The sequence below is a fragment of the Garra rufa genome, chromosome 7, assembly GCF_049309525.1.
Source record: "Garra rufa chromosome 7, GarRuf1.0, whole genome shotgun sequence".
NCBI lineage: Eukaryota > Metazoa > Chordata > Actinopteri > Cypriniformes > Cyprinidae > Garra > Garra rufa.
Window position 1 is genome coordinate 42,098,889 of NC_133367.1, and position 72,089 is coordinate 42,170,977.

Sequence of the window (72,089 nt, forward strand, 5' to 3'; positions counted from 1 at the left end):
AGATTCACTAAATCATGAAGGGGCCCAGCAATTCTAGAAAAACCCTCTATGAACTTTCTGTAATAGCTACAGAACCCTAAGAACGAGCGCAGTTCCCTTACTGTTTTGGGGACCTTCCATTCCTTTACTGCCTCAATTTTTCCAGGATCTGTAGCAATTCCTTGAGCTGAGACTTGATGACCTAAGAAGATTACTGTTTGCTGCAGAAAGTGGCACTTCTCAGGTTTGACCTTGAGACCTGGTTCCTTTAGCCTCTTAAAGACTATTTCCAACCTCTGCAAGTGCTCTGGGAAAGTGGGTGCATATACAAGAATGTCATCCAGATACACTAGCATGATTTGAAAAATTAGATCACCCATTGTAGCCTGCATAAGACGTTGAAATGTATATGGTCCGTTACAAACCCCAAAAGGCATACGACAGTACTCAAAGATCCCAAATGGAGTTGTAAAGGCCGTCTTATGTCTGTCACGCTCGTGAACGGCAACCTGATGATATCCACTTGCCAGGTCAATTGAAGAGAAGAATGTTGTTCCCTGAAGTGCGTCAAAACTCTCATCGATCCTAGGTAAAGGGAACGCATCTCGTTGCGTCTTGGAGTTGAGCTGTCTATAATCAACACACAGCCTGAGGCTGCCATCCGTTTTCCTCACTAGTACAATAGGTGAAGCATAAGCACTAGTGCTTTCCTGGATCACTCCTTTCTTAAGAAGCTTAGTGATGTGTTCTCTAACTTCCTTGTACTGAGTGGGTGGAATACGGCGGTAAGGTAGTGTCACAGGTATATCATCAGTTACATGGATCTCATGTTGCACCTTTTCCGTGAAACCAAGGTCTTCATCTTCAAGAGCGAACACATCAGAAAACTGCATTAACAAATCACTCAGTTCTGCTTGTTGCTCAAGGGTACCACGGATATTGAGTTTGCTGAGGAAATCCTTCGAGCTCTTCCCCAATACCTGCTCGTTTTTGGTGTTAACGGTGATCTCCTCAATATCAGCTGAAATCCGCTGGAACTTAACCTCACATGTCTCATTTAATTTTAGACTCTCAACCGGGGTTAGAGTCCCAAGCCTGGTTCGGGCTCGCAACCAGATGTCCACAGGGGAAAGATTTACCTCCTGCACAGGAAACAACGGTTTCCCTGCGGCCACCAGGCAGGGAACAACAATCAATCCACCTGGCAACGGTACATTCAAGGGTTCTAGCAGGCAGTCAAATGAGCCATCACGTAACATATGCATCGTGCCTTTAGCCATCACTGTTGCAACTGAAGAAGCAGGTATGTGTACCATATCTTTGCCGGCTAAACGAACTGCTGTCCTCTTCTCTTGGCTACTGGCATGATGCAACTGTTGAAATGCCTCCCTCCAATTAGACTGCAATTTCCCACCAAGGGTGGTGTCAAACTCTGCATGTACCAATTGTCTGCATCTGCCAATAATATTCATGCCAATTAGCGCTGGAACAAGAGAAGAGTTTGGTGTGTCTCTGAGTACAAGGAAGCCGCATTCAGGAAGGATAATACCCATGGTTTCAACTTCCAACTCAAGGTAACCAAGATAAGGTATGTCCAACCCGTTGGCTGCAGTAATCTTCAGCCAGCCTACTATAGAAAGTATATCTTTATCCTCACCAAACAGGTGTTCCCTAAAGAAACTCTCAGAAATAGTGCTGACTTGGCTTCCTGTATCCAGTAGACAAGCGGCACTCACTCCATTTATTTTGAGATTAGCCACAGGACATTTTCCCACAGCACGCTCAAGTAGTCTATCACGACTAGAATCTGCACTAGTTGAGCCAAAGGACTCCCCTCGCATTGCCTGGCTCACAGCAACCGAGGGCGAGTGTTTCCCTGAGGTGCCGAGCCAGTAGCTTGCTCTGTGACAGTCTGTTTGTTTCTCCTTACGCACCTCTTAGCAATGTGTCCTACACCATTACATCGGAAACAAATTGGCTGGCCATCATCTGTAAACCTTGGCTGCACCTTTGGTTTGCTTTGGATTACAGGCTCTGACTTGGTGCACTGTGTGGTAAGTTTCTCCACAGCTTGGGTTAGCTCTCCTATAGCTCTCCCTTGTTCCGCTACAATTTTTAAAACATCTTCAAGACTAACTGTTTTTGTTTCAGGTGCGACAGCAGCACACTGGGCTTCAGCTGTCTCTGACACAACACTTCGATTGCTGACTACTTTTGGGAGACGAGGCCTGGGATCTTCTAAAGACCACATGAGGGCTTCATCTCACACTTCAATAAGTGTTGACACTGGTTTGTCTCTAACCAGCTTCCGAAGGTCTCTCCTGAGGCAATTGTCTCTAACACCCTCAATGAATTGGTCTCGAATTGCCATGCTCACATTTGTCACTGCATTTGGTGATTGTTTCTGGATTGCACTCAGAATCTGGGACAGTGCATGGGAGTAGGCACGAACATCCTCCCCTTCGATTTGTTTACGGCTGTAGAAGGTTTGTAATAACTGAGATACACTACGCTTTTCTCTGAAAGCTGCTCTCAGAAATTCAAAAATTTCAGAAGGATGTTTTGAATCATTTCCCATTCGTAAACGGACCTCCTCTAAAGCTGCCCCTTTTAGAAGTGAGAGGACAAAGTCTAGCTGGTCCTCGGCAGTCTGTCTCGCATGCATCACCCTCTCTACTTCTTCAATAAACTCGTCAACATATCTCCTATCTTTGTTAAAATCACCACTAAATGGTTGTATGTGACGTTCCCTTGGTACATAAATATAAGACCTGGTTGGCTCTCTGCTCAAGTTAGCAATTGCTGCCATAGTTTCCTCATGTTTTCTATTAAGTTCTTGAATTTGGGTGTGCATGTAAAGCCTTTCACTACTTTCACCATGTGCATCATCATACTCATCACCTGGTAAAACTGGAGCCTCATCTGATTGTGACATTTTTGAAGCACACACAATTTTCTTTTTAACAAAATGGAAAAATGGCTTTGGTCAAAAATAGTCTCTCAATCAGTTCGTAATTATTTGAAAGTCAAAGGATATGTTCTCAGTTGCTAACAGGGTACTTCCATCTTCCCTTTTAGACAGTCTCTTGATAGGTGTCTCCTTGGAAAGCACGCTGTAGACCTCAGTGGATAAGGCACTCTTCTTCCTTTCACCTGGCAGTACCGTCACCGCACCACGTCACCTCCAGCCGGCCGACGTCTGTTCACTGGACAACTGCACCCAGGAAGTTAGCCTCCACTCCGTGCTCCAAAAGCACCTATCTTCACCTCTACCGTATTTCAAAATTAATAAAAATAAAATGACCTATAGACTCCCAACAGTCAGATACCCCACTCCTGGTACCAAAAATATGGCCTGTAGGTTGTAAGGAAGCAGCACACGATACAAAAAAATCACCTTCAGAGGGCTTTATTCTGACAGCTGTTTTTGGGAAGAACAGCGATCGATGGGAGAATTAGATAATAAAAAAAGGTTTAATAAAAAATAAATAAATGACTTATGTCTCTGTTGTGGTTGTTTGACAAAAATCAAAAGATCAAAAGCGAATTCAAAAATCCCAGAAACAGTCCAGGAATATTCACCTCCATTAAGAATTTCAAGGCTCAATTACAGGGAAACTCAGCCTTTCTGAGATTAATTACAGTGAAATTAAATGTAGTAAAATAAAATACAAATGAAATACGGTAGAGGCTAATATTTGAATAAAATGACAACAATAAATTAGCCTACCATTAGACAGTTTTCATGAAATTACATGTCAAGTATGAAGAAACAACCCAGTCAGCAAATTTCCTCTGGGCCGGATCTGGCCCATACCAACAGCTAAAGTGTGGCCCAGATAAGTTTAGGTTCCCCGGCCCAAAACTGGTCCACATCTTTTTACCCAGAACCGAACCAAAACAGTGCCATAACCCAACCTAAAATGAGCCAAATCATGAAAACAGATGTGGCTGTTATATGGATCTTATGTGGTATTCTTATATGGCTGAGTTCTGTAAAGGGCAATGGCCCCTATGTGGACCACATGTGGCTGATAGATCAAAAGCCATAATTTAACCATATTTATGCCACACCTATTATTTATTTAAAATACCAATTACACAGTAAATCTTAAACACGTATTAAACACAAAATTGATTCACAGACATGTTTAATATAATACAATTTTAATAACAGAAGTACAATACAGAACATAAAATGTGGTGTAAATGTCAAATGAGTAAATAAATGTACAAAAATGGATACTTTTAGTAAGTTTCACCAGCCTTTCTTTCACAATCTGTCAGGAAAAAGGAGAGAAAAAAGATTATTAGCATATCATAATGAGTATTAGATATTATTTGAATATTAAAACAAGCCATGACACGAGTGCTCGCTGGTGGTAAGGTAATCCTGTTTTATTAGCATTTTTCGACGGTATTCAAACTAATTGAGATTACGTGAGACGAAAGATTTGTTAGTTTTTAAATCACGTTATAACTAGTAGAAAGGAGAAAGGATGATCGCATTCAAGCGCTCTCCGCTTGTAACATTACAGCGGTCTGTCACGTAACATCAAAGAGCGTCAAAAAGGCATTTATCGTTTAAATTTTCTGATATAATAGACATAATTTTAAAGATGAGACTTATCGAAAACAACAAAACCCAAATCTTATCATGATTTCTGGACAGCAGGTATGTATAGTGACGATTTATTCACGCATATGAATTCAGCACATGATCGTGGTCAAAACGAAACTGTGTTTGTTCGGTACACATACCTAAGCACAAATTTTTTTTTCTGTACGAATAAGCGTACCATTACTTCCCTAGAAAACATTTAAAACACCAAAACTGCACTTACCTGAATAAGAGTGTGTCTGGGCAAAGGCTGTTGTAGACTCAGGAGCAGAGCGGGAAATAACGGACATGTATTTTCAAATTTTCAGCAATCCACCAATAGGAATACAGGAAGAATGAATGAATGGGCAGACATTTGGACTGCCACAAACCAGCCACACATGACTATAGCAGGTTATGTGTGTGTTTTCCAAGTAAAAGCCAAATGTTAACCATAAGTTAACATATTTCAGGATGTGCCATAGCCTAGCCAAATATGGGTCTTGTCTGTGTACTGTCATATGGGCCATATACCTTAATACAAAAAGTCACCCAAATGAAAATTCCCTCCAATTCTAAAGCCATGGCAAAACATATATGGTACAAGTTTGGCCCATATGTGCTCAGCCATGCCATACCTAGGCCAAATGTGACAGCTATCAGCCACATTTGGCCCAAATGTTCTTGCTATCTGGGAATTTGTTAAGCCTACATTCCAACAATTTTATAAGGGTATTAAATGTTTTAGGAACACTCATAACGTTTTTTTAACATGCATATTTCAATCACTTTAAACTGGAAAATACACTGGGCTTTAAATTGACAAAATGAAATTGCATTAACATTCTTTGTACATACCCCGTCTTTGCACGTGTTCAAAACGTGGTCAAGCCTGATCCACCTCACACATGCAAACCATAAACGTCTGTAAAAGACAATCTAGGAAACATTCCTTATTAGCATACTATGCTCTCGTACATACTTAATGAGATTCATTCACAACTTCTACAAAAAGATCTACATTTACCTTGCCCAATTCAGATTAGTGGTGCATAACCTGGAGCATTAGTCGCGTTCACTGCTCCCGTCATACTGATATTGGTACACAATGGTTACATGCTGGAGCACCGCAAAGCAAGTGTCGCAACACCGCCTCTTAAAGGAGCCACAACCCATTTATGCTTAACATTAAGTTTTGTTAATTTTCTCCACTTGGCCACATCATGAAAAAGATGAACATATAAAGCCATAAATGATTATTATTGGAAAAAAACATATGTGAGAAATGACACGATCACTCCTCATGTATGAATCTGTACTTGACCCCCTTCAGCTCTTCTGGATCTGATGTCATACAGCAGAACAATGACAGTAGCCACGCCCACCAGAGCAGAGAGGACCAATCGGATCACAGCCTCAGTAGGACTACAACAGTGGGCGGAGCCTGAGGAATAAAAACAGCAAACTGAGATCAGCTCAGTCAATAAATGCTCATATCAGCGCCGACATCAACTAATATCAGCGCTGCTGTACTTGGACACGGCTGACAGAGTTGAGTGATGTTGAGATGTGTGGTCTGGTTACTGACAGGATTGTTGAGCACACAGCTGTAGGAGTTTTCATCCTGATATTCCACCTCCAGACGTAGAGACAGACTGATGCTGAGATCAGACTCACTGGTGCTGGAGATTAAACTGTTTCCTCTGTACCAGGAGAGACCCACATCTCTCACATTCACAGCTAAACACACCAATGAACATGAGGATGGTGATGAAGAACACTGTGAAGAGTCTCTGCTGATGACAGGAACAGGTAGACGAGCTGGAAACACGAGAGAGTAAAGATAAAGGAGGAATGAAGATATTCAGGCAGACGAGGAACAAACATGGAGAGGGTTAAAAGTAGAAAATGTAAACAATGGGGGGATGTCACGTGACCCGGAGTGAGGTGGCTGCGTGAGTTCTTTGCTCCGCTCGACTTACTTAATAAATCACGCTTTTTCCTCCGAATTCTAATTTCATTTCGTTGAACAAACTATAAATATGTCAGACACTCCTTCTGATAAGGATTTTCCTATTTTCGCCTCGACGCGTTCGCAGAAGGCTAAAGAAAAGGATACGAAGAAGCCTGCTGTCCATGCGCCCTCGGCTAATGCTAACACTGACGCAGCCGATTCGCACCTGGACATGTCACTGATTCTATCAGAAATAAAGGCTAATGGATCACGCCTTGATGGAATCACTAGTCATCTGGAGGGTATCGCAAACTCAGTTGCTTGCCTTCAGAATTCGTTTACCGCTCTCTCTGAGAGAGTCACTGGTGCCGAATCGCGCCTGGAAGAAGCCGAACGGAGGATTTCATCTAATGAAGATTCGGCAACATCTACGGAAAGGCAGGTGACTGACTTGAAGACGATGGTAGATCAGCTGCAGGCAAAAGTAGACGACCTTGAAAATAGAGGCCGCCGCAAAAATCTGAAGATTGTGGGCCTGCCGGAGAAAGCCGAGGGCTCTGGTCCACTCTCATCGTATCTTCAAAACATAATCCCAAAATGGTTAGACCTGCCAGTGGGTTCCCCTGTTCTGGACATTGAGAGGGCTCATAGATCTCCCACCTTCGCGTCTGCCAATCCGAACTCAGCCCCGAGAAGCATCTTGGTTCGGTTTCTGAGGTTCACTGATAAAGAAGCAATCTTGAAAGCCGCCATGAAGAAGACGATCACTCACAATGGCTCAGAGCTTCGATTCTACTCGGACTTGTCAGCTGGTCTGCTGCAAAAGCGTCGTGAGTTCGGGACTGTGGGGAAAGCTTTTGCCGCTCGTGGTATGTATCGTGGATTTGCCTATCCGGCCAGGCTTAGATGTCTACATAATGGAAAGATTCGCCTGTTCAACGACCCGGACTCAGCCAAGGCTTTTTTGGACTCCCTTGACAGCTAAATTTGACTCTTGGCTGAAATATATACTTTAACTTTCGGTGGAACATTTTGATGATTCCATTGGACAAGTAAGATACTTTCCAAGGTAACAGTTAGTTAATATCCAGAATGTTGCCGCCCGCCACGGAGGGTTGTAACGCTCAAGGTATTTTTTTCTGTGGCGGATATAAAAAAAAAAAAAAAAAAAAAAAAAAATTCTATTGGATATGTTAACTTTAATCGCTTTATTTATTTGTTTATTATTATTTTTTTCCAATGGTGTCACCCATTACTGAGAATTATTTATTAGAGATGTCAGCGGAGCGGGCTATGACGGAGCTATAACTTGGTGGTTTCAGTATATGCTGTTGTCAACTTTTTCAAAGTTCCTTATTTGGTTTTGTGACTTTTTGATATTATCTGTGCCTCATCAGTTGGGGATGGGGTCTTTGGGGGAGGGTTTTATAGGTTTGTTTTGCGTTCTATTTGTGGTACTCTCTTGTTCGTATTCGGTATCTCGTACTGGCACAATTATAATTTTTCTCCTTGCATACTATCATTCATATGACTTTTTGTTGCAATTTTTAATATGCTTAATTCTTTTAAATTAGTAACATGGAACGTGAAAGGCATAGGTCATGTAATTAAGAGAAAGAAAATTCTTACATTTCTTAAAAAAGAAGGTGTATCTATAGCGCTATTACAGGAAACGCATTTATCCGATAAGGAACATTTGAAGCTGAAAAGAGACTGGGTCGGCCAGATATACTTTTCCTCATTCGCGTCAAATAGTAGGGGCACCGCAATTCTTATTCATAAAAACATTCCGTTCGTCCTTGAGCATGCTGAGTATGATTCTGAAGGAAGATTCGTGCTAATTTCTGGTCTAATTCTTGGAAAACATATTACTGTAGGCAATGTATATGCCCCAAATGTGGACTGCCCCAATTTTATGTCTCATGTGATTCTAAAGTTTAATCAGCTCTGCAAAAACATTGGTTTCTTAGGAGGTGATTTCAATTGCATACTTGATGGAAATCTGGATAAATCCTCACCTCAGATTTCAATGGGCAAATCATCACATATATTACGTAACACTTGTAAAGATCTGGGACTTGTAGATATTTGGAGGGAGCTGCATCCTAAAGACAGAGACTATACTTTTTATTCTCACCCCCATAAATCTTATTCAAGGCTAGATTATTTTTTCATACCTTCTGAGTGTATACACTATGTGAGTTCTTGTCAAATTGGCCCTATTGTGTTATCTGATCATGGCCCGGTTTATTTAGTCATTGATATTAGTATGCCTATTCAAAAGTCTAACTATTGGAAATTCAATACTTCGTTCCTAAGTAATACTAGTTTCTGCGCTTTTTTTAGACAGAAAATAATTCAGTATTGGCAAGACAATCAGAACTCACCAGTTTCTCCTGCAATAAAATGGGACGCAGCTAAGGCTACGTTGCGGGGTCATCTTATTGCTTATGCTGCTTTAAGGAAAAAACTTATGATGCAGAAAAGAAAAGAATTAGAAGCTGAAGTATCTCGCCTGGAAAAACAACATAAACGTTTGCCAAATCAAGATAATTGGATTTTATTAAATAATGCTAAAGCTAAACTTAACTTAGACCACACAGAACATACCAAGAAATTATTATTTTATACAAAACAGCGCTACTATGAGTCTGGTAATAAACCCAGTCGCCTTTTGGCCTATCAGTTAAAAAAGGAGCAGAGTGAAAGAACTATAAAAGCAATTAAGACATCTGCAGGCAACATGACTTTTGACCCTCAGGACATTAATACTTCTTTTTCTGATTTCTATAGGAATCTTTATACAGCTGACTACCATGGATCAAATGAGGATTTGCTTAATTATTTAAATGAGATTTCTCTTCCCAGTATTTCTGATGATGCTAGGAGTCTTTTGAATGCCCCTTTTACCAAGGATGAGATCTGGCATGCTATTCAGTCAATGCCATCCGGTAAAGCTCCTGGCCCAGATGGGTTTCCGTTAGAGTTCTATAAGCAGTTTTGGTCTGAGCTTTCCCCTATTTTAATGCAGGTGATAAATAACATTTTTGAGAAGAACTCTTTGCCTGAATCCTGGTCATTGGCAATTATCAGTCTGCTTCTGAAAAAAGAGAAAGATCCAACAAATTGTTCATCTTATCGACCAATTAGTTTACTTAATGTAGATTATAAAATTATAGCCAAGTCCTTAGCCCGACGGCTTGAAAATGTTTTGCCTTACGTTGTCAATTCAGACCAAACTGGTTTTGTGAAATCCAGGTACGGTTCAGACAATATCCGAAGAGTTCTAAATATTATAGATCATTTAAATTTTACCAAGGAATCTGCTTTTATTGTATCCCTAGACGCCGAAAAAGCGTTTGATAGGGTGGAATGGCCTTTTCTTTTTGCAGTCTTAGATAAAATACAGTTAGGATCTAATTTTATTGATTTAATTAAACGCCTATATTCTAATCCTATTGCCCAGGTTAACACTAATAGAATGTTATCTAATAGATTTTCAGTAAGCAGAGGCTGTCGTCAAGGCTGTCCTCTTTCGCCTTTGTTATTCTCTCTGGTTATTGAACCACTGGCAGTTGCTGTGAGAACTAATAGTAGCATACATGGTATCAAAATAGGTCTAGAGGAACATCGTATATCTTTGTACGCAGACGATGTTTTATTGTATCTTAAATTACCTGACACCTCTACCGATGTAATTCTTACAGTAATTGAAAAATATAGTAACTTTTCAGGGTACAAGATTAATCTGGACAAATCTCAAGCTTTATATATGCATGCTCCCTCTGAAGACATTTCAAAATCACCCTTTCGTCTTGCACTTTCTGGATTTCAGTATTTAGGAATTAATATTACTCCCAATTTGGAAGACCTCTTTAAAGCCAATTATTCCCCTTTAATTACAAAAATTAATCAGAATTTATCAGATTGGTCAAACCTTCCAAATTCTTTTTTTGGCAGGATCAATGTTATACGAATGAACATTCTTCCGAGATTAAACTTTCTATTCCAGAATCTGCCATGCTACCTAAATACAAACTTTTTTAAGAGGATTAATTCTTCAATTTCAAAGTATATTTGGAATCACAAGAAACCCAGACTTAAACTTTCGCTTTTGATGAAACCAAAGGAATTGGGTGGGGTTTCACTACCCAATTTACAATTATACTTTTGGGCTGCACAAATTAAGCACATGTTAAGTTGGTTTATTTACAGATTTGATTCACGCTGGGTTGGGATTGAATCCACAAGATGCTTTCCCAGGCTATTAGGCTCCCTACCATTTATTCATAATGAACAAAAAATTCAACATCTGACTAGTATTTTTACAGTAACAAATACCCTTTTGGTGTGGAGGGATGTTAAGAAATATTTATCCATCCCAAATAAGTTGTCTCTTAAGTCTCCAATTACGCTCAATCCTGATTTTCCCACTCCCATACAGAATATTGGCCTTTTGACTTGGAGGTCAAGAGGAGTATCGGAATTGGGTCACTTATTTGATGATGGCCAAATAAGATCATTTCAGGAGCTAAGACAGGAATTTAGTCTCCCCAGTAAAGATTTTTATAAATTCCTTCAAATTCGACATTTTTTAGAGTTACAGTTAAAAGAAGGTAATATACAATTTGATCTTACTGAAATAGAAAAACTGCTTTTGTCTTCATGTACACTTAAAAAAAAGATCTCTGAATTATATACATTGCTGTCTAATATTGGTCCCTCAACCTTTGACTCTTTAAGGGTGATATGGGAAAAGGACTTGGGGTCTACTTTTAGTGATGAGGAATGGCTATCTGTCTGCTCAAATATCTATCCCAAAAGTACTTCAATTTCGGTTCATGAACAAAATTATAAATGTATTCACAGGATTTATCTAACCCCAGTTCGCCTCCACAGAATATTTCCCAATTGTTCTCAGCTATGTTTTAAATGTAAGGCAGACATTGGCACAGTGATGCATGTATTTTGGGACTGCGACAAAATCAAAATGTACTGGAAAGAGATTCACAAAATTATTCAAAAAATAATTGCAAAGACTTTTGATTTGTCACCAAAAGTATACCTTCTTAATTGTACAGTGGAACTGTGTCTTGATCGTGATAAAGAATGTGTATTGAATTTTTGTATATATTTGGCCAAAAAATGTATACTATTATTATGGTCAACTACTCAGATACCTTCAGTCAATATGTGGCTAAGTCAGGCGGCCACATTTTTACCACTGGAAAAATTAACTTATGATTTACATCAAAGATCCGAGGTGTTCTGGCGCATCTGGTCCTCCCTTTGGAACTTTCTTGAGGATACTCAGTGACTATGTCTTTCTAAATTTGGTTTATAATTTCCTTTTATTTATGTCTTTGTTTCTAAACATTTGTATGCATTTGAATGTATAACAAAAACGACTGTACTTGTTGCTACGAGATACCAGTACCACTGTTGTTTTATTGAAAAATGTAATAAAAAAAAAAAAAAAAAAAAAGAAAATGTAAACAATGTAAAAGAAAGTTCAACATAAACCTGGCTGTTCGTGTAAATTGCAATTTGTCATACTTTCCAAATAAAACACGTGAAACTGATATTTGACTCACCGTAGATGATGAAACAAAAAAAAAAAAAAAAGGCCTCCTGTAAGGCCTGCTATAAAAACTCTTATGTTGTTGATAACATCCATCATGTTCAGTTGTGATGTTTGTGACGGTCAGAGATCTGGTTTGTTTGTCCAGCTTCAGTCTGTTTCTGAATCTCCCATCAGGAACATCATCATAGACATCGAATCTCTCAGCCTTTTTATCGACTTCAGCTATTAAAGTTTTTTCATCTCCAAACCTCCACTGAATCTCATGACCATCATCCATTTCAGTGAAACCACATATGATTTGAAATAAATGTGGCAGGTCAGAGAACTTATATAGTTTTTTTTAGTACACTTTGAAGTATAGTTTCAGTAAACTTCTAGTTTAGTAGTTGTATTCTGCTAGTATACTCATGCATTTTGTTTAAGAAACATTGCAGGCAAAAACAATTTTTTTTCATGCACCTGTCAAGTTTGAGATTTTGAGCTTTTTATTTTTTATAACATGTTTTTTCTGACTAGCTGTAAGAAAACATCCAAAAGACACTGTTACGTGTTTGTCTTTTGGCAATTATCTATTTGTGTCGATAGATTTCAATTGCAATACATATTTTTAAAGGCTGTTTTCTCAAAATGTGTTTTTTTCTCCTACACTGAGCCAATTCATTAGATAGTCCCTGGTGAGAGTTCAAGGGGGTGCAGTCGCTCTACATTTCATTTGTTAAACCCTCTGCGTTCTGCCACAGCAACAATATCATAAACAAACATAATAGGGTATGAATGACTGTTAGAATAAATGTATATTTTATAATCGCCGAGAATTAAGATGAGTTGAGCCACACAGCACAGGTACGGGACCCCGGAGCCAAGAATGACAGACACAGCAATAGTGCATTTCATTCAAGACTCGTTTATTGGGGAAAGGTAGTTGGTATTTATTAGTAAATATAGGGAAATCTGACTGTCAGCAGAAAGATGGAAAGGGTACGAGATGTCCCAGACAGTCCCATGATCTGTCATTACATCATTGTCTATATTCCAAATACAATAGAGAACACAGGTTACAATGTTAAGAGACATATTACAAAGGACACAGGATGTTATAGAATCTTACAATGGCCACTTTAAGACAGAATGTCTTACACCAACAAACAATCCTGTGTCTTCATGTTAAAATACAAATCACATCATTCCTATCAATGTTAAATGTGGACACACAGATACACTTCATATTCATCATTGAGTATATAGGTATATATCAACTCTGACTAGACCTGTGTCTAGACTTCCTTCAGATTATGCCCTTCAGATTCTAGCTGATAAATACCATCATAATTATTGTACTCATCTTCATCTACTTGATTGAACAGTGAGCATAACTTTATAAGTTCCTCTTGTTGTGATGGATGTAATAGTATGCATAATGAAATTGCCAATACACTGCATTAGACATAGAGCGATTAGTAACACAATAAACATCAGAACAATAATTGGAACAACATTGGTGAAACTCCAGGTTCCCCATTCGCCCCAGAGTCCGTCCAGCCAGTTAAACCAGGAGTCGACTCTCTTCGGGTCCGGGATGGATGTCTTCATGTGGGTGATGATATCCGTGATGTTATCTAAATTGTCTGGAAGATCCTCTCAAGAATTATTTCTTTAATTAATTCTAGTTCTTCTTCCAAACTGCTCTTGCTAGTTCAACAACTTTATTATCAAACACTAGAATAGCTTCTAAAACCGGGCACTGAGTGAAACCATCTAGTGGTGGATAATCCATCAATCAGAATAGGGCCCTTAGTGCATACAGGGTTGTATAAGAGTTAACACTGTTTGGCTCAATGGACCATCTATCTTCCTGCTTTGGATAACCCCCACCTCACTATAAGAGGTAGTTCCTTCCTCAGCTTAGTCAGTGTTTTTCCTCCTCCCTGTTAGGCAGTAAGGGGAATCCCCTTTACCAGGATTCTATTTTAAATTGGCGCTTGCCTGCTCTCCTGAAGAACACTTCTTCAGTCGTGAAGCATGTATCCACTGTGGCTGATAATCCATCAGAACTCCGGTCCTGGTTACGGCAATCACAGTGGCTGGTCCAATGTACTTCGTTTCTCCCACCCTCGTTGGCTTTAAACTTGGGATCAGCATTCTGGCCTGGAACAAAATAGTGAGTAGGCTGTTCTGAGGGGAGAGGAAAACACAAAGAAACATCAGCACATATAGAATTGAGCTTCTCGATTAGGGAAGTCACGTAGTCCTCCTGCACCACCTCCAGGTCACCTAGGGAAGTAATACTGGCACAGCCTTTGACCCAAGGGGTCAGGAAAGGCCTACCCATTAGTATCTCAAATGGTGAGAGTTTAGTGGTGGAAGATGGAGTCATTCTTATTTCAGTTAATACTGCAGGTAGTAAATCTACCCATTTCTTCCCTGTTTCGATTGAGGCTTTGGTTAGCCTTTCCTTAATAGTCCTATTAAGGCGTTCCGAATTTGACGACGATTGCGGCTGATACGGTATGTGGAAATGCCAATCAATGGACAATGCTTTGGCTAGGAATTGTGTTACCCTAGACGCAAATTGTGTCCCATTATCACTCTCAATGGTAGTAGGTATGCCAAATCGAGGAATTATTTCTTTGGTTAGCATCTTAACCACTGTTTTTGCATCTTCCCTTACACAAGGAAATGCTTCTGGCCACTTTGTAACTCGGTCAATTATGACCAACAGGTACTTCAAGTTACCTATGGGTGGCATGTATATAAAGTCAATCTGCACATTCTGGAAAGGTGCTTCTGGATGTGTTAGGGCGTTATGTTTAGTCGGTTTATGCGGATTTACTTGTGTGCACGTCATACATAAATCTAGAATAAGCTTAGCTGTTTTGTGTACGTCTGCAATGCAGAACAAACGATTGATTACTTGTATTACCTTTGCACCGCTTGTATGCGACAGGCCATGGTAATGTCTAATAAGAATCACCAATGCCAACTTTGGAAGTGCTACCCTTCCCTTCTCATCTCTCACAATCCCGTCTTTATCCGGAGCACATCCGTGCTCACTCCAGTGTTGCAAGTCAGTTTGTGTAGGTTGACTCTGCAAAATCTTAATGTCATTGTCAGGTACATTAGTTATATGGACAGTCATAGTTACTTGACTTTCGTTACTCATGTTGAACGGTGGTTTAATTTGCGCCTTGGCCGCTTCCCTTGCGGCTTCATCCGCTTTCCTGTTCCCTACAGCCTGTTCATCATCTCCCGCTGCGTGACCTTTCACCTATACTATGGCCACTTTGGCAGGTAGCTGTACTTCTCTAGTTAGCTGTCCTATTAGATTCAAATGCGCTATTGGTTTACCATCTGCCGTTTTAAAATCTCTAGCTTCCCATGTTTTAGCAAAATGATGAACCACCCCCCATGCATACTTTGAATCAGTGTAAATCGTTACTCGTTTTCCTGCCATCAGCTCACATGCTCTTATTAATGCTACTAACTCAGCAGCTTGAGCCGAATTGTAGTCCAAGGCAAATGCCTCTATTATTTCCCCTATGTCTGATATCACAGCATACCCACAAAGGTAGACACCATCAGAAGGTTTCGAGCATGATCCATCAACATATTTGTGCCCCCCCATCCAGAGGCGAATCCGATTGATCGGCCCTGGAAGAACAAGAGGCAGTCAATTCAATTGTACAATCATGACTTTCATCATTATCTACCATATCGGCCATTCCCAAACCTCCTAATAAAGCAGGATTAATGGACGAAGTTGGCTGAATGGTAAGATTTTGTGTGGCCAGCAGGATTGCCTCATAGCCTGAACGTCTTTGTGCCATCATGTGTTGTGTCTGCATGTTATGCAAAATTGCTCCCACCTGATGTGAGGTATACAACGTCAATGGATGTGACAGAACAATTTTCTCAGCCATCTGTACAACCATAGCAGCCGCTGCTACAGCATGAAGGCATGCTGGCATACCTGAAACTATATTATCTAACTTCTTAGACAGGTATGCTACTGGTCTATACGTGGAACCATGCTGTTGCAAAGGACCCCCATGGCCACCCCCTCCGCCTCTCGGACATGTAGCTGAAAATCCCATCAGAAATCTGGAAGGCCCAATCCAGGGAGCCGTTGTGATGGCTTTCTTCAGTGCATTGAAATGCAGTTCAGCCTCATCAGTCCAGTTCAAAAGCGTTCTTTGTTGGGCTTTGTGATCAATCAAGCTTCTGAGATGCTTGTCATGTATAGCACAGTCAGGTATGCAAGATCTACAGCAGTTCACCAGTCCCAAGAAACTTTGAAGCTACTGCACAGTCTTTGGGGACTGCATTTTCCTGATCATCTGGACCCTGTCCGTCGAGATTGCCCGTAGACCTGGCATTATGATGTGTCCCAGGTAGGTCGGCTTGGGTTGTACCCACTGGAACTTTTCCTTAGAGGCTTTGAATCCGGCCTCCGCCAGCACGTTGCAAACCACGATTGATGCTCTCTCGCAGTCTTCCTTGGTCTCAGCCGAGACCAGAATATACACAGACTGTGGAAGGCAAGTCAGTCATTTTAGCGATTGTCCTCTGCACAGCTACCGAGAAGCTGGCAGGGTAGGTCACGTAGCCCTGAGCAAGGCGTGTCCAGGTGAACTGCATGTTCTGTAAGGTAAAAGCTAAGATAGGCTGAGTCTCTGGATGCACAGGTACAGAGAAAAAAGCTGCACACAAATCAATGACTGTAAAATATTCATGTGTACATGGAATAGAATTAATTACAATCTGGACGTCAGGTACAATTGGTACAAGTGGTGTTATCAATTAATTTATGGCCCTCAAATTTTGAGTCAAACGCCATGTTTTCCCATCAGCCTTCACCACTGGGTTGATGGGTGTGTTATATGGTGAATGTGTTGGCACGAGGACACCCTGCTGGACAAAATTGTCAGTCAATGGTTTAATACCCTGTTCCTTGTCTTTGGACAAAGGATATTGCTTTACGTAGACTGGTTTGTCAGTCTTGAGCTTAGCTTTATAAGGTTCCATATCAATAAAACCTGTATGGTCCTTATTTTGTGACCATAATGATGGATCAATCATGGTCTCTACCCTTTGTGGTAAGCCAGACTTGGGTGTGGTTACTTGTGAATCTTTGAGTTCTTCCCAGACCGGCATGGCGTTTACTGAAGCCTGTAAGCTTGATAGGAAGAAAAACATAACTTGGTTATCCATGAACTTGATATCCATATTCAATTTGTGCATCAAATCTTGCCCTAATAAATTTAGTGGAGCTCCTGGGATGATTGTAAATGCATGAAAAAAATGGCTTGAACCCAGGAACTTTTACCTCCAAGGAGGTGTTATGGGACATTCAATGTCAGTTCCTGGAATCCCCATAGAGTTAATTATTTTACAAGTAAGAGGACCCTCATAGTGCGTAAACGTCATGGACCGGTCAGCCCCCGTGTCAAGGAGGAAAGTCTGAGGCTGACCGTGCACCATTAATGTAAAATAAGGCAAATCTTCATCATTATTCAAATAGGTAAGTGTTATCTTAGACCATTCTGAATTGACATCACTCTGTAGGTCTCCCTATTGTCAGGTAATTGGATAATCTGTGCTTCTCTGCTGTGGGTAAAACTTCCTCTTATTTTGCTCTCTCTGCATCTGACCTTTCAATAACCAGCAGTTTCACTTACATGACTGAGACCCGCAGTGGTAGCATACTATTCTTGGCTTTTTTGGCTGAGCCAAGTGTGGTTTCACTTCTGCTTTCTGGTCATGTTGGTTATTCTGAGGCTTCTGCCCAGTGAACATAGCCGTCTCTGTTTTAACTACAAATCCCCCAGATGACTCTAGTTCCCTAACTCGCTTCCCCAATTCATCTGTGCTCATATTAAGCAAATTTGTGGTTGTTATTCTGATTAACTGAGCCTGCTTTGGCTGCATATTGTTAAATAAAGTGTTGGTAAACAATGACCCCATTGCTGCATGGTTTATTGGGAGTTTAGACTCTTCAGTCCATGCTTTCTTGAACCTTAGATAAAAATCTGAGGCAGATTCTTTCGGTTTCTGCTTAGTATTCGCAGCAAATGATAAATCTTGTCTACTGCCTACACGCTTATCCAGAAAAGCTCTCAATTCTTTAAAGAAAGTGTCATGGGAGTCACGTGACGTGCTCATGAACCTAGACGCACTTGAGTAGAGCTCTGCACTTTTGGCCCCTTTTTGCAGTTTTTTTTCACTTTATTTTAAGTTTCATTCTAAGTTTCATTCATTAATAATACTTCGCCAGATGGCATACAATCGTAAACACCAGGACTTGTCTCCGTCGGCTTCTCCGATTAAGAAGAAATCAAAGTCACCGAACACAAGCGATATGGTTGACAAGATGGCGAGCACTGTTGCGCAGTTTGAGGACATTCTAAAAAATGAGTTGACGGCGATGCGGAAAGAGTTTGCTTCACACATGACAGTTGTTCAGTCGTTATGCTCTAAATTGGATCTTCTTACTGGGGAGATGAGAGAACAAAAGAAAGTTGTCGCAGATCACGATAGGCGAGTAGCCGCGCTTGAACAACAGGTAGTGGATCTACAGGATCGCAATAGGCGCAGCAATTTACGGCTGGTTGGATTACCTGAGGGTTCCGAAAAAGATGACCCTATGGGTTTTTTGAAAAGATCGCTACCGATATGGCTTCCGTCCCTGGCGGGCAAAGAGTTGGAAGTGGAGAGAGCGCATCGCGTGTACACTAGGCTTTCCTCAGATCGAGCTAAACCCCGGGTTTTCCTCTTTAAATTGCTGCGGTACACGGACAGGGAGCTCATTCTGCGTGCAGCCAGACTTCATGCCCCGGTGAAAACATCTGACGGAGCAACGCTCTCCTTCTTTCCAGATTTTTCTCCCGTCACCGCAAAAAGGAGAAGTGCATTTGCGCCAGTTAGGAAGGAAATGAGGGAAGCTGGCATCCAGAATTTTCTTCTTTATCCTGCAACACTGAAAGTCATTCTCAATCAAGGTGAAACTAAGATGCTATACTCCCCAGAAGAAGCAAGAGTATTTCTCGGGGTCCATTCATCCACAATGTCTCAGTGAACGGTTACTTGCTGTCTAATCGGAGAAGCGATGCTAAAAGTGGTTAGGTGACTGTTTTCCATTGTTCACTTTAATGATTATTTCTTTTCTTAATTCACAGTAGAAACTACATGTCTATACTGTAACGTTTACTGTTTATGGCTGGCGTTGTGATTTTTGGCAGTTTGGAGACTCTTAGTTTTATTACTTTTTATTGTTTATTTATTTTATTTATTTATTGTTTATTTATTTTTTCCTTTTTATTTATTTATTCATTTATTTATTTATTTTATTTATTTATTTATTTATTTATTTTTATTCTTTATTCTGGATATACTACCTAGTCAATATGTGACTACGGGGCCAGTGTTGGTGCTTCAGTAATGTGCAGGTTTTTGTTGACGCCACGGATCATAATAAGGGGGGCTGGCAGATTAAGGTTTGTTCTTGGTTTGATCTGCCATAGTTCATGGGACTGTGTTGATCTCTCTTTGAATAGTGTTGGGAAGGGTGGGGGGTGGTTTAATGGTAGACTCAACGGGTTTTATTTTCAAGCTTGTATTTTGTCATATTATGCTGTAATTCTGTTTGATACTAATGACTGACCTCAATATTCTGAGTTGTAATATTAATGGCCTAAATGGCCCTCACAAACGTACAGGTTTTTTGGATTTTTTGCGAAGAAGAAAAATTGATATAGTGTTAGTTCAAGAATCCCATTTGAAAGAGGAGGATATTCACAGGTGTAATAATAAGTTTTATGAAGTGGTATCTCACTCATCTTCAGATATTAAAACTAAGGGTGTCTTAATTTTGGTGCGGAGAACTTTAAATATGACTATTTTAGATAAAGGTTTTGATGCAGACGGTAGAATTACATATATAAAAACAATTGTGGAGAACAGGAATATTGTATTTCTTTCAGTTTATGCCCCTTGTATTCCTGACCCTACATTTTTCTCTGTTTTATCATCTTATCTCTTGAAATTTTCGGATTCTGAAATTGTACTGGGTGCAGATATGAATTCTGTAATGTCCCATATTCTAGATAGATCTGGACCAAGGGAATCACACTCTCAAGCTCTTTGTTCTGACAAACTTCGGCAATGTGTAACCTCATCCTCGTTGGTAGACATTTATCGTTTATTAAATCCTTCTGCTAAGTCATTCACATTTTTTTCCGCTACTCATAAATCCTATTCGCGAATTGACTATATTTTCATTTCTACTTCTTTATCTCCAGCTGTTCGTGATGCTGATATCTGTTCTTTATCTCTGTCGGATCATGATGGAAATTTGTGCAGATTATCTTTGATCCCTCGACCATCTCGTGCCACTAGATGGCGATTTAACCCTAAATTGTTACAGGATGCAAATTTTTGCAGTCAATTCAGAAATAAATTTGCTGAGTTTATTGAAATTAACCGAGGTTCAGTGGATGATCCGCGAACTCTTTGGAATGCAGTTAAAGGATTTATAAGGAATAACTCAATTTCATATGCTTCTTTCCTTCAGAAAAACCGACACAAAAAGATAGTCGAGCTGGAATCACAGCTCCAGTATCTGACTAGAGATAATCAACGTTGTTTTTCAGACAATACACTCAGCAAAATCATGGCGGTTAGGTCTGAACTCAATTCATTGCTGAGATCCAGGGCAGAATTCCTGATTCAAAGATCCAGACAGAATTACTATTTTCAAGGGAGTAGACCAAGCCACCTTTTAGCTCTAAGACTTCGTAATAGTGAAAAGTTTGCTAATATTTCAGCAGTGAAATCCCAATCGGGGCATATTATGACAGACCCAAAAGACATTAATATTGCCTTTCACTCTTTTTACTCGAACCTCTATACTTCTTCTGCTGATGGTGACCCTGATTCTTTTGTATCTTTTCTGTCCAACATTGATCTACCGCGGCTGTCAGATTCAGATTCCGAATGCTTGTCTGAACCGATCACTCTTCAGGAGCTGGAGTCAGCAATCCGATCTATGAATAAGGGGAAATCCCCAGGTATAGATGGTATTCCAATCGAATTGTATACTACTTTTTGGTCGGATTTAGGCCCCCTCTTGTTAGATATGTTACATTTCTCAGTCACTCAAGGCTCTTTTCATCCATCTATTAATATTGCTGTCATTTCTCTCCTGTTAAAAAAAGAGAAAGATCCAACTTCATGTTCTAGCTATCGACCACTTTCTTTGATAGGGACTGATATTAAATTATATGCTAAAGTACTATCTCGTCGTCTAGAGAAATTTATGAATAGGCTAGTTCATCATGACCAAACTGGATTCATTAAATCTCGCTCAGCTTCGGATAACTTACGCAGGTTATATCACATTATCAATTCATCTGATATGTTGTCTTCCCCTTGTGCAGTATTATCTTTAGATGCAATGAAAGCGTTCGATCAGCTGGAATGGAACTATTTATGGGCGGTTCTACAGCATATGGGTCTAGGATCGAATTTTATAAACATGATAAAAATTCTGTATGCCAACCCAGCAGCTACTGTTCTTACAGCTTCGGTTTGCTCTAAACCATTTTTTATACATCGAGGTACTCGTCAGGGTTGCCCACTTTCTCCTCTGTTATTTGCTCTATCCTTGGAACCCTTAGCTCAAGCGGTCCGACAATCTGAAACTATCTCTCCCATAATTATACGGAAAACTCATCACCATATTTCCTTGTTTGCTGATGATATCTTATTGTTTTTGGAGAAGCCGTCATATTCTGTTCCTCATGTGTTGAATTTATTTGACCATTTTGGGAATCTTTCTGGTTTTAAAATAAATTGGAGTAAGTCATGTCTACTTCCCCTTAACTCCCAAATTGATTCAATGCCCCTTTCTATATCTATTCCATTGGTTCAAAATTTTAAGTACTTAGGGATAGATATTTTTCCTTCTCTACAAGAAATCATCTCAAAAAACTATAATAGTATTCTAGCTAAAGTATCTTCAGATTTGGAAAATTGGTCTCGTCTTCCTACTTCTTTTCAGGCTCGTATATCAGTGATTAAAATGAATGTTCTCCCACGTATTAATTTCTTTTCTTCCATGATTCCTGTTTCTCCACCTGTCGGTTACTGGAACAAACTAGATGCATGTGTCTCACGGTATATATGGGATGGGAAACGTCCTCGTATTAAACTGACTACCTTACAACGTTGCAGATTACATGGTGGTCTTTCTTTTCCCAATTTTAGACTGTACGCTCAAGCCTTTTCCCTCCGCCCTTTATCAGTCTGGTTTGATTCTGACGCCTCTGTGTCTTGGAGAGCAGTTGAGGAATCTGTCGTTCATCCTTATAAATTGAAGCATCTTGTTTTTTCGGGGGTTCCGCTTAGGCAGTGTAAATCTCAGTTTGGTCCCATTGTAACCCACCTCCTCTCCACATGGAGAGATGTTGAAAGGCGCTCACAACAAGTTACAATATGGCATAAGCATTCGCCTATTTTCCACAATAAGAATCTTTTATCAGGCAATATTCCATTTCATTGTCCGCAATGGACTTATAATACAGTAAACACTCTGGGAGATATCTATGATGACAACGGTTTAAAATCCTTCCAGGATCTCAGAACTCAATATAATCTTCCTGGCACCTCTTTTTTCATGTATTTGCGCATTAGATCGGCCCTACGGGCCTATGGGGTGCCTTGGAACTCTCAGTTGCCTATTCATCCTTTGCGCAAACTAATTCTTCCTTCTGAGGGATCTCCTTCCTCTGCTTCAGCTATTTATCACTTTCTTCTTGAGCATTCATACAAACCTTTATCTATTACAACTGTTTGGGCCAAAGATCTTAATGATGATGTGAATGCTTTATTTTCAGATCAGGTATGGGGTATGTTTAAATTGTCTTCGAAAAATCCTAACCACCAAATGATTCATTGGAAATTGCTTCATAGGGTTTACTTGACTCCAATGAAACGTTTTTATATGAATCTGTCGTCTTCTCCTAAGTGTGATCTCTGTTCACAAGGATCTTTAGGGACATTTTTGCATTTTTTTTGGGAGTGCCCCTCTCTCTCAATTTTTTGGTCTCAACTTTCACAGGATCTATCATATTTGCTGGGCACTGAGATAGGTTTAACTCCACGGCACTTTTTCATGAATGATTTATGGGACCTTACTTTATCTGGCCAACAAAGATGTTTACTGTTATCTGCTCTCACAGCAGCAAAAAAATTGCTAGTCAACCGTTGGAGTCCTCCTCACACAATGGACAGACGAACCTGGACGGTGTATTTGTTGGACATTATATCAATGGAACTCTCAACTTCTCGTATACATGGATCTAATGTCAAAACTGTAAATCTATGGCAGTCTGCTTTTAATGTTGTGTCATCCTTTCTAAAATCGTTGTAAAAATGTGTTTTTTTTTTTTGGTGGTTGTTGTTTTCTGTCTTGTTTTGTCTTGTTTAAAGTCTACCAGGGGTGGGATGGGTTCTTAATTTGCACGTTTGATTTTTGGTTCATATTACTGTTATTTGAAAAAATTCAATAAACAGTTGTTAACAAAAAAAAAAGAAAGTGTCATGGTTTTCAGGCTTTTCCCAGAAAATTTTGTGAGGGCTTGCAGCAGTAGCTGAGCCCGATATCACATCATTATCACGATCCAATGTTGGACAGGCTGAAATCAAATCTGCTTCAGAAATATCTGCCTCCAAAGTTCTTGCTAAAACTGCTCTATAATCTGCCCCTGTGAAATGTGCGTATCTTGTGTGTGTTCTCAAAATAGTGACAAATTGGCTGGGATTCTGAGGGGAAGGCAAGCTTTTGCATATTGCTTCCATATCTGCCATTTTTATCGGTCTAGTAGAAATACCGTTACCTGATCTTAACCAAATCATCACTTTCTGATTGGCTTTAGGTGGATTTAAGTCGGACGGTTGGTCTTGTACTGCTTTAAGTTTATCCTCAGACGGAGCTGAGGGTTTAGGCATGCAATAGGGAGGGGGTTTTGCTGTCACTCTAGCCATATAAGCCGTGACCTGTTTTTTCTCTGGACTTTCATCCCAGACTCTTTTCATATTTTGCCAGACACTATAACTCTTAGTCATATAGTTATAATCCCAATTTGGGTCTCCCCATCCCTCTTTTACTAGACTTCTGGCCAGCTGCATGCCATCGTCTGTAAATAAACCCTCTCGTGGATACGGTGTCTCGATTTGTGGTTTCATTTGCTCAGAACAACCCGCCATATTACTAACGTACGGTTCCGTGTAAAATCCCTGATTATTTCGGTACATAAAATCGACTGGCGTTTCCCCCGGTAACGGTCTTGATACTGAACCCCCCATCTTCCACTTTTAGAAAAGGGTTAGTGGTTAGTAATTTTGTGCACAAATTTCATGTACTGTATTGCTCAACCTCAACAACCATGGAATGAGCTTAACGTTCCACTAGCGACTAGTGATTCTATTAATTGCCCTCCCTCGTTAGTAATAAAATTACTGTTGTCAGCCGCAGTGTTACAACAATGGAACGACCTAACATTCCACCAACGACTAGCAATTAACCAATCTCGGTCCTTAACAGGGGTAGCAGGATCCTACATAGCCATAGGGTGTGCGAAAGACACCCCTCTAATCTAGGTCCGTCCCCAGGATCCTACATAGCCATAGGGTATACAAAAGACACCCCTCTAATATAGGTCCGTTCCCAGGATCCTACATAGCCATAGGGTATGCAAACGATACCCCTCTAATATAGGTCCTATTTTATATGAGATTATCTGGATCCTACAGAGACATAAAGTAAGCCAAAAACACTTACCCCTCTATTGTAGGTCCGTCCTCACTTTGATTCCCCGGCGCGTCTTTCCCTCACAAATTCTCGGGACGTTTTCCCGATTCATAGAGATTTCCCCTCTTTCGCGGACGAGCCCCCAACTGTTAGAATAAATGTATATTCTATAATCGCCGAGAATTAAGATTCGATCTGAGTTGAGCCACACAGCACAGGTACGGGACCCCGGAGCCAAGAATGACAGACACAGCAATAGTGCATTTCATTCAAGACTCGTTTATTGGGGAAAGGTAGTTGGTATTTATTAGTAAATATAGGGAAGTGAAATCTGACTGTCAGCAGAAAGATGGAAAGGGTACGAGATGTCCCAGACAGTCACATGATCTGTCATTACATCATTGTCTATATTCCAAATACAATAGAGAACACAGGTTACAATGTTAAGAGACATATTACAAAGGACACAGGATGTTATAGAATCTTACAATGACTTTCGCTGTTGTCATCAAAGAAACTGGTTTAAATGTTTTCTATCACCAATGACAGTGAGATAGAAATAAGATCTCTTGTGGTTGACGTGTAGTAGTTCATAATCTCCATCATGCTCAGTTGTGATGTTTGTGATGGTCAGAGATCCAGTTTGTTCATCCAGCTTCAGTCTGTCTCTGAATCTCCCATCAAGAACTTCATTATAAACAGTGATGCTGTCAGCCTGTTTATTGATTTCAGCTATTAAAGTGTGTTCAAAATCCCACAGAATCTGATCATCATCCTTCATTTCAGTGAGACCGGACTTTAGAGTGACTGAATCTCCCTCCTTCACTGATATTTTAACTGAATCATCAAACACACACAAGGAGAACAAAGAGAACAGGCTTCAACACAGATAATGGCTGTTGTTTACATGTAAATATATTGAAATATAAATATGAAACAAACATCAGAAGGAAAATAGAGTTTGGATTAATAATTACATGTTTGTGCTGATTAAAAATATAAAAAGGGTGGAAGTGATATTTATCTCACCAATGACATTCAGTTTAAAAAACTGTTTCCTAGTGTTGATCTGTCGTTCATAACTTCCAGCATGTTCAGTTGTGGTGTTTGTGATGGTCAGAGATCCAGTTTGATGATCCAGCTTCAGTCTGTCTCTGAATCTCCCATCAAGAACATCATCATAGACAGCGATTCTGTCGGTCTGTTTATTGATTTCAGCTATTAACGTGCTTTCAAACTCCCACTGAATCACATCATTGTTCTTTCCAGAAAAAGACTGTAGTGTGACTGAATCTCCCTTTATCACTGATTTCTTTTCAATGTAATCACCAAACGCACCTGAAGAACAGAGTTTTTCACAGATTACAGAGCATTGAACTCACTTGAACCAGCCTGACCACATTTCCTCTGGCAGTACAATTCTTCTCCACAAAGGTTAGTAAAGGTTGCCAAGTCTAAGAATCTCTTATTTGACCCTTTATAAAGCATCAGAGCTTCTACAATTGTACTTTATTTTAAGGTATCTTAACTAGTTGTTTATTAGCATGCATATTACTAGAATATTAGCTATTTATTAGTACTAATTAAGCACATATTAATGATCTATTCTACATATGTTTATTCTGCTTCCCTAATCCTGCCCAATACCGAAACTTAACAAGTACCTTACTAACTATTAATAAGAAGTAAATTTAGATTTTATTGAGGAAAAAGCCATAGTTAATGGTGAGTAAGTGTTCCCTCTTCTAAAGTGTTACCATAACATCTTTAATCCTTTAATCCAATCTTCACCGTAATGCTAAATGTAGTAACAACGCTGAATAAGCGACACTGCCTCATTGGGGTATTTGTTGTTCAACTGAACAAGCTGAATTGAGAAGAGAAAGCAGTCTGTTCAGCTGTTCAGCTTAGTGAATGGGTCAGTTCACAGTTCACACAGGCGACCGTTGCGTGGCAATGACAGCTTGATGTGTCACGGCATTATGAGTTTACTGATGTTTAATGTGTGGTTTTATGCTATTAAACAAGCCATGGCATCAATATTTTTCATGAATCACTTTGTCATTAATGTGTGATGAGTTTAAAACAGTCATCACTCATCACTTAGAGATGGAAATATGAAATTGGTTAAAAAGACCACCATCTAAAGTTGTGGATACATCGCTTGAGAGTAGAAAATTTTGCATAGTTGCGGTCTCCATTCCAACTTTCACGACCAGGGCATTTCAGGACTGGAAACAAGCCTTGGGAACAGTAAAAGGACTCTAAAAACAATCAGAAGATCACATGCATGGCGCTGTGGATGGACAAAGAGTCCAGAAAGGTTTGGACACTTTCAAAAACAGATCAACTTTAACAGAACCACTATAACCTCTCAAGCATAATTGACTGAGTTGCAGCTGCCACTTAGAGGAGACCAGAGCGCATTTACAAAAAGATCAAGAACTGATAATTGCCATTCCATGTAATGCAACTTTTACTGGCCACAAAATTCAGAATCGGGTAACTGAAACAATGAGCACTTTATTTACAGAAGAAATCATCAGAGATGCATTTTATACACTCAAAGTTGATGGATCCATAGACCCAACATTATCAGAGTTGTCAGCATTGTGATTTGTTATATTGATGATGAATTTGAGGTTAAAGAAGGTTGACTGACGTAAGTAATGATCGTGCTCATGGCACAGATTGGTAATCTCAGCTTCACTGCAGTTACGGTACATAAGATACTAAAACTATTTGACCCAGCAGACAAAATACTTCCAGCTGAAAACACTGGTTTACTATCAGCCAAATGTTCGTAAATTGCACAGTTGATTGTGTTAAAAAAATTGGATCATAGAAAGAGTTCAGTGAGCTTTGGAAAATTAGCAGCAATCTGGTCCAGAGCGAAACCAGACCAAACAAAAGACAATGCACGAGGAGTCAGAACTCAAAAACATTACTCTGTTGAGGAAACCGTATTCAGTGAAATGATGGCACCTCTAACTCTACTGACTGTTAGTTTGGCTGTTTTTATGTATTTATTTTTATGTACCGGGCTGGTGCCAGGCCTGTAACAGTGAATGTTGATCCTCTCTAACTAAATTAACCAGTTATTTGTATTTCATGGCACAAGAACAGAAACAATTAAAACACAACAAAAAATTCCAACTCACCAACCAGACTCCACAAACACAAGCAGAAGGAAAGAGGGGGAAACATCTTCAATGGTGCCAGCCCACAAACTGGCTCAATAATAAATGATGTGAAGCTACCCTGGAGTAAAGTGAAGTGAAACTCTGTTAAAACAACTGCCTGTTTACTCAGTGTTACTGCATGTGACCATTCAACTCATTTATTGGCTAATTCTATCTGTACATTGACACTTTGAGTTTCAGTAGGCGATGGTGTCGATTTCAACAGAAATAAACTGAGCTGAGCTGAACTGCTTCATCATGTAGTGTTTGGCTGTGCTCTCTCCTGTAACTGTCTTGTTGTTCATTTCTCATCAAATGTCTCAATTGTTTCTCCTCTCACACTCTAAAAAGTTTTCACCAGTTTCAACTTAAAAACGTAAATTTTGCAGCTGCCTTAAAATTTTAAGTTAAATCAACTTAAGCCATTTCAACTCACAAGTTAAATCAACTTATTTTCATTGTAATAAGTTAAAATGACTTGTAGTTTTAAGCTGATTCAAATTAAAATTTTAAGCGGGCTGCTAAACTTAGGTTTTTAAGTTGAAACTGGTGAAAACTTTTTACAGTGCAGACTGATTTCAGGGTTTCTCTAATGTCTTTATGGAGGAGAAATATTTTACCTGCTAAAACTGAATGAAAGTGTTCCCTGATATCATCATGAATAATATTTAACAGCTACAGATTACAATGCTGCTGTGATGCTCTAAAGGCTTACATTGTTTAGACTGAACACTGTATTATTCACTACAGATATGCACTATATAGTATGCACTACTCAAATCCAGTACATCTGATAAAGTCAAGTTTTCAGTCATCATGTTCTGACCCTTACCATCAGATCAGACTGTGACCCACAGTTCAACAGCTCTGTGAGGAAAGTAAAGACTACATGTGAAGACAACACCAAAACCCACATAGCAATTGTTTTTTGTCCCGCTCCAGTCTACATACACAGCCCCTTTTCCCACAGCCTACTAACTAATTCTAAATCTAAAACCAAAATGACATATTACTTAACAATTAGTTAACAGTTTAATCAGCACAGGGAGGGGCGTGAGAATATGTAAAAGTATGGTATTTGGGGTAAAAGTCGCCCCTATTGGGCTAAAGGCACAATAATTTGCATGATAATTAATAGATGACTGACTTTTCCATTTGTTGACATGGTTAGATTCAGATGGTCAATATCATATTTTATTATGGTGGTTGTCCACTCTCGTGGCAAACGCATAAGAGACAAATTCCCTCTTAGGGTCTTTTTAAAAGGTTTATTTCTTGCAAGAAGGGTCAGACAGTCATACAGAAACACAGGTTGCTGCAGAGTGTGACAAAGAAGGGAGGGTTTCCTCCACTTTTACATCTCCTAACAGCCAGTCATTTGCCACACTTACTGTAGTAAGGAAACAGCGAAACACATTCTACTATATCACACTTCCAAGACTCAAACCTTTATGTTTTGGGGCCCTGATACCTTTTCCTCATTTCATCTTCAGAGCAGGTTTAGATAAAGCAGAAACTTACACAATAGTCACATGTCGTTGACCCGTTACCCTAAGACCCGTTACCACCCTTAGGGAGTCGGACAGAGGTCAGGCAAGGACGACAGACAACAAGACTTCAAGTAAACAGTATTTATTGGGTATAAAAGTGGAGAAGATTTAAAATAGTGAGTCTTCTGGGCAGGGTCGTTCCGTCCTACGGACCCACCGAAGGCCCACAGAGTGCAGTGTAGAGAGTGCTCTGGTGAGTGGCTTCGCTGGCTTTCAGTGGAAGGGACGAGTCGGGGCTCACGACTGAACGGAGGCTGCTGCAGGACAGTTCAGATGCGCATTTCGGGTACGTACTCCTCTTCTTCTCCAGGTGACAGGCAGAGACTTGCGGCTGAAGGCCTTCACTGCAGAGCAGACAGGTGAATGTGCAGACACGTAATCCTCTTCTTCAGCAACGACAGACAGAGAACTTACGGCTGGAGGAATTTACTGCAACACAGTCGGTGAGTCTTCAGGTATGAAATCCTCCTGAAGGGCTGTCAAATGGTACATTCAAATATCTGTGGAGTACAACAATGCTAGCCTCTTCTTACGTCTTAGAACGTGATAGAAACTCAGGTAAGTAATGGACATCCAGCGGGTTTAAGTTCACACTTCACACATCAAGACAGTGCATCACATCACTTCATTACTGCAATTCAGCACTCAGTGGGAAATACATATATAGATGGCAGTTGCCCATCTTCTGACCTGGCATTCACATCAGGGAGTCCCATAGACAAGAAAGATGGAGATCGATTGGACTACTCCCAGTCTCTCACAAACGATCAGTGACTTCCTTCCTCCAGTTGCATCAGCGTGCTCTTTCTCCCAAACTCACAGTCCCGCACCCGTCTTCCAGCCCCACTTCCTCTTCTCCTTTTATCCTCTCACGCTTCCTCCGAGATCCACAGTCCCCCGAAAAAGACAAAAACAACACTCCTTTGGTCTGTACTCTCTCCTCTTATCCTTCCCTGATGGCAACATGTCCCAATCGCAGGGCTTCAATCCATTGTACACAGCTGCCGGAGATTTCGGCTAACCACCCCATTCGCGGGGATGTTGCGCTAACCCGGAGGTTGCATCCTTTGTAGGATATGTAAACGAAGTGTCCTCAACTTAGAAACAAACGAGGTGGCCTTTGTAGGACGGGCGGAAAAGGAAACAGGATTTATTACATTGCTATGCCAACACATTTAGAGCATTGTTACGCTCTCACATTACTTAAATTAAGGAACAAAGTTCAACTGTTAAGATAAATTAAGAACAAAGTTTATCCGTTTTTACTGATTTATATTCTAAACACCACATCTTTGCTTGTGTGTATACATCTGCCAGCGTCGGCATTTTTTAAAATTAACGACAGTTGTTTGCAACGCAAAGAATTGTGGGTTATCTGTAGTGGCAAAGGATACACCTCATGCATCCTTCGAATTTCTGTGAAAGAAGGGCGCATTCGAAGGTCGCATTTGAAGTGTCCTACTTGCTTTTCTGAAATGAGACAGCCTCGATGACGTATGCAGCCTTCGAATGCGACCTCCGGAGGGCGCAGCCTTCTAAATGAGACACAGCTAATGTTTCATAAGCACACATGATAAGTGAAATACATTTTTCCTCCACATCCACCTTATGGTGCTTTCACACCAGACATGAATAATGCGTTAAGAGTGAGTAATTTACATGTTAAGTCAATGCGATAGACCTCCCTGTAGCGCCAATTGAGCGTTACAGGAGAATCGCACAAGTCGAAAAATCTGAACTTTGGTGAATATTCATGCCGCGTTAACCAATCAGGATCTTGCTCTAGTAGTGATGGAGGCAGAAATCCAAAACAACAGTGGAGGACAAAATCATCGCTCTTTACTCAATTTGAGCTATGTATATATACATATTGAGACTACAAGCTAAGTTTAAGCCAGCAAATTGAGCTTATTCTCCAGGACTTATTTGTAAGTCGCTTTGGATAAAAGCGTCTGCTAAATGAATAAATGTAAATGTAAATGTAAAATGACTTATAAGTACTTTCCCGCTGACGAGTGGCAGAAGCCCCTCACTTAACGCAAAGTCGCGTCTGTTGTTAAGTGAATAAGGTCAGTTTTTATCAAGAACAATGCTGTGACTTTAATTTAGTGTAAGCGGCACAACAAAAGTAGACTGCTTATGTTGATTTTCCCATCCAAAAATGTGGTCTAAAAGGAAAGAGAAAAGACGCAAAGACAGTAGAAAATAGGTCTTTTACAGTGTCACACGGAATATTTTAACACCAAAAGCATCAAAAAGATTTCTACTGATAGTAATAATGTAGGTCTACCAGAAGATGTTCCAGAGGTTGTTTTTAAAGAGGTGTAAGTTGCAAGTTTACAAAATGTGTAATATAGCTTGACTACATATTAAGGATGCACCGAAAAAAAAAAATCTGTACCGGAACCAAAACCGATATTTCTGGATGCTTTAAAATGATTACTTTTTTATTTTTTACTTATTTAACCCCTTCAGACCTGAATTTTTTCACTGAACAAAATTTTTTTTACCCACTTGATATGTGCTCTTCTCCAACACTTAAATGAGTCTATAAAAGAAAGATTTGTGCCAACTCATTTTTTATTAGATTTTTCTCATGTCCACTGCAATGGACACCGGGTCTGAAGAAAAACAAAAATCCTCATTTTTACACCATACATAATAAATAGAGTTTGTGCACTATAGTTGAAATAGTGTTTAAGATTTTGAAAAGAACACATACTGTAACAATAAACAATGCAGTAAGAATGTGGAAAAAAGGTAAGATGATATGAAATCTAAAAAAATGGTTGTTTGATCCCTTTTTTTGGTTGAAGTGGGTGAATTGGAGTACATGTATAAATGTCTTTGTGTGTGTGTGAATGGGTTTATGTGTACTTGCTGATTGTTTTGATGACTATATGATTGTGTGTATTATAGTATTAAGGTATTAGTGTGCATGGAGCGGATGTGAATGTGTGTATTACACTGTATTCACTGATCACACATCCACTAAAATCAATGAAATATTGATTTACAGGCTATAGTCAATTTGAAGACATAAATGAAATCATAATAATATTAATTTCATTCATTTACATCAACATTCATAAAACATTAACATTGGATTTTGTAGCTCTGTATTTAGCTTTGAAATGCTTCAACAAATTTCTCTACCTTTTTTACAATTAATTCATGAGGTTCCTGCTGATATCGCTCAAGACCTGATGTCCATTGTGATGGACATTGCATTTTAAAAAAATCCTGTGTTCTGCAAATCTGAAAGATCTTCAAAATAACTTTTGGTGGTGCACCGTGGCACGCCATATATAGGCCTATATAATATATATGTACTTTCAGCTCATATTTTTATATTTTGGCAGCCAAGAATTTGGTGCTTTCATAGTATATAATATAGTAACAGCATCCAGTCACAAAAGTAGTTGCAAAAGTGAAACCCTAATCAAAAAAGGCAGCGGTAGGTGTTAACTAACTGCAAAAACATACATGCCACATGTGACGTTGAATGTGGCTTAAACATTTTCGTCTCATGGATTTAAACAGTTGCACTTCAAAAAGCCTTTTGCCGTAAGTCAACTGTCCACCAGAAGCTAGTCATTTCAGTTTAGGGAGTTTTTGTTTTATTTTTCTTACAAAAGCAAAGTGATTTGCTTTAGAAGGCCTTTATTAACCCTCTGGAGCCTTGTGGATTCAGTTTATGATGGATGGAAGCATTTTATTGGGGCTTAAAACCAGTGGTACTCACGTTACTGTAATTAAGTACATTTTTTGGGTATTTGTGCTTTCATGATGATAATTTTAAGTCTGTATTTTTACTTGAGTACAAATTAACCTGAATAATTTAGTTAATTACTTTTAAAATCACAATTCGTTACAGAGTACTGTAATTTGAATTAATATTTCAACTACTGACCGGCATTTCGGTAGCCAATAAAAATATCTCTTCTTAACGGACCAATGAAAAGCCTGGTATAGTATTTGAACCGAAAAACAAGTTCGGTTATTTTTATTTATTTTTTCCGGCACGCTATTGATAAGATAATCATAACTAGAACTAGGGCTGGGCGATATATTGATTTTATCGAATGTGTAGTTTACATCGATTTGTTTGAATGAAATTCGGTTTTCTCTTTAATATCAGCCCTCCCCCGCGCATTCACCATATTAGAAACACGCTAATATATATATTTTTGTTTTCAGAAAGGCACGGAAAACAAATAATGGGAGCCACTAAAGGTATATGATTAGCTGCATGTTAGCCAGTTAGCCGGACCCCATCAGCATCTTTGTGTTTGCGTTCAGGGGAGCTTCACAGGTTTCTACGTGTTTTTGCAGCGTTGAGTAATATATCAGACAAATGTCATGAATCCTTTCAGAAACAAAGTGTAGAGAGAGTGTAAATAAGAGACTGATTGTACAGTACAGAGCGTTGTTGATTATAATAGAGCTTTGTGATATTGCCATCCAAGATGAGTAACAGCTTTTAATAATTTTTAAGGGAGTTTATAAATGAGATATTGATTTAACACAACAGTTAAATAAACAAGAAGTTATTATTAAGTGACTTACATTGTCTGACTATAACACTATTGCCTAATTTTGCTCTATTTCGTGGTCAAAAGTAGTCTACAAGTCACATCTGAGCCTCTGAGCGTTTATGAATGAACGTGCGTTTTTAAACGAATCTAGTGAAATGATTCAATTTCCCATTCATAAAAACAATAGGTTACTTGCGTAACCCCGGTTCTCTGATAGCATTAAGTGAGGTGTCTCACTATGGGATACGCCCCTTCCGCGTATTCCTCAGAAGCCCAATTCCATTACGCCAGCCCCAATTGGCTGGCAGAGATGACGTTGCGTCAGGGAGTGACTCCCCTCCCCTGGTATAAAAGGAGCGACACAACGTCATTACGACATTCAAAACAAGCACACCTCTTCCTCGCTTCGCACAGCAAGGAGGGTGATCTGGTGAGACACCTCACTTAATGCTATCAGAGAACCGGGGTTACGCAAGTAACCTATTGTTCTCTTTCAAGCATACGTTTCGGTGTCTCACTATGGGATATCCCAACTCCCGTATTGCCAGATAGCCTGTCTCAAAGTCTCCTACCAATCAAAATAAAGTGTACCAGTAGGGCTGGTTAAGTCTCATGATCCCACGCTCAAAACAGCATGTGCAAAACTTTGAGCCGTGACATCCAGTTTATAAAACCTTGCAAATGTGTGCGGTGATGACCAACTCGCCGCTTCACAAATATCCTGTATCGAGACCCCCTTAAAGAGAGCCCATGACGTTGACATGCCCCTGGTTGAGTGGGCACGTAAACCGGATGGAGGCGTGAGCCCCTTACCAGAATATGCAAGGGAAATTGCCTCAACTATCCAGTGTGACAAGCGCTGTTTAGTAATCGGCTTCCCTGTGCGCGGCTTTGCCCAAGACACAAACAGCTGATCACTCTCTCTGAACCCCTTAGTTCTTTCCGTGTACACACGTAAAGCACGCACCGGGCATAACGCATTCAACCTTTGCTGTTCTGCTGAAGCAAAGGGCGGTGGGCAAAAGGCTCTTAACTCAAGAGGAGTAATAGAATTGACCACTTTGGGCATAAATGCAGGGTTAGGTTTCAGAAGCACCCCTGCGTCCCCAGGCATAAATTGCATACACGCTGAATGCACAGAAAGAGCGTGAATTTCACTCACGCGCTTTGCTGAAGCCAAGGCTAACAGCAATGCCGTCTTAAATGACAGTGTTTTAAAGTCTGTCTTGTCTAATGGCTCAAATGGAGCCACTGAAAGCGCATCAAGCACCAGAACCAGATCCCATGAAGGAGAAATCGGTTTGGAGACTGGTAAAGCACGACGCGCGCCTTTCATGAACCGGCATATTAACGGGTGCTGTCCAACCGTTTTGTTATCAAAACCTACATGGCAGGCAGATATAGCAGCCAGAAACACCTTAATGGTTGAAAAAGCTTTACCCTGGTCTATCAGATCCTGTAGGAAAGTTAGAACAACAGCCACCGAACATTGAAAGGGAATTACGTGTTTAGACGCACACCAACGCTCGAACACGCCCCATTTACATTCGTAAAGTGACTGAGTAGATAAAGCCCTAGAATTCTGTATAGTTCTGATGACTCTGTCCGGCAGACCAGTCGCGTTCATATTCAACCACTCACTGGCCAAGCCCACAGTGCCAAGCGTTCTGGATGAGGATGAAAGATCTCCCCCGCCGCCTGTGATAGCAGATCCCTGCGCAGCGGCAGGGGCCACGGCTCTGCGTACAGCATATGTATGATCTCCGCAATCCAATACTTCCCTGGCCATCGCGGAGCTATCAGTATCATTTTCAATCCCCTCTCCCTCACTCTGTAAAGGGCTGGGGATATTAACGCTATTGGTGGGAACGCGTAAAGGAGAGTGCGAGGCCACTCGTGCGCCAGCGCATCTATTCCCAAAGGCGCGCTCTGATCTTTCAGAGAGAAAAACAGAGGGCATTGAGCATTGTCCTGCGACGCGAACAGATCCACTGTCGCCCTGCCATATATGCTCCAGATCTGATCGGTCACTTGCTCGTTCAGTTTCCATTCCCCGTAAAGGGGATTTCCCCTGGACAGCAGATCTGCACCCAGGTTCATGATACCCTGTACGTGCGTCGCCCTCAGTGACAGAAGATTGGTATTGCTCCACAAAATCAGTTTGCGTGCCAACATGTGTAAGGGGAGTGATCTGAGACCCCCCTGTCGGTTTATGTAAGCCACAACTGTAGTGTTGTCCGTACTCACGAGGACATGACAACCTTTTAGAAAAGGGAGAAAATGCTTCAACGTCAGAAAAACGGCCAGCATTTCTAGGTAGTTTATGTGACAGTGGATCAGATGGTGACCCCATCTCCCGTTCACTGCCCTGCCCTCGTAAATGCCCCCCCATCCGGACAACGACACGTCTGTCGTTATGACCTTTCTGGCCCGAACAACACCCATGGGTACCCCTTGCACCAGAAAGGACGGGCGCCGCCAATGATGCAGTGCCAGGACCGCCGCTGACGTCACTCTCACTCTCCTCCGGGAGTGCCGTAACGGATCCAGACTCAGAGAGGCTACCCATCGTTGGAACTCTCTCATAAATAGTCTGCCTAAAGGAATGACTATGAGAGCTGAGGCCATCAGACCTAACAGTCTGAGGCATGTGCGAAAAGAAACATTGTTCTCTCTCCGAAACTCGGCCAGGCATTGCGTAAATTTTATTACTCTGTCCTCTGACAGTCTCGCTCTGAATGTCACTGAATCCAGTAACAGCCCCAGATACGTTATTGACTGTGTGGGGACCAACACACTCTTTTCTGTGTTTAATCTGAGTCCTAGTTTCTGCAGATGTTCTAGGAGCATTGCTGTGTGTTCTCTCGTTTTGTGTTCCGATTGAGCTGTCACCAGCCAATCGTCTATGTAGGTAGCGAGACGAACGCCCTTCTCCCTGAGCGGAGTTAGTGCCGCTTCTGTACATTTCACGAACACCCTCGGGCTGAGAGACAGGCCGAAGGGAAGAACTAGGTATTCGTATTTCACGCCAAGGAATGCAAACCTCAGAAATTTTCTGTGGGGTGGATATATTCCTATGTGAAAATACGCATCCTTCAGGTCGATTGAAGTAAACCAATCGCCTGGGCGCACTAATTTTAGAAGTGTAGAGTGGGTAAGCATTCTGAACTTGTACTTTCTTAGGTATTTGTTCAGTGCACGAAGATCTAATATGGGACGAAGTGCTCGAGACCCCTTCTTCGGGACTAGGAAGTATCTCGAGTAAAACCCACTGTGGCTTTCCTCGGGCGGAACTACCCTTATCGCCTTTTTGTTCAACAGGGAGGTGATCTCCTCCTGAAGGACATGTACCAAATTTTCCCGCACATGAGAATAAATTATTCCTTTGAATTGTGGGGGGAAAGTGGCGAACTGCAGTCTGTAACCGCACTGTACTGTTCTTAGTACCCACCGGGACTGTGTGCATTCTCGCCAATAGTTTATTTGCAGCGTTCTGGCGCCATCTTGTGGCCGAGTCGAACATGTGTTTGTGGTCTGTACTGCGCATGCGCGAACACTCAGCGCTTGGACAGAGTTCACTTGGCTCACCATCCTTGGAGGAGCGATGACTCCCCGTGGTGGTGTTATACTGTGTTCTGAAAATGTGTCTTTCAACATTTTTTGGGGCATTATGTTTTGCAACATTTGTTGGGGAAACAGTGATCCTACTCACCATCTGGGTAGGATGAGGAGCTGGCTGGTCCGTCTGCGCCGGTGCGGGCGGATAATTTTTCCTGGGCCAAGCGGGTTTCTGCTCTGGTGCGCCGCTCTGACCTGCTGCATTCACACGCGGTCTCTGACGTCTAGGAATGCGAAAGCTGGGGGGTGGGCGAGCTGTGACCTGTGCAAAGGTCTGCCGAGGAGGTGGAGGTGGTGCAGTCTGCGTTTTCCTTGGCATGCAGAGCTGTAGAGCCTCATCATCTCTCTTTTTCTCCTCGCATCTCTTCTGCATCCGTGTCAGCGCTGAGCCAAAAATGCCTTCAGCGACGACCGGTGCATCTAGAATGGCCTCCTTTTCTCTATCTGAAAGATTGGCCAAATTAAGCCAGCGTCCCCTCTCTTGTATTACCATTGTGGCCATGTCTTTTCCCGCAGCCTGAACGCCACATCTCTGCAGACGGAGGGAGAGGTCTGTGACGACACAGATTTCCTCCCACTGTGCCTGACTTGGCATGTCAGACACCTCGTCCTGCAGCTCCGCTTGGTATGCGGTTAGCAGAGAAATCGCGTTCAGAGCCCGAGCAGAGAGAGCGACCTTTGAAGGCAGTGTCGGGTTCGCAGCCGCGGTGCGCTTTGGGTGCAGGTGCGCGGCTACCAATGTCTCCATAGGGGGCATGCGAAGAAGGCCTGCCTTCTCCATCCCCTCCACGTCAAGGGCAGATCCCCCCTGCACAGGCATTTTGCTAGTGAAAGGATTGTCCTTCCAGGTGACAGAGAGCTCCTCCAGAAGCTCTGGAAAAATTGGAAGGAGTTGCCTCGCTGCCCGTTTAGCTCTCGGCAGCCGCTTGCCCTCGTAGCGAGACTTTGCAGCCTCCGCTACTACGGTCGGCCACGGATAATTGAGTCTCTCCGCAGCGCGTTTGCACACGTCTTGCAGGTCAACACTAAGAAGCGGGGAGGATGGTGCCCCGCCCGCCTCCTCCGTGGATCCCGCCGTAACGAGGAGCGGTTGTGCAGATTGCATAGGGGGAAGGAAAGGGGAATCTTCGAAATCTTCCTCCTCCTCAGAGAGGAGAAAATCCGATTGCCCTTCCTCCTCAAATTCAAACGCGTCCTCCTCGTCCGTGCTAAGGACACCTGGCAGAGGGATGCATGCATCCAGCTGTTCGCCTCACGATAGAGCTGCCGTGGTGGGCAACTCCAAAGGAATGGCTACCTGGGGGGCGGAAACCGGAGCGGGGCTAGCTGACATGAGGGGATCCTGGTCAGACAAGCTAGCTTGGCGTGCTAACCTGCGACGAAGGCTTTTCATAGTGAAACGAGCGCAATGCTCACAAGAGCCGGGACTTTCGACCGCCATTTGGGCATGTTTCAGCCCAAGACATGCAGAGCAGACCTGGTGTGTGTCTCTGCTCTAAATTTTATTCCCGCATGAGCAAAGCCGCGGATCTCCCTCGCTAGCTTGGGTAGTCTGCATCGCTGCAGCCATAGTTGCGGTACTAAATGACCCTAACAATGAGCTGGAGTGCCGATTGATGAGGGTGTAGGCGCAAGCGGCGTGGTGGCCAACAAGTCGTCTATTAGCAGTACCAAGATACAACCAGCAACCAGTGTGGAGACTCGTTGATGGCTGTACAACCTGAGTAGACTTCTGGTGTGAAGCGAGAAGAGGTTTTTGAATGTCGTAATGACGTTGTGTCGCTCCTTTTATACCAGGGGAGGGGAGTCACTCCCTGACGCAACGTAATCTCTGCCAGCCAATTGGGGCTGGCGTAATGGAATTGGGCTTCTGAGGAATACGCGGAAGGGGCGTATCCCATAGTGAGACACCGAAACGTATGCTTGAAAGAGAACGGCTCACTTGCTTCATTCTGAGTGAACCAGCGGTTCGAACGAATCAAATGAATATGATTCAGTCATTAAATCAGTGTCTTGCTGCCACCTGCTGGCAGATCGTTTCGGTTATTTAAATCATTTAATATTTCTCTATTCAAAATTTTATATTTTTAAATACAACTGCAAGAGAAAAGCATGGAAATATATATTTTCCTCCCATCTCATATTTATTAGTCTTATAAACATTTACTGTGTCCGGTATAATAAGAATGGGGACTGGTGGAAAGCGATCACTGATGCAGTTGCAGTGTATATTGCAAAATATATGGTGCCCATATGTAGTGGAAAAGCTGGGGTTTCTTTACATGCTAAATGTCTTCGGGGGAAAAAATCTATTTAAATCGTAAATCGGATTGTTTGTGAAAAAATCGGGGATTTTATTTTTAGGCCATTTGGCCCAGCTCTAACTAGAACATGCAAATCTATCATCATTGTAATACAGACTGTATTAATTAATTCCTAATTTGTTTATTTGTTCTTATTGCATTGCTTACTGTGTACTTGTTTTAATATCTTAAATATATATATTAGTAAGGTATACTGTTTTTTTTTTCTTATTGTGTTATGTAATGAATGGAAAATATATAGGCTGATTAACCTATAATTTAATTTGTATAATTCCTCTATGATTTTTTCCCCCGGAGGAAACAACCATCTAAGATTGATCAGTACCATGACATCATACAAGCAGCATGTGCTTTATTGTCTGGATCTTGTCTGATTCAGCAATTAAGGATAAGTCAATACATACCAGCAGCTAAAAAGTAATTAGTACTCTGAGTAGTTTTTATAGAGAGTAATTTGTACTTTTACTTAATTATTTTTTTAACACCAGTACTTTTACTTGTTATTGAGTATAAATTTTCAGTACTCTTTCCACCACTGCCTAAAACTCATGGCAGCCATTCATTGCCAATATAAAGCTTGGAAAAGCCAGGATATTTTTTAGTAACTCCTAATGTGTTTGTCTGAAAGAAGGTAGTCATATACATCTAGGATAGGCTTTACGGTGAGTAAATCAAGGAATATTTTTTTTATTGGTCCTCACCATTGCATAATTTTCATACTATAAAGGCATGGCGGTGTTCACTAGAATCAGTTCCAAGCTGAACAACTACAAACAATATACACTCATCAATATTGGACAATACAGGAATTTCAATCTTTCACACATCACAAACAATTAGCCCAACTTCGTATTCAATGGATACAATTCTACCCTAAATAGTGAAACTTATAATTGTATACACAAGAATTTGAAGCGATCACAACAATTATTTACCACCATTTTGGTATTAAACACATCAGCCCATACTCTCTGTGGTGAAATGTTAATAAGTCCCACTGACATGCAGTGTACTTTGGATGTTTTCTGGCAAGAAACTTGGTGGAATTCTCCAAATTGGCTTGATGTTAAGGCATTTCATGTTGATTGGTGTACAATTTTTTTAAAAAGTTGGCGGTGCTCTTTGATTGGATGTTTAAGAGCTACAGTCATGCCAACAGAAACCCCTTGGAGAAAAGACTATGTTGATTATTCACAACAAATTCCAGTTTCTATTGTCTTGTGGCACAACATCACCAAAAAATAATAGGGCATTCTTAACAAGACAGAGAGTTTGAATGTCATTCAGATCCAAACTGTTGCTACTGAGTCACAAAAGATGATTTGCATTTAAAACATATATGGCTAATTGAGTAATTTTGCTCTCAGCTCCTTAACTCTTGGTGACTCCCTGGTTTTCCCTACATCGATCATGTAGATTGTTGTCTGAATGAAAGTGTAAAAATGAAGGAGTGCCTCATCAAATGCTAAATTAAAAACAAAGTGTGCTTTAAATAGCTCATCGAATGCACTGAGGGAAGTGTCTGACTGACAGGGGATGAGATTCTTATCCAGAGCTATGTAGAAGTGCTCAATCTGGCTGCGGTTCCTGGAAACAGCAAGGAGGTACGGATGTCTTCCTTCTCGCTGCTGAAGATGTTGTCCAGGGCTCGTACGAGACTACAAGATGGAGTCACATAATAATGAGAAAGAAAATCTTAGGAACGGTAAATTGAGGAAGATTTAAAGCAGTCATATTCCTAGTCTCATTACCTTCTGAAACACCACAAGCCTGTTTACGGCATCTGATGCACTGATTTTTGAGACCTTCTTGCCAGGTGTTGGTGGAAGTAGATGGAGCAGCAAAAACAGTGTTGACATGTCACTGTCCCAGTCTAAAAAAATAACCAGATATAATTAACAATATCCAGATAATGTTTTCATGAAGGCATCGCTAATGCTTTGAGGCTACCAATTTAAAGCAGTATGCAAATAAATGAAAAAAAAAAAAATAACATCTTACCAGAACAATGATCATCATCTCTCTGGTTATTTGCTGACAGTAGAAGTGAGCGCACAACAGCAGTCGACGTCAAACCTATGGCTTCTTCAATGATTTTTGGCTTAAAAGTTGTATCCCACATTTCAAGCAAGTTGGACGATGTTTCTGGACTGAAGAGCAGTGAGAAGTCTTGATTCAACTTAAAAAAATAAAAATAAAATGCATTAACAAGAATTCTGAACATTACTCTTTGAATAAGCCGTTTAAATCTCCAAACTTACAAGTCCCTTAGTCTTTAGAAAAGCAGGAAAGGTCTTCAGAATGTCTCCCGTCTTGTTTGGGTCATGAACAAGCCTATGTCTATAGTGAAAAGTCTCTCTCATTTTGAGTAAGATCTGTGCTTCATCTGTGGAATGAGTTAGAAAGGCAATTGCCTCTCTTAGAGTATCCTCATCCTGCTGCTCAGAGCTGGAACATCTGTTCCAAGAAGGTCCACTCAAGCTAGTCTCCCTTCTTTTGGAGATGTTAGGCTTGTTTCGCTTCTTGGCGTTTCTCTGAACAGTCTTCAGTCGCCATGCGATGTATCCAGTCCCACCGTCTGCATCATAAAAATGTTCCTGTGGCATTTTGCAGAACATTGTAAGGTTCATTCAGAGACACTTTAGACAGCTTCAATATACAGTGCACAAGTCAAGGATACTCACATAGCCTTTTTTTGAAAACGGATCCTTTAGTGATGGGAAAAGAGTCACAACACCTAGAGCATACATCTCCTTCTGGTCCCTTGTGGGAATTCTCCTTAAAAAGCAAAGACAGACTACACATAAGCAAAAACACAACAAATATTTGAACAAACATGACAGCAGGTATACACACAGCAGCAGGAATATAAGGCTGCTAAACCAAAATGTCCACCTAATAACATTGCAGTGATGAGGGGTTCGCTCCCTGTAGACATACTGCATACAGGATACAGAATCTATTACTCAACCTGTTCCTGAGGCCAGCCTCAATAGGCTTATTCCTCCAGTAGATTTGCTTGAAGCCTGATAAGCACTACACAAAGTGTCTGTGGATTGTGAAAACAGTTTGAAGGGTCAAATCAAGATAGAGGACAAGATGATTATTCCCATATTGCCATTTTTCTGCAGCTTAGAAAGGTTTAATAAAAGTTTGGCCTTGCACTTTCACAAAATGCATGGATGCTGCTCTGGCTTCTCTAAGAGTTCTTCATTTTTATTTGACTGGTTAATATTAGCCTAGTTGCAAGGAAGCACAGCATTGACCACATAAAGTGCTTGGGGTCAAGATGCAATGGCAATAAAATATGCTCACTCCAGTTTAGAGGACGACTTTTTACAGTTGTCTCTTGCACGTATCGAATCAACTTTGGCAGCAGTGACCAGAATCAAGCTAGGCCAGTTCGTCACTGTGAAACAGTTTCAGAGACTGTTAGGACTCATGGCAGCAGTGTTCAATGTGATACATTTAGGCCTGCTGTACATGAAACCTCTGCATTTGCCCAAGGGGTAACCCATCTCACACAATCAAGTTCATGCACATTCCTTGGTCATGTGGAAGAAGCCTTGGATGGGGATAAGTTGACTTGTTGACTTTTAACCCCATTCTAGCTTATAGCAGTCCTAGATCACCTACCATGGAAGATCCCAATCAGGAGTGACCTTCTCACACATGCTGGGGTTACGATAGTTCACCCCCGTCCAGAGAGGTGGAAACTGTGGGTCTGGTCCCTGAGAGGGATCAGTTCCTAAATGAAGGTCTCTCAGCTGAGGTTGTAAAGACCATTCTCAATTGTAGAGCTCCTTCCACAAAGGAAATGTTATGCTCTAAACTGGAGAGTATTCACTTTACGGCACAATGAGCTATAATTAGCAAAAATGGATTTGTGATGGACATACTGTTCAAAAATTCACCTTGTATGTCCCACTTAAGAAATAAAGTCAATATCACAGTGAGAAAAATGTTGTTGGGTGAACTGTTCCTTTAAATGAAAGGCACCTACTTTTAAACTTAGCAAAAACATCTAGCGCCAAAATATTAATTCTAATAGCAAAAATTAATTTGTGATAATTATAATACTCTAAAAATCCCCTTTTTGGTCCCAGATGAGAAAGAAAGTCAGTGAGTGAATAACTGGAATATTTTTGGGTGAACTGTTCCTTTAAATGAAAAGCACCAACTTTTAAATTTAGCAAAAATAACTAGTGCTGAAACAAAACAATGAGTTATAACAGCACAAATGGATTTGTGATCAACATTTTCTTCAAAAACTCCTCTTTTATGTCCCACTTCAGAAATAAAAAAAGCAAGATCGTGGTGAGAAGAAGATTAAAAGTGTTTGGGTGAACTGTTCGTTTATTTTAAGATTAGCAAAAACGACGAGTGTCAAACATTCTAAAAAAAAAATAATAATTTGTTAAAAACATAATTATTTAAAAATCTTTATGGCACAGAGAGGGCTTTGCATCATCATCATCCTCCTCACGGGTTATACTTTGTGAGGACCCTTGATGTTCAGATGACCTCTACTTGTAGAAAGACAGACCAGTTGCAGATATGTTTTGGGTTCCCTAAGAAGGGCTGCCCAGCTAATCTATCAGTGGATTGTAGTGGAAATTTCAATGGCTTATGAGGTCCACGATCTACCTGTGCCTCTTCAAGCCTCTTCAAGTCTGAGTCATTTTTTTAGCCTGGACCTCCTAGTTGTGGTGCTCATCTCAGGTGCTCATGGCCAGAGTCCACAAGGTGTTGTAATACAACACAACACATTCAAGTTCCCTCTAAAGGAAACGTCTTGGGGTGCAACTGTAACTCCACTCCCCTTTGCCTTATTTCCTGTAAGCCTGGGTGTGCCTTCCTCCATCCTATCAGAAGCTAACTTTATTGTGATGTTGGCTTCACTTTGTAGCTTTAGTGTTACGCTGTCATGCATATGAGTATATAAAGCAAATATAAAAGAGTTTTACCCATGCATTTCCACCATATGTCCAACCAAAATGTTGACTAGGACTCGTCTCATTTCACTTGAAAGTGTATTTTTGGAACTGTATTCAGCAAGGACAGCATCTCCTCCACTTGTCTGCTTTAGGGCACTACAAACCATCTTCACAAAAAAAAAAACACAATACATCAAAATTTTACCAACTTAATGTATTTCAAAAATAAAACATGTACTAAATTTAAATGAACAAGTAACCTGTTTTGCCTCAGCTGCTGCATCATCCGTCTTAGATTTCTTGTAAGGGCGTTCTGACGTTTGGTCAAGTTCACATGATGAATGACTAAGTGACAATATGTCAGTCCAAGAGTCGCTTGTTGCATCTGATAATATTTCTGAAACACAAGAACCTATTACAACATAAATAACAATGTATTTGTGACACAATAGGAATGCAATGCCATACTGTACCTTCAATCGTCTCTCTTCTAACAATAGTGAGTGATGTATCAGGTCTGGCGGTGAGCAAATCTAGTAGAATGTCCTCGTCGATCTCAGTTTCAGTGTCATCATAGATGTGTAGATATGTCTCAGGTGGCAGGCCAAACCTACTGTGGACTAAACATAGACAGCATTTTATGTATGAAAAAGAAACAACAAACAAATTAAGTAAAAACTAAACGAAAAAAATCACCTTCATTAACAAAGTCTGCAAAAGTGAATCCATCCTGAAGTCTGATATATTTCCTGGAGTCCTGATATCTAACTTTGATCAGCAGCATGTTTCAAATCTGAGAATTAAAAAAAAGAGAAATGCCATTAAACACTATAAACATATATATTGCATAAACCTGTCATTTAGATAGGTTTGCTAAAACATGACAACACAACTCTATGTGAATTTTCTAAAAGCCTTTACAGTTACATTACTTATGCATGATTTTTGGACGATATTCCAACAATTGTGAAATTAAACTGAATGATTGTAGGTGCAGTATTTTCGTATTTGCGAACCGTACCCATGTCCGCTTAAAAGGGGTGTTGTGGAGTATAGTTGAAGTGAACAGCGGTGCAGTTTGTTTCTGAAATAAATGCGAACGTACCAAATCGCTGAAGTGAATCATTATCAATAGTGAATTATTTGATAAAAATCAGAGAGCTGTATATCTCATTTCTTCTCACCTTCAGCATTCTTTAGAGCATTTGCAGTATACAGTGCCCTCCACTAATATTGGCACCCTTAGTAAATATGAGAAAGGTGACCGTGAAAATAAATCTGCATTGTTTATCCTTAGATCTTTCATTTGAAATTCTAACCTTTCATTGAAGTAAAACGATGGAAACTGAGGGGGAAGTCTCATTAGGAAATAAAAGTTTATCTCCAGTTCACGCTGGCCACTATTATTGGCACCCCTAGAAATTATAAATTATAAGTAAAATATCTCTAAAGTATATTCCCATTAATATTACAATTTTTTTTAGCACACCAGGGTGGGTAGGAGTATAAAACTGTCCAGTCATGATGTTCTGTTTCACAGGATTATAAATATGAGGAACACAAAAGCCAAATTCTCTTAATCATCCATCACAAGAAGTAAAACCAAAGAATGTGGTTCTGATGTGCAGAACAAGTTTGTTGAGCTTCACAAAATAGAAAGTGGCTGTAAGAAAAGAGCTAAAGCATTGAAAATCCCCATTCCCACCATCAGGGCAATAATTAAGAAGTTCCAATCAACTAAAGATGTTACAAATCTGCCTAGAAGAGGACATGTGTCTATATCATCCTAATGCACCATAAGGAGGACAGTTTGAGCGGCCAAAGACTCTCCAAGGATCACAGTTGGAGTCTTGGGGTCAGAAAGCCTAAAAAAAAAACAATCAAACAGCCCCTACATCAGCACATGTTGTTTCAGAGGGTTTCAGGAAAAATCCTCCTGGCTCACCCAAAAACAATCTCCAGCATCTTCACTTGTCAGACATGATTGGAACTTCAAACAGGACTGGCTTCTATGGTCAGATGAAACTAAAAATGAGCTTTTTGGCAGCTGAATCTCCAGATGGTTTTGGTGCAGACAGGGATAATAAAGTACCCCATGTCCACGGTTAAAAACACAGCTGGGTCTTTAATGTTGTGGGCCTATTTTTCTGCTGGAGGTCCTGCACATCTTGTTTAGGTACATGGTTTCTGTCAAATACCAGCTATTTCTATCAAATCTTATAATGGGCCATGGTTGCATCTTCCAGCAGGACGATGATCCAAAGCAAACATCAAAATCAACACAAAATTGTGTCACTGAGCACAGAATGAAGCTGCTACCATGGCCATGTCCCTGACCTGAACCCTGTGCCTATTATATTAGTATGCCCTTGTCTCAAATAATGCTTCTAACCTTTCCAAGTTTTCCTTTTTTTCCTTTCTGTTTTCCAAGTTGTTGTTATATAATCAGCAAAGAAACAACATTTCACTTGTTTGTAATTTATATGACCACTCAGACCGCTGACTCCTCAAAATAATATTCCTTAACATAACGCAAGGCTGACTTCTGTTCTACATCTCCTTTATATTTGAGCGTATTTACTCAGTCAATTTTCTCGAATCACTACATAATTATAAATTATGACAGGGTTTATATCCAAATGCACATTTTCTCAAGAATAAATTAAACAATTCTGAGTCCAGCTGATGCAGAAACTCAATACAACAACAACGTAATCCCGATCCAATAAGAATAAAGCCATTCATCACGGTCATCTCTTGTTTAGTATTATCTTATTTTATTATGTATATCCCTGGGCACATTATACTACGTACATTTACACCGTCATGTTAATAATGCAATGGAGAGCAAGTAGAAAATACCTTATTCAATATTATTTTAATAATTATAGCGAAAAAAATTCACGTAAAGAGTCATAATGCACAGCCAGCACCAAACAGACAGAACGGCAAACTGAAAAAGGTACTGAATAATACGTGCCAACATTCAGAATTAAATAAACATATTATGTGTGACTACCCGAAGCTGACACAAAGTTTTTGAAGAAATGTTTGGTCTTTGTAGAATAAAACACTGGTATATATCATAGTATTATAATATCTGTTTTGTGAAAATAGACTTTGATTTGCGAACTTACTCTTGTTAAGTACGCTGCTGCTGTCACCGGAAAAACTTTTACCCCGCAAACGCCAATCTGGAAGTCAGAAACGCGGAAGTGTGAAAAACTAATATGGTACCAGTAATAGTGGCCGACGTGAACTAGAGAAAAACATTTATTTCATAATGAGATTTCACTCCTAGGTTCTATTGTGTACTTCAATGACAGGTGAGCATTTTGTGAATGAAAGATCAAAAGGATAAATTACGCAGATTTATTTTCACATCCACTTTTGCTCAGATTTACCAAGGGTGCCAATATTTGTGGAGGGCACTGTATTTGTAGGAGATAGACGCAAGTGCCTTATGTTACAAAGCTTTGGATATAAAACCAATGGTTCACAATCAAAAATATAAAAGTGAGGAGAGCAGCACTATGCATTATGCTACCTACTCTGCCACCAGAGTCTCATTATATATTTATTCCCATGTAGAGTAAATTGTAGTCTACTGTATATATTATCATATTTACAACACTTTGTTAATGAATGCTACAGCATACTGTAGGTATTTACTCTACTGAACTGACAAAGTGCAATTCATACTGTAGTATATACTTCAACTTTTACTAAGACATGCAGTATTGAGTTCAGTCATTTGTTTATTTAATATACTAACCTATATGTTACATTACCTCAACATCTATAACATTACCACGACAAATTCATTCAAGTACTTTACTATAACATGCTTCAAAAACACTTTAGTATTTTTCCAGAGTTAAATTGTCTGACTTTCCAGAATTATTGAAGCATGATGCGAAATCATTTTTAACTTAAGTGTCCAGTGATTAACTTCATTTGGCAAAAGCATCAGGATACATGACTGGTATAAGCATGCAAACCACAAGAAGACTGATCCAATGAAATGTTTCAGTGGGAATATCATGTGAAAGAGCAATCCCTGCCTCTATAAGAGCTGTTACTGTATGTTAGCATTAGCATGTGCCTGTTGTTGTGTGAGGAGGTCAGTGTGGTTCTCCTAAAAGTCTGCTCCTCTCTCTCTCCAGCTTTACTCCTCCCCTATAGTAGCTGTTACTCTTTATCTGTTAGCATTAGCATTCGCCTGTTGTTGTGTGAAGGAGGTTAGTGTTTCTCTTACCTCTCTGGCAGCTCCTGATCTCTCTCCCCAGCTTCCCTCCTCTATAGTAACTGCTACTCTGTGTCTGTTAGCATTAGCATTAACAGGTTTGTCAATGGGTGAGAAGGCTGTTTCCCACAGTCTGTTGGTCTCCTAATCTGCACCCCTCTCTGTTTCTCTTTGTCTATTAGCATGATCGTTATAATTAGCATTAGCGTGTTTCTCAGCAGTCTGGAGCTCTCTCCTTTATTGTAGCTGTTGCTGTATGTTTGTCTGAGAGCATTAGCATTAGTCTGTTGTAGTGTGAGGAGCTTCAAGAGTTTCTCATTTCATCTCTCTAGCAGCACTCACCGCAGTGAACTGCTCAAATGTATTTATTTAATCATTTACTGATTATTTTGTGCTCCTATCTCATGCTTCATAAGAAAGCAAACTCAAGATTCTAGACTGAAAATCACAGAAATTTTCTAATAATAAAAAATGACTCTTTGTCAAAGTTGAGCATTTTGTTGTACCAAAGTATCATGTGGTTTTCCTCCACTGTGGATGTGGATGTCTCAGTGTGGCGTATCCTGAGACTTTTTTTCCCTCTCACACTAACATACAACCAGATATCAATCCAATATACTGGAACTGGGATTGAAAACTGCTGATTTAATGAAACTTATCGAATTTGCATTGTACACAAAAGTGTGTTCTACATTGTGAAAGAGCACAAACAGCATTATAGAGCTTTACTTAGCCCTAGAGTTTCTGCAGATATGAACAAGTGAAATTTAAGACCTGTTTAATGCCACCTTATATGAAATTTAAGACCTAAAACTGTAATGGAAATACACATATTACATGCATACATGTAATATTTAATGTAAAAAGTAAACAAAATTTCATGGCTGTCATAAATTATATTTATTACTACGATATACTGTGAACTTTTCATATCAGCAGATACTATTCCACACAGAATATCCCCATGAAAGTACCACTTAGAGATATCTGGTGATGTAAACTATTTATTCTGAAGCAATATTTACCTTTATAAAGGCCTTTTTTACTTTTTGAAATGTATGGATCACCTTTGCAATTATTACAATTACATCATTTACACTGCTAAATTAAAAGTGCAATGAATGATGTTATGAGACGTTTTAAACACATTTATGAACATACTAAACTACCAGCAGGAGGCGGTAAGTCACTAAATGAGCGAGTTATTATGAAAAAGGCCTTTATAAAGGTAAATCAAATATGCAGATTTAAGAGCACTGATGAAGATATTGCTACATATATGCATGTAATATGTGTATTTCCATTACAGGTTTAGGTCTTAAATTTCATTTAAGTTATTTCAATTGATTTGAGCAAAACGCTGAATCATTTAGTAGCACAACGTTGCTTGGAGAATGTGCTTTCCTTCTGCTGAGATCCTATTTTCGTTGGTGAAACAGAACAAAACAGTTCATATTTGGTCTAAAATGTAAGTAACTACTTGTTTATTAAACTAAAATTAATGTAAGATTTGTAATCGTGAGAATATTCAGCAAAAAGTTCACTTGGTGTGTTATAAATCAACTATACATTTTTACCTCTTCTTTATGTGTGCTGTTTTCTTTATTTGTTTTGACCAGAAATACACTATCCATTATCAACTGCTGTTTACGTTGAATGTATTAAAATAGGAATCTTACCTGAGTTTCGATGCTTTGCTGGTTATTTTTGTCACTTCAGTTTGAAACAGGCTGTTTGTTCAGTCGGGCAAAAAAAAAAAAAAAACATTTTAAAAGTATCTCGAAGGCTGGTGGTCAGCTAGCTCCACCTATATTTATTATTATTAATTATTATTATTGAGAACTAACTAATGTTGGCCCTGATCCTAAAGCGACACGGAGGTCGTTCACAGGGTTTGCAGAGCTCTGATTGGCTATTGCATGTTGGTCTCATTTTTACTTGTAATACAGCTAATTATATCTGGACTAGTGAAATAAAGAACTACAACACCACCGAAACAACCGAGCAACAACGACAAAAAGAGAATTTAAGTGAGCATTAGAGGTAGCGTTACATGGACAAATTTGAGACTTTAGGTAAAGGAATTTAAGACTTTTTAAGGCCTAAAATTTAGATGTTGAAATTTTAGACTTTTTAAGACCCCACGGAAACCCTGAGCCCACTATAGGACATGAACTCTTGTGGCAGTCTGTCAACTCCTTTATACGTATCCTAGTTGCCTACATAATTGACTTTGAAACGAGAAGTGGGGTAGCAAAGCTTGTTTTTGTATATTTACATATAAGTCAGTTCTGTGATGCCTGTTGTAAGGTCCGTGACTAACACTATGACTAGTTCCCAATAGTTCATGCAACTGTAAACAACTAATATCAAGCGGTTAGTAATCCTCCATCTAACCTGAGATCTAGTATGCACTTCACCCTGGGTTTCCTTTAATCTACTTGAGAAACTAATTTCAGAGATATCAGAATAAGATCAGACATAATTTATTAATCTGGTGATCGAAATATCAATTCAAATTCAATTCAAAACAATATAAAAACATGGATCTGTCATACAAACATTCAATAATACAAAAATGAGAGGATTCAGAAGTATTACCTGATACACACAGCAGTTGCGTGGGAGATCCGTCTACAGATTACTCTTGTTGCTTTCCCTTAAATATCCAGACAAGCCTTAACGTTACCGAATGGTGTAGTTTGTTTATTGTTGGGATTTTAGCATAATAGGGATTTTGATGGGGATTGTAAGTACGAGGTGAGAATGTCTCTCATTTACATGCAGGAGGTAGTTTATGTGAAAGACCTGGGAGTAGTCTGAATCTTGATGGCTGTTTGCCCTATTGTTAAGAGAATGAGACCTTTTTACCAGACACATTGAGACCTTTCAACATGAATTGTGATATTCTTGTAAACACTGATTGGATTAAATTATACGTGGTGATTTCTGGAGGGGGATTGCGAGGGAGTAAGGAAGCGGATGTGGAGAGTCCACTATTAGGTCATTCTCTCTCTCTCATGGGGTGTGTTCTCTGAATGAGGAAATTAGGTTTTTTCGGTCCAGACAAATGGCATCAGCCTTACACTGTTGTACGTAGGTGTGTGCATTGAATCAACCCTCATATTTCATCGAGGAACACATTTTAATAGGAACACTTTTGACTTTGCACACAAGCTACAAGAGAACACTTGCTTTCCGCAACGAACACTGAGCATGATTTCAGAAATAGTGATATTATTAGAAAATCAGGATTAGTTTCCATCGTTATGCTGATGATACTCAACTATATATCTCAACAAGACCAGATGAAACTTCTAACTAATCAAAGCTGACAGTGTTAAACATAATGACCAATCATTTTCTCCTTTTAAATTCAGATAAGACCGAGATATTACTTACTGGACCAAAAACAGTACACAGAATCTCTTAAACTGCAATTTGCAACTAGACGGATGTACTGTTATTTCCTCTACAGTCAAAAATCTGGGTGTTATATTAGACAGCAACCTGTCTTTTGAAAATCATATTTCCTATGTTACAAAAACAGCATTCTTCCATCTTAGAAACATTGCTAAGCTACGGAACATGTTACCTGTTTCTGATGCAGAAAAGTTAGTTCATGCATTCATGACGTCTAGACTGGACTATTGTAATGCACTACTAGGTGGTTGTCCTGCTTCTTCAATAAATAAGCTACAGGTAGTCCAAAATGCAGCTGCTAGACTCCTTGCCAGAAAATATGATCATATTACCCCAATTTTACGTTCTCTACACTGGCTGCCTATTAGGTTCCGTATCACTTACAAAATATTACTTCTTACCTATAAGGCTCTTAATGGTTTAATGGTTTGGCTCTTGATAGTTCCTAGGATAGTAAAGTCCACTAAAGGAGGGACAGCTTTTCACATTTGGCTCCCAAACTCTGGAAGAGCCTTCCTGATAATGTTCGGGGTTCAGACACACTCTCTATGTTTAAATCTAGATTAAAGACACATCTCTTTCACATAATGTATCTCATAACCTTCAGTTGTATCTGATCAAATGCACATCAACATTTTTGCTTGGATGGAACAGCTGCTAGACTCATTTTGTCTGCTTCTCTGTTTCAAGGTAACTGGGCATTAAACAAGCTTCAATCTGGATCCAACCCTTGTGTAGGTCTGAGATGACCGAACACCTGAGAACAGATGATGCCAACCCCTCAGAGGTCCTGAAACAACATACAAAACTACAACATTTTGACACAGGTTTGATCACAACACGTAATAGTGTTCACCATTTTAACTAAAAGCATGATTTTTATGCTACATTTCTGCCATAGTCACCACTGATAAGATACTACTAAAAAAATAAATAAATAATAATGTAGAAACTTTTTAATGTAAATTCTATGATGTATATTTTTTTTGTAAAGCTGCTTCACAATGATTTGTATTGTGAAAAGTGCTATACAAATAAACTGAAATTGAACTAAATAAACATTTGCTATTTCGTTTGTCTTTATAAGCAGTCGTTTGATGGTCAAAATGTGTCCTAAATGACCCGAATTCACCCTATTTTCAAATCTTTACAAATCAATGTTCATAAACCGTTAACCGTTATTATCTTTATGGGCATTAGACTTATAGCTACTTTAACAATGTTTGTGTAAAGGGTGGTTAGATAAATGTATCTATAAATGCGTGCTAAAGACAAAATACATTATAATTTGGGTGCAAAACATGTTTTTATTATCTCAACGCTTATTATATCGGTATGCAATTGTGTGTCATTAAACTGAATGCTTTTCAATTATACATCAGATGGGGGATTCTTCATTTATTAAAACAATGAAATATAAACGGACTGAACCGTGTTCTCTAATCAAACTGACACACAGTAAATATATAACATCTGTTAAAATCATTTGTAGATTTTTAAGATGTGCATTACATGAATTAGAAGTTTAATGACATTTGTAATTTAAAAAATGGATAATTTACTCACCCCCTTGGCATCCAATGTCTTCAGTCGATAAGAATTTTGTAGATAAAAAATGTTTCTTGAGGGAAAAACTAAATCAGGAATTATTTCCTTCACAATGGTGCCCCCAAGAGTTAACTTCCAAAATGCAGTTTAAATGCAGCTTTAAAGAGCTCTAAACGATCCCAGACAAGGAAGAAGGTTCATTCTCTAAACAAATTGATGATTTATATACTTTTTAACCTCAAATGCTTGTCCTGTCTCATCTCTGTGATGCACATGCGTAGTCTGTGTAATCCGGATCAATACAGTTAGCTTATGTGGAAAAAAAGGTTTCTCGTTTTCTTCTTCAACATCAAAATTTTTCCTACATCGCTGTTTTCCTTTTTTTTTTTTAAGTAAAGTTTGATCTATTTTGCATGTTCACTTTGTAAACCCTGGGTTGGTACTTCTGCAGCGAGAATGATTTTGAAGTTGGGGAAGAAAACGAGATGAGTTTTCAGACATACCCTAACTGTATTGACCGTATTGAATCTGAAAAAAAAAAAAAAGTTCATGCAGACTTAAACAAGACGAGCATTTGAGGTTGAAAGTATATAAATTGTCAATTTGTTTAGAATAGGATAGATCATTTTGCTAGTTAAGACCTTTCTTGCTCGGCTGGGATCGTTTAGAACCATTTGAAGCTGCATTTAAACTGCATTTTGGAAGTTCACAATAAAGAAAAAAATCTTGATTTTTTTTCCCCCTCAAGAAACATAATTTCTTGTCAACTGAAGAAAGAAAGATGTTTGTTTGTTTGATGTAAATGTTTGTCATCGGGTGCTACTGATTTGTTGTTTTGTTTTTAAACCGTGAAATCAACGATATCTCCAAAAAAGTGAAAGATAACCTTGTTCAGCTTCCCAAAGAACCCAGCATTAAAGGGTTAGTTCACCACAAAATTACCCCATTATTTACCCATCCTCCAAACATCCTAAGTCTATATGACATCATTCTTTCAGACGAATCCAATCAGAGTTTTATAAAAAATTATCCTGGCATTATCAAGCTTTAGAACGGCGTGTTTCTCTTTATCAGTCCAAAACAAGTCCAATAAAGCACATCCATCCATAATAAAAAGTGCCTCACATGGCTCTAGGGGGTAAATAAGGCCTCCTGTAGCAAATCAATGCATTTTTGTAAGAAAGATATCCATATTTAAAACATAATAATCACCCAGAAGTGACAAACATGAACGTGCTGTGGAGAAAACAAAACAAAAATGGTCACAAATGAGATTCACAAAATGAGGATTTGTAAAGAAAAATGTCAGAGGATTTCGATATAAGCCAAGAGGAAACCTTTGCTTCTGTAAACAAACGTTGGTTTGTGCGAGACTCAGCGGCGACAGTCCCACTTTATCCACACATAACTGCTTCATGTATGACCAATTGGTGCAAGCTAGATTAAAGTGATTATTATGTTTCAAATATGGATAGATCTCTTACAAAAGCACATCTAATCACTACAGGAGGCCTTTATTCACCCCCTGGAGCCATGTGAGGCACTTTTTATTATGGATGGATGCACTTTATTGGACTGTTGAAGTAGAAGTCGAAGAAAAAAAAAACAAAGAAGCAGAAGCCATTGAAGCCGAAATACAAGTAAAAGAAAAAGTTAAAGAAAAAGTTAAAGAAGCAGAAGCCGAAGTAGAAGCCGAAGAAGCGGAATCCATAGAGGTCGAAGAAGAAAAAAAAGGTTAAAGCAGAAACCCTAGTAGAAGTCGAAGGGGGAAAAAAAATATAAAAATGGAAGAAGCAGAAGTCAAAAAAAGTCAAAGAAAAATTTTAATAAGTTGAAGTCGGAAAAAAAGTCGAAGAAGCAGAATCCATAGAAGATGAAAAAAAGTCGTAGAAGCAAAAGCCATAGAAATTGAAGAACTAGAAGTCAAAGAAAAAGCCGAAGAAGCTGAAGTCATAGAAGTCAAAGTAGGAGTAAAAAAAATATAAGCCATAGAAGAAGTTGAAGAAAAAGTCAAAGCAGAAGCCATAGAAGAAGCTGAAGAACTAGAAGTCAAAAAAAAAAGGTTGAAGAAGCAGAAGCCATAGAAGTTGAAGGAAAGTCGAAGTAGAAGCCATAGAAGTCGAACAAAAACAAACAAACAACAACCAAAAAAAAAAAACTAAAACTAATGAGCAGAAGCCATTGCAGTCGAAAATGTAAAAGTCGAAGAATAAGTCAAAGAAGCAGAAGTTTTGGACTGATGAAGAGAAACACCCGCCCATGCAATTCTAAAGCGTAGAGATGCCAGGATAATTTTTAATATAACTCCATTTGGAGTCATCTGAAAGAAGGAAGTCATACACAAACTCGGATGCCTGGAGCGTGAGTAAATAATAGGCTCGTTTTATTTTATTTTGGGTGAACTAAAGGAACGGTCTGGAAAGAACAACGGAGTTGTGCAAGTGCGTTTGTTTCTGGCATTTCAGTAACAAATGTTTTATTAAACAAATTAAATACAATTTAGTCAATGAAGTTGTTGTCCATGTTTTATTAATGTCAATGTCACAGTTTGCGGACCATCGCTATGCAGAAGCCTTGAGTGCTTGTGACTCTTTAGCTCCCATGGCTCGCCTCCAGGAACAGGTATTCACATCTAGATTCACATTAGACTGGCAAAACTGTGATATGTCGGCTTTAAGGTGATTCCAGTCTGTGAACACATATGTGGTTTTTAAGGGTTACTTTGTGTCTGAAACTCTTTCCACACTGAGGGCATGTGAAAGGCTTCTCTCCAGTGTGGATCTTCATGTGAGTCTTGAGATTTCCTTCTTGTGAGAAGCTCTTCCTACAGACACTGCAGGTGAAAGGGGTCTCTCCGGTGTGAACTCTCCTGTGGTTCGTAAGGGATAATTTATATGCAAAGCTCTTTCCACACTGAGGGCATGTGAAAGGCTTCTCTTCACTGTGACATCTCATGTGATTTGTAAGACCGCCTTTTATTGAGAAGCTCTTCCCACACAGTCTGCAGGTGAAAGGGCTCTCTCCAGTGTGACTTCTCATGTGGGCATTAAGGGTTACCTTATGTCTGAAACTCGTTCCACACTGAGCGCATATAAAGGGATTCTCTCCGCTGTGGATTTTCATGTGAGTCTTGAGATTTCCTTCTAGTGAGAAGCTGTTTCCACACAGTTTGCAGGTGAAAGGGGTCTCTCCGGTGTGAACTGTCCTGTGGTTTTTAAGGGATACTTTATGTCTAAAGCTCTTTCCGCACTGAGGGCATGTGAAAGGCTTTTCTCCAGTGTGGATTTTCATGTGTGTCTTGAGACTTCCTTTCTGTGAGAAGCTCTTCTGACACAGTTTGCAGGTGAAGCGTCTCTCTCCGGTGTGAATTCTCATGTGGACATGAAGGCTTCCCTTTTCAGTGAAACTTTTCCCACACTGTTGGCAGGTGAAATAACGTCTAGTTACAGTCTTTTGAGTTCTTCCTGAAGACGTTTTTTTAGTCTGTGAGCATCTAGAATTTTCTACAGTTTTGAAATCATGATCTTTCTCTTCCACTTCTGTCTGTATTTCACTGTCCTCTTTCAGCGCTGTCAGATCTAAGGTGAAAATGACAAATAGAGACATCAACACATCATATAAGATTATATCCTGTAGAATCTGAACCACTGGCCCAATTGGGCCAGTAGAAAAAATTCTTAGCATTGAACCCTGCATTATAAATGTCTTCAGCATCACTTTTGATCAATAAAAAAAATAAAAAATTATGCCGACTCCAAGCTTTTGAATGGTAAAGTGTACTAATTTTACAAAAGCTTTTTATTTCTTTGGATCAGATCATCAAATATATATATATATATATATACACACACACACGAGTTTGATAGAAGATGTGAAAGCCACAACAAATGTTAACTTCAGCGCAAAATTTGTGTCCAAATCTGAAGTAGATCTGAGCTGCATTGCTCTTTGTCTGCTCTTGTGATCTTAACATGTCTTAATCATATAAAACAGCAGGACATTCATATCACATTATTCAAAAATACCACTAATTTGTGTAGAATTTGACATTTTTATAATTATCAAATGACCAAGATGAAAACCAACCTGCTTGTTCCTCAGTCTCTTCAGGTTTGACACTGAATGCATCTTCAATCTTCAGGTCTTCACACTCCTCTTTAATTAATGTCATCTTTATAATAGCCACATGGATCTCAGTTGTCTGTGTGTTTGGACAATCTGTCACAAATAAAATGAGAAGAATGAATGAATGAATGAATGATGCATTTATGTAGCGCTTTAATTGTGTAATTAAAAGAGAAAAAATAAATGCAAACTCAATCAATTCAGGAGTGATAGTTAATGGCCATAAAGGGCCTGATCAGCAAAGACAATCAAAACAAACACTGAATACTAAATCTAGTGCTACAGATTCATAAAATACAGCCAGTTGATATTTAGTCCACTTTCATGAAAACAGTCTGTAAAAGTGTTCGCTGTATTTACAAGGTTTGAGCAGCAGATGTCATCAGCGCCTCGAAACATGTTGAGAATCATATCTTCAGTTGACAGAGAGTTTCAAACAGCTGCTTTCCAGTCTCGAGTTCGTGTTTATGATAAACTAATTCAGGATATAGCGACCGAAATTATACACAGCTTTTCTGTTAGTCGTGTTAGGATACGCTTCATAACGCTTGTTAACGTTAGATAAAGCACTACAACGTTACATACAGTAATCATTCATTTATTTTATAGTTCTTAGTGAAATTAGTTGAACGGCTGTATCGATTAAAACAATTAAAACGCTTTAAAGACATACCTTTCTTCAGTCTAGACGCAGGAGCGCGGCGCAGGCGTATGACGTCACCACGGCACCAAAATAAAAGTCCCGTTAAACTCATGAGCATTGGCTTGTGAAAGTAGAATCAGGCTTTATTCGCCATTTAATGTAAACTCTTACACACATTATTTTCCATTCTTCTTCAGATATAGGTTTTCCTCCTCCCATTTTATTTTAATATACTAATAGGTCGAATGTTTTGAGATTTAACAAACGTATTGTCGATATATAAAATGATGTATGATTTTCTAAACTAATCTTTAAGACATGCGTTTGTCATATTAAGTTAATATTAAGTTTACATCTGTAGGTACGACCATGTTTATAATGAATATATTTTTTTAGCTGTTTAACTGTGTATCTTTTAACTTTTATTCCTCAAGTTGTTCTTCTTTAAATATAGTCTAATCTATTTGGCATAAATTCTGGCACCACATTACCATATTTCCCTCTAATTTAAATTCTTTTATAATAGTTTAGAGTACATATTGCCTATGGGTTATTAATCATGTTTATATTAGCAATAGGTGATACCAAACGCTTTAATTTGACACAATACGGTTTATTTATTTATTTATTTATTTATTTTTTCAATCTTTACGATACCAATACTGATTATTTTTAAATGGTATGTGACTTTTCAAAATATGGTTCATTTGTAGAAAAAAAAAAAAAGATGACTACACTTAAAGGCAAAGCACATCCTTATGGCACATATTGGCCATTACTAACAAACTCATTACTAAAGAAAATATGAGGACAAAAAAAAGTTTAAAACAGTGCAATATTTTACAGACATATTGATTAAATAAAATAATTCATTATAGCATAAATAAGAAAATAAATTACCCCCCCCCCCCCAAAAAAAAAATGCACATTTGCACTTTCTTAAGGATTTCGTTATCTTAAACAGGCCTTTTTTCAGACCATCATTTATGTTTTTAACTTCACTGTAATTGTTCTTAAAACTTTAGTTTTGAATTTACATTTGCTGAGCAGTGGAAATGTGTTCTCATGTTTTTTCCACCAAAATTTTCTTTCTGCTCAGCAGACATGGCTGCACTTTGGAGAAGAGAAACCAGAGGCTTTCGAAATGGCTCTTAATGGCAACCCTCTGGGGTCTGAGGGTGTTTTGGGGCCCTGAAGAAGTTTTGACATGCCTTGACATTTGTGCTTTTTTCAGTATCTTAAAAACATATGAATGGTTAAAGTCAGATTACATTGTAATCAGCACATATTGGGCTACAATAATATGCAAGCAACATTAATGTGCATGTTTGTGTTTTTGAGAAAACTATGTTTATGCGTGGTTATTGAAAATCTAAAGTTTTGAAGTCACTGAAATAAGGCCATGAAGCACATACAGGACATTTCTTTACAAGACTTTTGATAATTGGATGTCGTAGGCTAGAATTTTCAACCAAATGATGTGAAAATCATCTCGTTCACTCGTTCAGAGAAAACAATATATTTATGTAAATTTTATAAAACATGTTTTGTGATCGAAAGGGATTATTCATAGGTGTGGCAATGACCCATGAATATTTAGCAATTTACACCTGAGAGACAAAAGAGCCCTCCCTAATGGCCCCATTAATGACTGACTTGACTATAGCAGGTAAGGAAACAATGTGAAAAAATTCAGAGAATATTCAGAGAATGGAGTTTTAGATTATTTGTATTTTATTTACTACACTGTATAACCAAAACATACATAATGAAGGTCAAAGACACATTATTGAGCTCCCTCATCTAACCACACAGATGTGCACAGATTTTGTGGCATTTCTGAAAACTTCTTCTGAATTCTGTTCTACAAATGAAACAAGTAAATCTTACCTGCTATTTTGCGTGCACTTAAAAAAATACAAAAAAAGTCAAAAACTTGTTTTACACTAGAATATCAGTGTAGTTGAACATCTCAAGTTTCTAGTGCTCTCAGAGGAAAACAGTTTGAAGGGACTCAAGGGAAAGAGGGCAGGATTCATCTTTTGAGCAGGTTTGAGATCACTACAAAAACAAAACAAAACAAAAATCATATCAGGATCATCTGTCAGTATACAGTCATAGACTCTAGCATTTGTACTAATATAAAAAAGGACATGTAATATCTGAGAAACTAATAATTATCGTTTAGCACCATATAATAAACGTGATGTAAACATACATTCAGTGTAAGCACACACATATTACTTTTACACCCTACTGTTATACAATAAAATAAATAAATTAATAAGTATGATTCTACAGTCATAAACATATCGTCATAAATGCATCTCACAGTCATAATCACATCGTTTTTCTAGAACATTATAAATATCCTGGCATCGTGAGAGATGCAATGCAATCAAACGTACTTCATAATGTTTCATTTGATAAAGTCAGAAATTTTAGTTTGGAATAAGTCTAACTAGTAAAATGTGTACACGTTTTGTCAAAGTAAATAACAGCGAAAGCTAGTAGGAAAATGAAAGTAAGACTTACTCATGTAAATGTCTCCTCCTGCTGGGTTTGCGTCGCATCATGTCCTTCTTCTGATCGTTGTAAATATAAGTCTAATTCATCACAGCATATCTTCATTCAGAAACAAACTGTAACCAAGATGAACTTGAAGTCATGTTGCTTTGTTGCGGTAATGTGGGAGTTTCCTCACGTACAGATACTCCGGTCCTTGCCACGCTTGTAGCACATGGCTAATTTGCATATCTAAAGAAATGTCGCTAGTGGGCGCGGTCACATTAGAGATAATTAGTTGGAACTGGATAGACTAGACATCTCCTTGGTATCATATAGATTAATTTATCACAGATTATTTGTTTTTGATAAAACTTACTTCGTTTAAAAGCATAAATCTCAAGCTTTCAGTAGATACCACTTTTCTGTTTGTGTGCTGAGTATTCACCAAGTTTGAATGATTTAAGTGACGCATTTCTAAAAGCAGTTTGCGGAGAAAGAGAAAACAGAAATCACCCTGTTTGTTTTCTCTATTCTAAATAAAAAAACACAACTTTCTGCTGTTCTTGTGAGTGTGCACAAATAAAAGTACACACTTTACAGTTTCCAATGATGTATATCTCTAATTTGTATGACTAAAACCGACAGAGCATTTTTAGTGTCTTTTGCGCTGATCTAAAAAAAAATGAGCTGGTATCGCCGGCGATACAGCCGGCCTCAGGGCCTAAGGACTTTATTGGCTCAGCTGATATGGGACCGTTCTAGAATACCGAATTCAACCTCATCTCTGCTGCTTGGGGTTTGCACTTTTTTAGCTTGTCAGATCCTTTAGTTCTATGATGGGACAACTTCAATAGCCCCACATTTCTCTGGACATCACACTTGTTTCAGCCTTAATGGATTCTTTCACGACTGAGTTAAGGGTGTGTGAAAAACACAGACTGTGTTTCCAGTTGGTTTTCTGAGACCATATTAGCTCCATTGTCAGTTATAACAGCATGGACATTGCTGGAAATTAAATAGTCTATAGGGTCAATCTGTGTCAACTCAACCAGAGGTCTCCAGCTCAAGTTTGATTTTGCTCATATTTATTCTGAGGAAAGATAGACATATGCAGTGATGGAAGCCATAATATTAAATGTCACTGATGAATATTTACTGAGTAATCCACTATTTTGTAGAGGGAGGTCAAAATGGCAATTTTCACCTTAGATTTAGAGTCAAGTTACAGGGGGGTAAAAATAACTTCAGAAAGATGGCAGCATCCTTATCTTGTTTTTGCTCAGAGATTGGTCGCTCTATTAGTAAAATCTGTTGACTTTAGGAAAGTGTGTTGCATTATGTGTCAATGGTGACCATTCAAAAATAGGAAAAAATAGCACTTTTCAAGTTCTTCTCCAAAGTTTGCATGCCTGTAACTCAAGAATTATTAAAGACATCTTAATGCCCTTCTAGATTTTGGCTCTTAGCAAACTTTCCTTTTGGCATCTTTATTTTTAACGCCCTATGAGATTCGGTTCCAGAGATATTGGAATTTGAATATGGCTCCAGGAGTAAATCGTTCAAATGTGGACATTTTCAGTGGTCAAAATCCAAATGTGGGTCAGTTTGCAAAAAATATGATCCTTATTTTCTTTTAAAGAGGAATATCTGAAAAACAAAAGTTGTTAAGTGTGCCGTAATATACAACCTGTCACCACTGTGTCTGGGTCTAAACAAGTGTATGCTCAAGGAATCATTGCCCTGTTTCCATATCTTCGGGATCCATGCAAAGCTTGAATATCTAAGTAAATATTTTGTAAAATTCTTGTTTTACTGTAAACATTTTTTAGGGAACATTATTATGACCCTCAAAGTGAACAAGGGTACTTGTCATGGAAAATTAATAACATTCAGAGGAACAATGCACCATCAGAGACCCATAGATGTGTCCTCCAGTCTTGTAGTGGTGGCCCATCTGTGCAGAGAGAGGCAATGGTGATAAATGACTGTCTTTATGAGGGAGAGAATCATTCAACCAGTTTATTTGAAATTTCTGATTCTGGAACAATATACATGACTGACTTTGAGCAACTGAATCATTAACTCCACTGTTTAGAACTACTTCTACTTTTTATATTTCCAGCATCAACATAAGAGAATGGATGTAGACACCCTGTGAGCTCTAATTGAAAGCAAAGGTCCAAGTATACTGCAGGATTATGAAGCTTCAGGAATGCTTTCAGAGACATCAAGAAAACTCCTCGTCAAGATAGGAGTCAGTGCGTTGGTGGAACAAAGTGGATTGTAAGTTTTTACAGTTGAGAAATTTAACTAAAACAGCTCTGAATACGATAATGTATAAAGATGATAAATACTTTGAATACACACTGATTACTTTTAATAATTTGAACATAATCATGAAAAACAAACTGCTAATCACCAGTAGAGAAAACTGACTGAATTTAATGCCTGTATTTTGTTTTTGATGTATTATATACAAGTTTAATTGAATTGGGTGATTCTTCTATGTTTTTTTTTTTTTTTTTTTTTTGCTTATAGTTACCCTTGTAATGATGAGAAACGGATGTTGGCAGAAAGTGTGGGAACACTGTTTCCTTCTCGGAAGATCAAGATGGGAGAAGAGAATGAAGGATTTGTAAGTTGTACTTATTTAAACACACAAAGCTCACTTGTAATAAATGCAAATTGGAATAGTAATTGTGGTATGTTAATTAGTTAACAGGTTACAAAACAACTGAAATTGTGTAAAATTGTAATGTAAAGTTTAGATTTTTTTTTTTTAAATATAATTAATTACCAATATTAATTTTACAATCAAAAGTACATCCATTATGCTGTTTGCTCATCACACATGATAGGTTGTTGAGAAATTAAAACAAAATTACATTTGTTATACTTCTCCTATTATACAGGAACATTTCTATGACCCAGTCTCTCACAGTGGATTTATTGAGATGAAACTTAGAAATCTACAGAGGAAACTTGATGATGATCAGCGCAAACCAGTGCTTCCTCTGGAGTGTCTATTACTGTGGATAAGGGAGAAGGACTCCAGGACGTCATTCTCAAATGAAATGCAGTGATACGAAACAGTGAAGTGATAATATTGTGCATTCCTATTTTCTTTTGAACATAAATAAGAAAATATCCCTGGCCTTCAGTTCAATTAATGCAAATGAATTAAAGAGATAGCTCATCCAAAAAAGTGTGTCATTAATTACTCACCCTCATGTCGTTCCAAACCCGTAAGACCTTTGTTCATCTTTGCGAATACAAATTAAGATATTTTTGAAGAAATCCAAGAGCTTTCTGACCCTCCATAAACAGCAACACAACTGAAATGTTCCCCAGCGCAGAAATGTAGGATATAGGTAAAATAGTGTGACATCAGGGGTTCAGTTGTGCTGATATGAAGCCATGATACTTTTTGTGCTCAAAGAAAACAAAAATAACAACTTCATTCAACAACTCTTCTCTTTATCATCCTGTCTGCTGTGGTGTGCTGCAAATTTGGAGAGAGTATCACGACGTGTGCACAGGCTTTCCAGACAGTTTTCATGTAAACACGGCTCTCGTGGTGTTTGGTTTATGAGCAGTGGACAGCAAGTGCATGCGTCATGATCCTCTCTTCAAAACGGTGGCATACCACAGCAGATGGGATGAGGAGGAGAAAGTTGTTGAATTTGTAAAATTACAGATCAATCACTGATGCCACATGGACTATTTTACTGGTGTCCTTTTCTACGTTTCTGCATTCGAGAATTTTTGGGTTTTAGGTTGTGTTGCTGTTTATGAGGAGTCAGACAGTTCTCAGATTTCATCAAAAATATCTTAATTTGTGTTCCCAAGATAATAAAAGGGCTTACGGTATTGGAACGACATGAGGGTGAGTAATTACTGACAGAATTCAATTTTTTTGGGTGAATCCCTTTAAGAAAACCTCCAGTCACTTATAGCTTTTAAAAAATGTACACTGTAAAATCCAATAGTTTACCTTACTTATGTATAATTAGTTATCTTTACTTAGTTGCTATACTTACTAGGTTGTATTAAGTTACAGCTACTTTCCATGCAAGTAAAACAATTTACTCACTACTTTGAGTGACGCTTACTTATAATATTCAAGTAGCCACAAAGGAACCAATGACATTAATAAACCAGTGAGAGGCAGCAGTGCACTAATATGTTGCTAATGCGCAAAATAAAAAAGAAGAGGATAATAAAAGTTTTTGAGGTGGGTCAATAGTTAATCTGCAGTTATTTTTCACAAGTTACATTCACTAATTTCCCAAAGTCATCTTGAATGTTGTTTCAATACAACTGAAATATTTGAAAGAACATCACATAACCTGACTTCATAAATTGATGTTGATTTTCATAAAATGTTGTTTGTCTGTTTTTTTACCTACCATTATAGTGATGAATGTTCCCTTTGGTTGGGCAGTTGGAACTTGGTTTATTTTATTGTAATTTTGTTCTTATTTACGCAGAAATGCAACATGGAATCTAAATATTTGATTTCAAAGGACAAAAAGTAATAAGCAGGATGCTTTTAGAAAGCAACCTATTTAACTAAATCATTAGCTTATAAATTTTTAATATTGATCAATGATCTTATGCAACTTCATTGTTGTTCATAAACACCTTGAGAAATCTAATTGGGTTGAAACAATCATTTAATATTTGTAGTAATGTGCTGAAGTCACAGACAGACTTTAACATTCAGCACGAGAATCACAACAATGGTAACAATTAAATTTTATTAATTGTGACAATAACCATTTTATTTATTTTTTGCTCTTTTTGTTGTGCTACTACTGACATAAGACAGTAAATAAAATTAGCAAATAAAAACAACAACAGTAAAACAAACCAACTGCATAATTTATGCATGCTGCAATGCACTCTGGGAGTCAGTGAGTAGCTATACTAAGTCAAGAGTAAACCTTAAGTAAAGGATCAAGTAGCCCCTACAGTTCTTTTGTAGTTGCTAGAACTCTCATGTAAGTACACTATACTAACTAAGCATTTTTCAGTAAAACATTATTTCTATTTCACTTTACTCAGTTTTTTTTAAGGCAATCGGTTTGCATGCTTTTTTTCCCAAGTAATCCCAACTGATTCGATTTTACAGTGTACTTTTATTTTTACAGGCTGGAACCAGCATCTCCAGCCTCCTGGATAATTCCCAGACATTGGTGGAAAACCATCAACCCCACATTGTCTGTTTAGGAGCCCCCAGTTCTACAGCGCAATACATCATTGTGGCCGAGAATGACAAAGTCACCATTCCACTGGACGATAACAGTCTGACGTGTGCCATTGACAAGCTGTTCAAAATGTATTGGGTTTGCAATGTACAATATCCTGTCCAACTCACATCGGTCTTTAATTTCTTTGAAAATGTATATAACATTCCTTTCTCTGGTGGGAAGAGATCCAAAGTTGTGGAACTTATTTTGAAGCTTCAAGCACTTCAAGTACATCTCTTTAACCTGGCTTACACATAAAACATTAACACATTCCTATAACTCAAATCTGTTAAAGGATTGTTAGGCTGCATTAATTAGGTCAGCCGGAACCCGAAAACACTTCCCATAACACCTGATGCACTCGTTGCATCGTAAAAAGAATGGCATCTACGCTAATATTAGTCTGTTTCATTCTTATTCCGAGGTCACCGTAGCCACCAGACCCAGCCTGTATCCGGATCAGATGGTCACTGCAGTCCCCCGGATCCAGTCCGCACCCAGCTTAGATCATGGATCACCACCTGGAGATGACTTCAATAGCCATGGATGTCAACCAGATGAGCTCCAGAGACGGATCATCACTAAAGACCTCGCCAACCTAGACCGCCATCGGTGCTACACCACAGGAACCTGATGAGTTCTCTACAATCGGACATTGGTACAAACTGCTGGTTTGGTCTGGTCCTGAGGATACTATTTGAACTGAACTGACGATGATATCACTGAATTCATTGATGAACTGCCTTTAACTGAAAATTGATTATCTACAATAATGCGTTACTTACACACTATTGCGCTGTTTAAATACTGTGCAGTTGCTTTGACACAATCTGTATTGTTAAAAGCTCTATAAAAATAAAGGTGACTTGACTTGACTATCCTAAATTGTACCACCATGTACATATGTCCAAGGTGTAAAAAATCAACTTCAAAAGACGTCTGGAAACTTATAAGTCATCTTAGGCATGTCCATGCACTTTCTGATGGACAGGATTATACAATTGTTTGTAGTCAAAACAATTGCCAACGAACATACCATAACTTCAATTCTTATGCAGCTAAACATCTCAATAGAGAGCATGCTCAGGTTGCAAACCCATTACAGTTAGAACAAGACCCTGACACCAGCACGAGTGAGGACTTGCTCCATCTTGCTCTGCTGCTGTTGATATTCCAGAGACTCATTTGGATGGCTCCAGTACTTGCAGCACCTCTGACTACCAAAGCTGTGCAGCAAAAATGTGCTCCTCTTCAAATTGTACTCTGACTGATGTGCAAAGAAGCATCGCATGCACAAAAAGAACTACTCTACGAAACCCTGGACTGTTTGCAAGAGAAAACCACATCTCTGCTTAATCGATACTCTATGAATTGCAGACTTTGATGGATGAAATTGAAAGAGGACGACATATGTTTGAGGAAGTTGATACCCCCTACAAAATGACCAAATATTTTGCAGCAAACCACTCTTTCATCAAACCAACAGAAATCTTCCTTGGAAACAGAGGGGATACTGCAAGAAAGCAAGGTACATTAACTCAAGTGTTAATAGCAGATAGATGTCAGTACATATCTATTATTGATACTTTCTTTTGGACAATGAACAAATGCAAAAGCTCTTTGTGGATTCAACTGAAAGTGACAACAAATTGCGTGATTGCTGTGATGGCTTACATTTTAGAAATCACTAATTGTACAGCAGATATCCTCAAGCTTTACAAATTCAACTTTATTTTGATGATTTGAAACAACAAACCCTTTAGGGTCTAAAACCAAAGTTCACAAAATGGGAGCGGTTTATTTTTGTTTGAGGAATTTACCTGCTAGATTTAACTCTGCTCTTGAAAACATACACCTATGTTTGCTTTTTAATGCGATTGCCAAAGACGTTTATGGATTCAGCAAAATTTTTGAGCCATTGTTGGATGAGATTAAATTTTATTGAAACCAGATAATGGTTCAGATAAATGGTCAAAGTACATTGTTATTTGGCACACTATGCGTATTCACTGCTGATAATCTGCCTGCCATTCACTTGGAGGTTATTTGGAGAGTTTGCAGTGTATATTTGATGACGATTGTTTGGAGTTGCGCAATGAAGTAAATTACAATGAACACGTCATGCTTAAAAATCCTGGTTTAACAGGCATAAAAGCTGACTCTTGTCTAAACTCTCTAAAGTACTTTCATATTACTGATAATGTCTGCGCTGACATTAAGCATGACGTTTTAGAGGGTGTGGCTCCTCTCAAGATCAAACTGATGTTACAACATTTCATCTATGAAGAAAAACTTTTCACTTTAGACCAGTTGAATGAACGAATGATTAGCTTTGACTATGGTGTGGCAAACGAGAAAACCAAGCCTAGTGCCATTCATAATTTGAGAACATCTGAGAACCCCATGAAGCAAAATGCCAGTCAGATGTGGTGCCTCATACTTTTTTTGCCTTTCCTGATTGGAAATTTTATAAGCTAAGGTGATAGTTACTGGAAATTGTTCCTTCTCCTAAGAGAAATTTGTAGCATAATTTTTGCACCAGTTGTTTCCAACGGATTAGCTGTATTTTAAAGCAGTTAGTTATCGATCATCATAACTTGTTCAAGACGCTTTACCCAAACAAATCACTAATACCAAAGCATCATTTCATGACGCATTACTGGCGAATGATAATCCAATTTGGCCCACTTTCTAAATGTTGGTGCATGAGGTTTGAGGCAAAACATGCTCCTCTAAAAAGACAAGCGCAAACTGTCTGCAATTTTGTAAATATAAGCAAAACATTAGCCTACAAGAGTCATGTTCAGACCATGTTTCACTGGACACTGGGCAGTCCATTGACAGAAAAAATTTCTGTCCCAAATGTTTTTCCGATCATGGTTGGATCTTTAGAAAAAAATCTTCTGTTTGTTGAAGGTATGAAAGACTTCGGCTATGAACTTGACAACTTGTCACTCTGTTAATGCCTTCGGTCAGACTTTCAATCTGGTTGTGTACTTTCTTTAAACCGTGACTTAAGAGAAGTTTTACACAGAGTTCCACAATGTGAAAAAGAAAGGGTTTTAGTTTTTCTGAGAGTTCTATCTCAAGTTTATTTTCACCCACATTTGTATGCATATGCTGTCCAACGAACAAATGAATATAAAGTCATTAATTTAAGCAATGCTGCTGATGTAAAACCACTTCACATGATTTCTAACAAAGAAAACCTTTTTGTAAATCCAAGATATAAAATTGATTAAAAATGCCTTTATGAAATTTAAATGACATGTGAATTGTGAAAATTCACAAGTGAAGTTTTAATAAATATGTATATATTTGACAGAAAAAAGTTGTTTTTGTATTGCATTCATTGTAACTGGTAAAAAATAGCACATCTATGACACAAATCTTGTTATTAATGACACATTAGTGGGTTAAATATTTTAAGACACTGAATGTGTAAAGAAGAATAACACACTGGTTGAGTTAACTGGACACATGGGTGTGTTAAGATATAACACAGGTTGTGTTCTTTTAAGAGAGTAGAAACAAGCAAATAGAGCGTTTGCAAATATTGTCTTTGTTTCATTTTTCGGCAGGGACTAACATACAGAAAGACCTTGACTCAATTAAAGAGAGCACCCAGCCCTACCTGCTTGCTGTCAGTGAGAGGTCTTGCTGCCTTTGATGAACTGTTCAAAGCCCACTTCATGTTTGGTGCCTCGAACAGTAAGGTGCTTCACAACATGAACACCTTCACACAAACAACTCTTTTTGAGATTGACTTTGGCAAAGTGAAAGAGAGTCCAAGGGTTGCTGAACTCAGAGCTAGATTCATGCATTACAAGTGACCGCACACTAAAAATGATTTGTTCTTGCTGCCTGGAGAACACAAATGAGCTTGTTTGTCCAGCAAGTTCAAAAAGTCCTTGGAGTTAGATTTGACAATAGAAAAAACACGGTTATATGAGCAAGTTGCAGTGACTATGTCCAATTCTTTAAACGTCGCAGAGCATTTTAATGCATCTAAAGACCTCCTTCAGGTTTAAGTCAGGTGTACCTAATAAAGATGGCATTTCTATTGTCAATGACATAAACGTTCTGGAGTCCACAGGAATAGAAGGAGCCTCTGGTTTTGTGCGTGGCAGTATTGTCCAAACAATAGGAGATAATCTTGGTTAACACTGCCTTTTTGAGTTTGTTGAATCTTTTCGATCTCAGAATAGCTGTAGGTTTTGCCTTACTGAAAGAGAAGATTATCAAACTGTGTTCTGTGAAGAGTCAGATGTTATTTTTCACACTAAAGAGACACACTCGTGACACTGTGAAGCTGTACAGTCAGAATTAAATAATGTATAAATTCACTTGGTCAGTAAGATTTATTTGCATTAGGGAAAGAAAAAAAATACCAAATCTGACTGCACATTGTTGGATAAAAAAGGGGAAAAAAGAGATACACGATATCCAATCTACAGTATGACAGACAACTTAATAAAGAAAACTGAATGGTGCAGTAGCTAAATTACCAGTAATTTCAACAGTTGTTGGTTATATCACAATCTTAACAATAACGACCACATATTCACTGCAGTTATTAAATTAAATTATTTTCTGATGAAAATGCAAAAATTGTATTAATAACCCTAACAACCCTACTTTTTAGTATTATTATGTTAGTTTGTTTTTGCTTGGTTTTATTGTTTATTTCATCCCATGTTTTTGGATTAATCTTGATCCACACTCCAGTCCAGTCGGAGGCGCTACAATGCACCTATAAAACCCTAAAGAAGAAGAAGACTTATTTTGTTGTGGTGTTGTTTTCTTATAAGGCTGCGTCTCGCTTCATTGTGTGAAGAAAGGTTTGTGTTTTTAAGCCTTTACAGTGTTCAAGTCGCTGTGCATGCTATAGCTTTCACAAATGACGTAAAGTGTATTGCAGAATGTCCCTCTGCAGTGCTTTATTTACGCTATGGCAATGCACGTCCTCTCCTGCTGAACGCGTCTCATTTCTCTCCATACATCAGTTTGACGTAAAGAAGAACTCAGTTACTGGAGAAACCCAATGTTTCTAGAAATGATTCTCTGATTAGAAGCTGAAAACTTACAGCTTTACAAACACATCACAGACGCTTTCATGAATGTCTAATCGATTAAACACACCACAGCTCTCATAGAACACCAAATGCTTGAAATAATAACTTCTGAACATTAAACATGGATTTTCAGTCTTTATTCACCTGTTTCTTGTGGTTTCTCATTAAAACTGATAAACGTAAATTAAAATTGCTAAT

The 72,089-nt window shown here is 38.9% G+C and overlaps 3 protein-coding genes across 4 annotated transcripts; all 3 read right to left on the reverse strand.

Moving 5' to 3' along the window:
- Window positions 1-5,880: 5,880 nt before the first annotated feature.
- On the reverse strand, window positions 5,881-34,563 carry LOC141338173 (uncharacterized). The gene is made up of 6 exons (XM_073843728.1): window positions 34,430-34,563; window positions 29,823-29,998; window positions 26,153-26,260; window positions 25,463-25,759; window positions 6,119-6,400; window positions 5,881-6,044 (listed from the first exon to the last, which is right to left on the reverse strand). Exons 1-6 carry the CDS (start codon window positions 34,561-34,563, stop codon window positions 5,881-5,883), a joined length of 1,161 nt encoding a protein of 386 aa, XP_073699829.1.
- Window positions 34,564-40,805: 6,242 nt separating this feature from the next.
- LOC141339092 (uncharacterized) lies at window positions 40,806-49,628 on the reverse strand. Of its 2 annotated transcripts, none has more exons than XM_073844721.1 (10): window positions 49,330-49,628; window positions 45,768-45,864; window positions 45,545-45,691; window positions 45,332-45,468; window positions 45,102-45,238; window positions 42,819-42,912; window positions 42,396-42,731; window positions 42,136-42,313; window positions 41,886-42,007; window positions 40,806-41,792 (listed from the first exon to the last, which is right to left on the reverse strand). In XM_073844721.1, exons 2-10 carry the CDS (start codon window positions 45,853-45,855, stop codon window positions 41,478-41,480), a joined length of 1,554 nt encoding a protein of 517 aa, XP_073700822.1. In that variant the 5' UTR covers window positions 45,856-45,864; window positions 49,330-49,628; the 3' UTR covers window positions 40,806-41,477. The 2 variants fall into 2 exon arrangements, with proteins under 2 accessions (XP_073700822.1, XP_073700823.1); XM_073844722.1 differs by lacking the exon at window positions 49,330-49,628 and adding an exon at window positions 48,209-48,256.
- Window positions 49,629-56,953: 7,325 nt separating this feature from the next.
- LOC141337805 (uncharacterized) lies at window positions 56,954-59,121 on the reverse strand. The gene is made up of 3 exons (XM_073843393.1): window positions 59,087-59,121; window positions 58,375-58,506; window positions 56,954-57,866 (listed from the first exon to the last, which is right to left on the reverse strand). Exons 2-3 carry the CDS (start codon window positions 58,457-58,459, stop codon window positions 56,962-56,964), a joined length of 990 nt encoding a protein of 329 aa, XP_073699494.1. The 5' UTR covers window positions 58,460-58,506; window positions 59,087-59,121; the 3' UTR covers window positions 56,954-56,961.
- Between the last annotated feature and the right edge of the window lie 12,968 nt (window positions 59,122-72,089).

Coding starts and splice junctions, on each gene's coding strand:
- LOC141338173 (XM_073843728.1), bottom strand. CDS start 34,563: ATGACGTTGTGTCGCTCCTTTTATACCAGGGGAGGGGAGTCACTCCCT. Junction 26,261..29,822: donor CACTCTCTACACTGCACTCT/GTGGGCCTTCGG, acceptor TCTGTTCTTCAG/GTGCGTTTGGTGATTACATT. Junction 25,760..26,152: donor GATTCAGTGGGAGTTTGAAA/GCACGTTAATAG, acceptor TTGATGATTCAG/TTAAAATATCAGTGAAGGAG.
- LOC141339092 (XM_073844721.1), bottom strand. CDS start 45,855: ATGCTGCTGATCAAAGTTAGATATCAGGACTCCAGGAAATATATCAGA. Junction 42,732..42,818: donor CGTTTTCAAAAAAAGGCTAT/GTGAGTATCCTT, acceptor AAAATGCCACAG/GAACATTTTTATGATGCAGA. Junction 42,314..42,395: donor TTCTAAAGACTAAGGGACTT/GTAAGTTTGGAG, acceptor TATTTTTTTAAG/TTGAATCAAGACTTCTCACT.
- LOC141337805 (XM_073843393.1), bottom strand. CDS start 58,459: ATGACATTAATTAAAGAGGAGTGTGAAGACCTGAAGATTGAAGATGCA. Junction 57,867..58,374: donor AGAGACTGAGGAACAAGCAG/GTTGGTTTTCAT, acceptor TTTTCACCTTAG/ATCTGACAGCGCTGAAAGAG.